General features: G+C 38.6%; 2 protein-coding genes across 2 annotated transcripts; both read right to left on the reverse strand.

Moving 5' to 3' along the window:
• Positions 1 to 1,697: 1,697 nt before the first annotated feature.
• Positions 1,698 to 23,600, reverse strand: BIRC2 (baculoviral IAP repeat containing 2). The gene is given in 9 exon segments (XM_052652407.1): positions 1,698 to 3,588; positions 4,863 to 4,901; positions 5,624 to 5,878; positions 9,872 to 10,126; positions 17,444 to 17,492; positions 18,091 to 18,169; positions 22,395 to 22,494; positions 22,588 to 23,426; positions 23,428 to 23,600. Coding segments are annotated over 9 exon segments (1,866 nt in total). The 5' UTR covers positions 23,484 to 23,600; the 3' UTR covers positions 1,698 to 3,394.
• Positions 23,601 to 55,976: 32,376 nt separating this feature from the next.
• Positions 55,977 to 68,193, reverse strand: BIRC3 (baculoviral IAP repeat containing 3). The gene is made up of 8 exons (XM_052652893.1): positions 67,341 to 68,193; positions 67,133 to 67,232; positions 65,443 to 65,521; positions 63,515 to 63,563; positions 61,726 to 61,968; positions 56,600 to 56,854; positions 56,290 to 56,331; positions 55,977 to 56,176 (listed from the first exon to the last, which is right to left on the reverse strand). Exons 1-8 carry the CDS (start codon positions 68,191 to 68,193, stop codon positions 55,983 to 55,985), a joined length of 1,815 nt encoding a protein of 604 aa, XP_052508853.1. The 3' UTR covers positions 55,977 to 55,982.
• Positions 68,194 to 72,089: the final 3,896 nt, after the last annotated feature.

Raw genomic sequence — 72,089 nt, forward strand, 5'->3', positions numbered from 1 at the left:
AATGTCTCAGCTTTTTAATATGCTGCCTTGGTTGGTCATAGATTTTCTTCCAAGGAGCAAGCGTCTTTTAATTTCATGGCTGCAGTCACTACCTGCAGTGATTTTTGGAGCCCAAGAAAATAAAGTCTGCCACTGTTTCCATTGTTTCCCCATCTATTTGCCATGAAATGATGAGACTGGATGCCATGATCTTATTTTTTTCAATGTTGAGTTTTAAGCCAGCTTTTTCCCTCTCCTCTTTCACCTTCATCAAAAGGCTCGTTAGTTCCTCTTCGTTTTCTACCGTAAGGGTGGTAGTATCTGCATATCTGAGGTTATTGATATTTCTCCAGCAATCTTGATTTCAGCTTGTGCTTCATCCAGCCCAGCATTTCTCATGATGTATTCTGCATATAAATTAAATAAGCAGGGTGACAATATACAGCCTTGACAGATTCCTTTCCCAATGTGGAACCAGTCTGTTGTTCCAGTCTGTTGCTTCTTGACCTGCATACAGATTTCTCAGGAGGCAGATAAGGCGGTCTGCTATTCTCATCTCTTGAAGAATTTTCCACAGTGCCTGGTACACAGTGGATACTGAGTACTATGTTTTACTATAGTACAGTTTCAAAAATGATCTAATTCCCTCTTTAAATTCCTTCTTTAATGGCAGGGAGAATCTCTTACTGACATAGGTCTTGCACCTAGAAGTATGCGTTCAGACTTACACCAATGCACCAGCACATCACGATGAATGAAGGCAACAGCCCGGCTGGTGGACCACACTCTCCTGGCCTTGCCACACACACTGCCACCATTCAGTCCCTCTCCTACCTGATGGAACACTTGCTGCAGCTCCCTGACAGACACAGAGCCTCAGATTCCTCCCAGGGCCAGACCTGGGCCCACAGATGCGTCATGGAGCCTGCAGGGCTGCTCTCTGCCCAGCAGAGGACTCAGGCTTTCTGGAGACCCAGGCCTAGGCCAAGTGATGAGTGTCCCACAACTCACAGGAGAAAGGGGCTGTGCCATGGGCAGACCAGTACAGGGCCTGCCTCCATGGCCCTTAAGAGTGCATGCCAGGGCCCTGCAGATACGTTTCCTACAGAATTCCTGCCTATTTTCACTTAACCATCATTAAACAGCACCTATTAAGTCTGACTTTAAAAAAAAGGATAGAGAAATTTTTTCTTCCTACTATACTCTCTACCTGAAAGAATCTAATGGAGTTTGGGGATAAGAATTTTTTATACTAGACCTCCTTTTCATTTGGCCTCAGAAGTCTGTCAAAGACCCAGATCTGGGAAAGGTCAAATATGACTGGGCCCCAAAGAACATACTTACCATTGGCTGTAATCAACCTACCACGAACACTTCTACAACAAAATGAAGACACTATTTTCTTAAATCCAAATGAAGATTTACATAATTTTGTTAAGAATGTTTGATATGGATTTTTAATTCAAATAGTATCTATAATATACAAACCAACTAGACAGATACTGTCATCTGAAAGAAATTCTCATAAATTTCACTATTATTTTAAAAAACATTTTTTGGTAATTTGTTTTATGAATTCTATTTTTTAATAAAGCATTTGAACTGCTTACAATGTGACAAGTACTATGCTTATGTACATTATCTCATTCTCATATAACTTTATGAAAGTTTATGGAAATTATAAAGCAGAACAACAACAACAAACTGGTGTGAAATGATGTAGTCTTTTTAAAGACCTTTTATTCAGATGTTTCTCACAAACTGGGGAAAAACTTTTATATCACTAAGAGAAAAATCCTTATGTTACAACACAACTGAAAAACAACCAATGAGAATTTGGAAATGTAACTGTGATAAACTCCAGAGTTCCTGGTTTCCAGTTCTTTTCAACAATACTCTAAAGTAGTACTCAAGGCTTTCAGAAAGAATACCAGATACAGTCACTCCTAAAATGATACATAACAGCATTAACACTGCTCCTTTTAACTTCTCCTGTGTACACATATGTACACTAACACAGCTCAAACATAAATCTTACTTTTCATATAAACAGAGATTAAGATTAAATATTATATATGACACCTTTTTTTTTTTTTTTTTTGCTGACAAAGCAAGAGATTTTATCAGGAAGGGGCACCCAGGTGGAAAGCAGTAGGGTGAGGGAACCCAGGAGAACTGCTCTGGCAGTCTTGGGTTTTACAGTGATGGGATTAGTTTCCAGGTTGTCTTTAGACAATCATTCTGACTCAGAGTCCTTCCTGGTGGTGCACGCCTTGTTCAGCCAAGATGGATGCCAGAGGTGAGGATTCTGGGAGGTGGTTGGACATGTGTTGTCTCATTTTGAGCTTTCCTAAGCTCTCCCGGTTGGTGGTGGCTTATTAGTTCCGTGTTCCATACCAGGACCTCCTGTCATAAAACAACTCTTGCAAATGGTTACTGTGGTGCCTGGCCAGGGTGGGCGGTTTCAGTCAGTGTGCTTCCCCTAACAACTCCCTGCTGGGAGACTTCAAACTCAAGATCCTTCTTGGGAACTGGAGTGGAAGTCTCTTTCTTCTATAACTTCTTCCTGCTGTGCATGGGCATAGGCCTGCCTAGCAAAGCAGAAGTCTCTCTCTACCTGATCTAAGTTGAGGTATTCTGTGCTTGAAACCAGCATTCACCTTGTAGTAACAGCAATTTAGCTTGCAACTGTTGGCTCCTCTCAGAGATGAAATAGACAGGGGCCAAACACGAAACTTAACAGGATGGTCATCACTGGTCCCCAGAAACAGGAGGCAACATTTGGGATGAGGGCTTCAGGGTGTGTGACTTTTTCCTGATTGGTTACTGGTGAGGCAACAGAGCGGTGCTCCAGAAATCTTGTGTTCAGCCTCAAGTTACCATCCTCCACCTGGGTGGGGGCCCCAGTTCTGTGGAACTCAAAGACATTGTTATGTATATTTTTTTTGAGTAGGAACCAGGACCCTGTCTCAACGCTGTACCACTATTTGAAAAAGAACACAACTGAAAAAGAACCAGTGAGCATCTGGCAATATAACTGTGATAAACTCCAGAGTTCCTGGTTTCCAGTTCTTTTCAACTGTACTTTAAAGTAGTACTCAATGCTTTCAGAAAGAATACCAGATCCAGTCACTCCTAAAATAATACATAATAGCATTAACACTGCTCTTTTAACTTCTTCTGTGTGTGCATATGTACACTAACACAGCTCAAACATAAACCTTACTTTTCATATAAACAGAGATTAAGATTAAATATTATATGTGACACCATTTTTTTTGAAACATGAGTACTAGTACCAAAGAAAGCAGAGAATACAAATGTTACTAATTAAGGAGTCAGTAATTCCTTTTTTTACTTCAAACAACATTTTAAAGATGTTTATATATAAGCTAACATACAGCTTATTTTTCTTTTATGAGAGAAATGTACGAACAGTACCCTTAATTATACCTCTGCAAATAGGGCATTTTCTTAGAGAAGGGGCACATTCCTGGCATACTACCAGATGACCACAAGGAATGAATACAATAGAAACTTCTTTGTCCATACACACTTTACAAGTTCTTTCTTCTTGCAGCCTTCTCAACTGTTCTTCCAGGGACAGACCTATAACAACAAAAACCTCAGTGAAATTCAGTTTCTACTTTACCTTCCATTAAAAAAATAAAAGGGTAGGGGCTTCCCTGGTGGCTCAGTGAAGAAATCTGCCTGCCAACGCAGGAGACACAAGTTCAATCCCTGATCCAGGAAGATCCCACATGCCGTGGAGCAACTAAGCCTGTGCACCACAACTACTGAGCCCATGCTCTAGAGCCCAGGAGCCACAGCTATTGAGCCCACGCACTGCAACTACTGAAGCCGGTGCTCTGGAGCCCGGGAACCGCAACTACTGAGCCTGTGCTCTAGAACCCGGGAACCACAACTACTGAGCCTGTGCTCTAGAGTCTGGGAACCACAGCTATTGAGCCCACGCACTGCAACTACTGAAGCCGGTGCTCTGGAGCCCGGGAACCCCAACTACTGAGCCTGTGCTCTGGAGCCCAGGAACCCCAACTACTGAGCCTGTGCTCTAGAGTCTGGGAAACACAGCTATTGAGCCCACGCGCTGCGACTACTGAAGCCAGTGCTCTGGAGCCCAGGAACCGCAACTACTGAGCCTGTGCTCTAGAGCCTGGGAACCACAGCTATTGAGCCCACGCACTGCGACTACTGAAGCCGGTGCTCTATAACCCAGGAACCACAACTACTGAGCCTGTGCTCTAGAGTCTGGGAACCACAGCTATTGAGCCCACGCACTGCAACTACTGAAGCCGGTGCTCTGGAGCCCGGGAACCCCAACTACTGAGCCTGTGCTCTGGAGCCCAGGAACCCCAACTACTGAGCCTGTGCTCTAGAGTCTGGGAAACACAGCTATTGAGCCCACGCGCTGCGACTACTGAAGCCAGTGCTCTGGAGCCCAGGAACCGCAACTACTGAGCCTGTGCTCTAGAGCCTGGGAACCACAGCTATTGAGCCCACGCACTGCGACTACTGAAGCCGGTGCTCTATAACCCAGGAACCACAACTACTGAGCCTGTGCTCTGGAGCCCGGGAACCGCAACTACTGAGCCTGTGCTCTAGAGCCTGGGAACCACAGCTATTGAGCCCACACACCATGACTACTGAAGCCTGTGCACCCCAGAACCTGTGCTCTGCAACAGAAGCCACCATAATGAAAAGCCCGTGCACTACAATGAAGAGCAGCCTTCACACACCGCAACTAGAGAAAGCCTGCGCAGGAACAAAGACCCAGCACAGCCAAAAATAATAAATAAATAAATAAATAATTTTTTTTAAAGGGTAATATTTTATGTTGGTCCCAAGTCTTAATTTTGTTTTACCTGAAACATCTGTTGGAATATACTTCATATTCTTTTCCACTGAGGAAAGAAAAACATACAAAAAACATCACTCTAACATTCAGCCACAGAAATAAAATTTTGTCACGTGCAACAACACAGATGGGACCAGGAGTGTATTGTGCTTAGTGAAATAAGTCACTAAGACTTATTTCTATTACACAGAGAAACACTATGTTACCATGTATATGCGGAATCTAAAACATAAAACTAGTGAACATGACATAAAAGACACAGACATAGATATAGAGAACAAACTAGTGGCAGCACTACTTCCAGTGGGGGTGGGCAACACAGGGGTAGGAAGATTAGGAGGTACAGACTACTGCGTATAAAACAGACAAGCCACAAGGTCCATTGTACAGCACAGAGAAAATCGCCAATATTTTACAATAACTATAAATGGAATATAATCTAAAAAATTTTAAATAACTGTTGTATACCTGAAACTAACACAATGCAGTAAACCACCTACACCTCAATTAAAAAAATTTTTTTAAAGCATTACTCTACCAAATACAAGACTGCTTTGCCTACTACGTATTATTTTTCCCGTACTATGTGTTGAATACACAGATTTTAGTTGTATATCATAGGGTATTATTTAGCCAAGCTACTCGGGGAATAAAAGACTTCACTTTTTTAGAACAAGTTAAATGTACACAGTTTGCTAACTGGATTCAATTTATTTATCAAACACAAACATGAACACAATTCTAAAAATAACTGTACAACAAACTCACCAAACAAGTTCTTATACAATGTAGGGTCAATTTCCTTAAGACAGTTTTTGAAGATGTTGGCAGCACTATTTCCTTTAACTAAAACAGTATCAATCAGTTCTCTTGCTTGTAAAGGTATCTGTGTTTTTTGCTTAATAATATCATGCTCCTGTTTATTAATTACATTGGCCTTTAAAAGATTATCCAGGATAGGAAGCACACACGTCAACTGTTGAAAGAGAGCCATTCTATTCCTCCGAAGTAATGACAAATCATCTTCAATGTTAAAAAAGAAAAGAAAAGATGTATTAGATTATAAACTGCTCCAACCACACTCATAGTCACTAACAACCAACCCAATGAACAATTATGACACTAAACAGGAGCTAGAAAAAAAGAACAAAATTACTTGTCTGCATCTTAATGTCTGTCATTTGGAAAACTTTCAGAAGGTTTGGTATGTATGTAGTACACATACTACACTATGGCATAGTATGTAGTATACACATGGCCTCTGTTTTTGTAACCTACTTAAGTCTATATACTGGGTTGGCCAAAAACTTGCTTTGGGTTTTTCTGTAATATTTTATCTTTTAACATATCTTAGAATCCTGCTTTATCCTGCAGAAAGTAGGAAGAGAATTTTAGAGGAGAGTATAAATGTGCCACCTCTATACTTTGCCCCAGTGAAATACTGACTTTTCTTTGCATTATATCGCATTGTTTATAAGCATTTTCATATGAATTGTCTCATTAGATAAAAAGATCCTATCAATTAAACAAGTCAGTTATGAATGTTTCTTATTTTCAGATAGGGTAAGAAAGACTCAGGCGGAATGAGTGAACTGTCTAATGTCACAGGAAGAATCAGTTGTAGAATCAAGTCTCCTACTCTCTTCAACTTCATGTTTAAGAAGCAGTAAACAGGATTTCCCGGGTGGTCCACTGGTTAAGAATCTACCTGCCAATGCAAGGGACATGGGTTTGATCCCTGGTCCAGGAAGGTTCCACATGTTACAACTAAGCCTGTGCTCCCCAACTGCTGAGCCTGCACCCTAGAGCTCTGCACCTATTGAGCTCATGCAGCACAACCTCTGAAGCCCACAGGCCTAGAGCCAGTGTTCTGCGCCAAGAGAAGACAGCGCAGTGAGAAGCCCACACTCCGCAACAGAGAGCAGCTCCTATTCGCTGCAACTAGGGAACAGCCTGCACTCAGCAACAAAGACCCAGAGTCGGGGGGTTGGGGTGGGGAATAAAAGCAGTAAGCAGTGCTGAAGGGTTTGAGCTGCAGAGTTAGGACAGACCTAGCTGCCCACACAGGCACAGCCACTTAGTAGCTATGTGCCGTAACCTTCATACACCTCAGTTTCCTCATCTGTAAAATGTAGATAATAATAGTACCTTTCTCAAAGAGTTGTAAGGATTAAATGAGATATATGTGAAGTATTTATCACAGTATCTGGCACATAGTTGGCTACCAATATTTTATAAATGTCTAGGTTTATAGCAATTTAAAAAGAATGCATATGAATCAAGCCTAGTTTTGTTTTTAAAGTAATGTTTTCTCCTTTAACCTTAAACCACACAAAATCCATAAATTTCTGAAGTATTTTTCAAAAACTTCCTCTTTTGATGCCCCAATCACCAATATTTAATTGCCTTCTTTCAGCTTTAAAAAAAAAAGTTGCTGTTCAGTCCTTCCAATAAATACTCAGGGTTGATTTCTTTTTGGACTAAATGCTCTGATTTCCCTGCTGTCTAAGGGACTCTCAGGAGTCTTCTCCAGCACCACAGTTCAAAGGCATCAATTCTTTGGTGCTCTGCCTTCATTATGGTCCAGCTCTCCCAACCATACATGACCACCATAGCTTTGACTATATGGACCTTTGTCGGCAGAATGCTGTCTCTGTTTTCAACATACTGTCTAGGTTTGTCATAGCTTTCCTGCCAAGAAGCAATCATCTTCTGATTTCATGGCTGCAGTAACCATCTGCAATGATTTTAAAGTCCAAGAAGAGGAAATGTGTTACTATTTTCACCTTTTCCCTTTCTATTTGCCATGAAGTAATGGGGCCAGATGCCATGATCTTAGTTTTTTTAATATTTAATCTTCAGCCACCTTTTTCACTCTTCTCCTTCATCATCATCAAGAGGTTCTTTAGTTCCTCTTTCCTTTCTGCCATTAGAGTGGTTTCATCCACATATCTGAGGTTGTTGATGTTTCTCCCGCCTATCTTGACTCCAGCTTGTAACTCATCGAGCCTGGCATTTCTCACGATGTGCTCAGGGTATAGGTTAAATAAACAGGGTGACAACAGACACCCTTTCTCAATCCTGAACCAATCAGTCATGCTTCTTGACTCGCATACAGGTTTCTCGGGAGACAGGTAAGATGGTCTGGTATTCCCCTCTCTTTAAAAGTTTTCCACAGCTTGCTATGATCCACACAGTCAAAGGCTTTAGCATTTTGTACATCTCTATATTTATAAGTTTAATGAAAAATAAAGAAGTCTATTGTAAAGTTGTTTAAAAAAAAGACCATTTCCTTGGGGTTGCGAAGAGTTGGACATGACTGAGTGACTGAACAACTAAGAAGTGAAACACACTACTCATCTCAAAATTATAAAAGTCCCTTCTCTGCCCACAACTTATATCCTTCTGCCTTAATAATTCACCTTACTACTAACAGATTTGTTCTTCACCTGATGCTGTAGCTCTATGTCATTTCCAAGCCTATTAACAAGAGTTGTCTCCTGGCTTTGCTTATGTCCCATTCTAATCTATGTATCAGTCAGGTGTTTTAATTATCTTCTCTTATTAGCGTCCTAAACTCTTCCTCTCTTTTTTTGATTATTAAGAAACAATTTCAAGCTATAATTCAAGACTTTTCTCTGAACCTTACAAAGTACAAGAAAGTCACAAAACTATGGTGCCCAAGTTTATTAGAGTGATTTCATTTAACGTGTATTTTATTGTTGTTGTCATTCAGCTGGTCAGTCATGTCCGACTCTTTGCGGCCCCATGAACTCCAGCACTCCAGGAGTCCTTCACTATCTCCCAGAATTTGCTCAAACTCAAGTCTCCTAGTCAGCGAGGCCATCCAACCATCTCATCTTCTGTCCTCCCCTTCTCCTCCTGCCCTCTGGTTAATAATCTCACTATCCGTGGGCCCTTTCTTGCACGAAGACCCTCCCACTTCCCAAGACAATCTATTTAAAAAAAATTTTGATGTGCTAGGTAAAGGCGCTAAACTGTTTTACTTGTAACATCTCATTTAATTCCTATAGCTGCCCCATGCAATTTGTACTACTATCATCCCTGTTTTACAGGTGAGAAAACAAGAGTTCTGGTTAAATTAATCGCCAAGCTGGTAACTGACAGAGCCAGGATTTAAACACAAATTTGTCTCAACTAGAAATCAGACCTTAAACATTCTGCTACACAGCCAAATGATACAGTTCTCAAACTATTCCTATCATTACTTACAAGCTTAAAGAGAAAAAGCGTTTTCCAATCCGACAGTCAAATTTACACTATGTATGCAACCTTCACCTCTACTGGCCCAGTAACCCCATCTTTTTGCATACTAGTTTCCACAGCTAGTCTCTAAGCTCCTTGAAAGTAAGCACCATGAGAAGCACAGTACTTGGTACAGGTGATCATTTTCAGTTAGTATTTGTTAAAGGAATGATTACTCAGAAGACTTGTTGTGGAAGTCTGAAGCTTAACACAATATGGATGAATACCAAAATCAATTCCCTACGATCTTTGGGTTGGGGAGGTGCTTCTTATCAAATCCTAGAATTTCATCATGGATTTTATTTTTTCTATAAGGATCACTAAGCTAGGATTAGACAGTAAAATACCATGTTAAAAATATGATTTAAAGGAACTTAAAAAAAATAAGTAGAAATGAGACAGGCCCCCAGCTTTAAAATCTTACTTTTTCTAAACAGTTTAAATCTGTTAATGTAAGAGGGAGAAAGGCAATATAGCTCAAGAAAGAAATTATGACAAAATCCTCTGATTAGCATAAATCAGGGATCTTCTTGGGGAGAAAAAAAATGTTCAGAAAGAAAAAAAACTGTAGTCAGTGATTCTCAACTAAGGTAATACACTGCTCACAGTGAAGGGGATGTGAGGTTTGGAAATGACTGCTGGCTGCCACCAGTTAGTGGAGAGACAGGGATACTCACTGTGCTGCAACACGTGAGACAATCCTATGAGACCTCAATGGGAATAATCCAGGGGACTAACATTCCCAAATACCTGATGCTGTTTCTTCAGTCTGTCTTTCCTTCTCTTCCTCCTCTTCTTCTTCTCTTTTCTCATCTTCAGCATTGAGAAGTGCTGACACAATATCATTAACTGTTTTGTAATTCTCTCCAGTTGTCAGGATTTTACTCTGAACTGTCCGTTTTACCAGGCTTCTACTAAAGCCCATCTCCAAGGCAGCTTTAACCACAGGTGTATTCATCATGACTGCATCGTCTGAAGAACTTTCTCCAGGTCCAAACTGAACAACTATTTTAAAAGATATATATTTGGGTAAATTCCATAAATATAAAAATATGGGGAACAATAATGACTCTGATGCAATCTTTACTCTAGGGGTGATTATATCCTGGTAATGGAGATGAGCTGTATGCACAAGTTACCTATAACTCCAACCGAAGTCTGAACCTGATAAGGATCAAATGAGAGTGCAGTTACAGGCTGCTCTTATTGTTGTTCAGTTGCTAAGTTGTGTCTGACTCTTCTGTGACCCCATGGACAATAGCCCACCAAGCTCCTCTGCCCATAGGAATTCCCAGGCAAAAATACTGGAGAGGGCTGCCATTTCCTTCTCCAGGGGATATTCCCAACCCAGGGATCGAACCCATGACTCCTGCATTGGCAGGCAGGTTCTCTACCACTGAGCCACCAAGAAAGCCCAGTGTACTCTAAAAAAATACCAATTCCCACATCTTAGACCTACTTCGTTAAGAGTCTTTAGGGATGGAACATAAGAATATCCTAAAAATTCCTCAAATGACTCTGTTGTACAGTTATTTTTGGAAACTGAGATGCTACACAAATTTGGAAGTGAGAATAATCTCAATTCAGCTAGGAAAGTGGGAGAAATCAACAAAGACTTAATGAAAAAAATCACACAAGAGTCTGAACCTGAAGGATAGACAGGACCTGAAGAGGTGGATACATGAAGCAGAAAAAACAGAGATGGGAAGAACAGTAAAGTGGAAGACTAATTCACACAGAATACATCTAAAAACGTGATAAATGTGATTAAAGAATTAAAATAATATGACTTCAGATAGCAACACATATTCTGAAGAAAGTAAAGCAGAATAAGGTGTTAAGACAAACTAGGAAGCAGCAAGAGGACATTCAGGGTGACCAGAGAGGCACTTTCTGATAACAGGGTCTATGCCAGCCAATATGGCACTTTTGTGAAAAGTATACAAAGACATCATTCTTCAAGATACTTTACTGCCATCTGCTGGAAAACTGTTGTATAATAAACATAAATATACACTGTGTGTGCTCCCTTGCTCAAATGTATGTGGAACCCTGCATGAATGGGTAACAGCAGAGCAAACAACTCTATGATAAGGAATGAGTGTGAGAATATCTGAAAGAAGTCTTTCAGGCAAAGAGAAGAGCGAATATAAAAGCCTCAAGTCAAGAGGAAAGCTTGATATTATTCAAGAAATAGTAAGGCCGTGCAGAGTCAGAGAGTAGGTCAGAGAGTAGGGTGAGGCCTAGATCATGTAGAGCCTTGTGAGGAGTTTATATCTTAAGTCTGCTAGAATATTCTAGGACTGATAAAACTTGATTTGTTTTTTTCAAAAAATGATTCTGGCAGCTCTGTGATAAACTTGAGTGAGGTAAAATGGAATCAGGGAGACCTGTTAGGATTCTATGACAAAAGGTGATAGAAGCTTGAATCAGGTTAACAGTGGTGACGGTGAAGAGAAGTGGTAAGATTTGGGACATATAAAGATAGAGATGAAAGGACTTTTAATAGCTTAAATATACAAAGTAAAAGGAGGAATCAGGGATGATGTCTAACTTAAGTCAACCTCAGCAAGTGCAGACCATTAACTGAGCAGGGAAGATCAGAGAAGAAGCACATCTGAGGTACGAAGGGCAGGGAGAAAATGTTTGCTCTGGTCCTATTAACTCTGAGAAATCCATTATAAACAAGCAGAGATTTAAACAGGTGGTTGAACATGCTAGTCTGCAGCTCAGGAAATGGAGAACTACCTTTGGGCTGAATGTTGAGGGGCACTCCATCACTTAAGAGGTTTGAAAAAGGAGTACCCACCAAAGGAAATTGTTCATGATCAACCAGGGAAATGGGAAAATCAACAATGTGGTGTCCAGGAAGCCAAGTGAGGACGATACCTTAAGAAGGATACAAGAGAGTAATGATAGCAAGATTGCTAATTAAGATGTCTCCCATGTGGATCCCGACTCAACAACAATTTGGAATCCATCCAAGGACCAAAGTGCCCTTGTGAGAGGCTCTGTGATTGAGATATAAGATTCTGAAAGCCTGTGTATTCCAAAACCAAGGACAGCGATTTTGAGAAGACTGGCTTGTACCCAGGTGCTTGAATTCCTGACCATGGTCCCAGCGACAGACCCCAAAATAGCTCTGTATCCATCAAAATTGACAGAAGAAGGGCCTCACCTGGCAAGACCGATCAGTAAAAACTGGAAATGGTGTTTGCTCCCTCAAATGTACAGATACTATGGCCAGGCTACATATAGCATATAAATATATAAATCAGGCACATACAACACCATCAAAAGAAACTAATAAACATCCAGACTGACCTCAAAGAAATGAAGATTTATGATTCATCTCACAATGAACTCAACAGTCACCTTAAAGAAACTCAATAAAATTCAAGAGAACAACGGTAAACAACTAAATGAAATGAAAATAACAATGCATGAACAAAATCAAAAGTTTAAACAAGAAATAGAAACCAAAATCAGAAGTTTAATCAAAAGAAAGAAAAAAGAATCAAACAGAAAACCTGGAGCTGAAGAATAAAAGCACAGAACTGAAAATCAATAGAGAAATTCAACAGACTTGATCATGCAGAAAAAAAGAATGAGAACCCAAACGGAGATCATTTGAAATTAGCCAGTTATAGGAACAAAAAGAGAATAAAAAAGAGTGACGGAAGACCACATGAATTACAGGGCACCACCAAGCAGATGAACATCACAGGAATCCCAGAAGACAGAAAAAAGGGGTAGAAAGTTTACTTCAAGAAATAATAGCTTAGAACTTCAGTTCCCAAATCTTGGGAGAGATAGGGATATCCAGAAATAGCAAGTACAGAGAACCCCAAGCAAGATCAGGCCAGAGATTATTCCAAGACACATTATAGTCAAAATATTAAAAATAAAAAGACAAAGAAAGCATTTTGAAAGCAGCAAGGAAAAAATGAATTATTACATACAAGGGAACCCCCTAAGGCTATCAGCACATTTCTCTGCAGAAACCTTCCAGGCTAGGAGAGAAAGACTTAATATATCCAAGTGCTAAAAGAAAAACAAATGCCAACCAAGAACACTGGGAAATTAAAAATGAAGGTAGTCTTGTCCAGGCTTCAGAAGTAGGGGAGCATACCTCTAACCGACTTCTGACCTTGCCTGGACTACATGCCTGCCTGCATGCATGAACATCAATCATTACCAGCAAGTCAAGCAGCACTTCAGGTAAGAAAGGGAGTGAGTCTTGGATTTTTTTTTTAACGAGTACTTTATATTTGATTATTTTTTTATTCATGTATTTATTTTTGGTTGCACTGGGTCTATTTGCTGCACAGGCTTTCTCTAGTTGCAACGTGCAGGTTTCGCACGGGCTCAGTAGTTGTAGCATATGGGCTTAACTGCTCTGCAGCATGTGGAATCTTCCCAGACCAGGGATTGAACTGGTGTCCCTGCATTAGCTGGTTGATTCTTAACTACTGGACCACGAGGGAAATCCAGCCTTAGAATTTCTTAAGCCCCGGGAACCTAATCAGGACCCCAGAGTCTAAAGAACTTTATGACTCACAAGATGAAGCAAACAGCATTGTAAAAGTTAAAGAAAAACCTGAACTGCATTCTTGCATGCAAACTGTTATCAGTTTGTGGCCTAGGATCATAAGCAGGACCTCCCAAAGCTGCAATCTGAAGTCTGGCCTGTGTGGTGGATGTACTGACAGGACCCTTTCCCAGTTAGGACTCTAGACTGCTGTTACATGGGACTTCCAGCACTGTTCAATACTAGATTAACGTGGGTATTGGCCCAATGTAGAGATGTATATCGGAGAAGGCAATGGCGTCCCACTCCAGTACTCTTGCCTGGAAACTACCATGGATGGAGGAGCCTGGTAGGCTGCAGTCCATGGGGTCGCTGAGTCAGACAGGACTGAGCGACTTCACTTTCACTTTTCACTTTCATGCATTGGAGAAGGAAATGGCAACCCACTCCAGTGTTCTTGCCTGGAAAATCCCAGGGATGGCGGAGCCCAATGGGCTGCTGTCTGTGGGGTCGCACAGAGTCGGACACGACTGAAGCGACTTAGCAGCAGCAGCAGCAGAGATGTATATGCTATTACTTCTGTTTACTGTTTCTATTTCTTTTCTTTTAATGACTGTACACTGAAATTAAGCCAAATTAATTATTGAATATTAAATATTGAAACTGCTTATTTGTGTGTAACAAGCAGTTTCTTTTGTTAACGAATCCTTTGAAACCAAAATAAAGTACAACTTTCAGCAAAACAAATACTGGCAAAATTGTCCTTCAGAAATGAAGGAAAAATAAAGACATTCCAGTCAAACAGAAGTTGAGAGTTCATGAATATGAAACCTGTTTTATAAGAAATGCTAAAATGATTTCTTCAAGTTAAAATGAAGAGACCTTAAGTAATAACATGAAAACATATAAAGGTATAAAACTTAACTGGTAAAACTAAGTATGCAGGTCAAATTCAAAACACACTATACTGTAATTGTATGTCTAGTGTAAGTTAAAAAAATAGTAATACATTTTGCACAGCAAAGGAAACCATAAACAAAACAAAAAGACAACCTACAGAATGGGAGAAAATATTTGCAAAGTGACTGACAAGGGATTAATCTCCAAAATATACAAAGAGTTCATGCAGCTCTATGTAAAAACAACAAACCCAATCAAAAAGAGACAGAAGATCTTCTATAAGACATACAGATGGCCGAAAGGCACATGAAAGGATGCTGAGCATCACTAGTTATTACAGAAATAGAAATGAAAACTACAATGAGGTATCACCTCACACTGGTCAGAACAGCTAATAACAAAGTCTACAAAAATAAATGCTGGAGGGGGAGTGAAGAAAAAGAGAACCCTCCTTCACTATTGGTGGGAATGTACATTGCTTATAACCACTATGGAGAACACTATGGAGGTTTCTTAAAAAACTAAAACTGTAACTACCGTATGACTCAATAATCCTACTCCTGGGCATATACCTGCAGAAAACCATAATTCAAAAACCTCAACTGTTCACTGCAGCACTATTTACAATAGTCAAGACATTGTTGTTTAGTCACCAAGCTGTGTCCGACTCTTGTGACCCCATAGACTGTGGTCCTCCAGGCTCCTCTGTCCATGAGATTTCCCAGGCAAAAGTTCTGCTGGAGTGGGTTGCCATCTGCTTCTCCAGGGGATCCTCCCAACCCAGGGACTGATCAAATCCGCACCTCCTGCTTTGCAGGTGGATTCTTTACCACTGAGCCACCTGGAAAGCCCAGCCAGACATGGAAGAAACCTAAATGTCCACTGACAGAGGAATGGATAAAGAAGATGTACATACATGTAATGGAATTCACTCAGCCACAAAGAACGAACGAAATAATGCCATTTGAAGCAACATGAATGGACCCAGAGATTAACAAACTAAGTCAGACAGAGAAAGACAAACATCATATGATATTGCTCATATGGGATATCTAAATGTTTTTTAAAAATGATTTAAATTAACTTACAAAACAGAAACAGACTCATAGATTTCAGAAACAAACCTATGACTGCCAAAGAGGAAACTCTGGGGAAAGGGATAAATTAGGAGCACGGGATTATCATACACACACTACTATATATAAAAGAGATAACCAATAAAGACCTATGGTATAGCACAGAAAACTCTACTCAATATTCCACTACAAACTATATGGGAAAGGAATCTGATAAAGAATGAATATATAGTATCACAGAATCACTATGCTGTACACCTAAAACTACATAACACTGTAAATCCTCTATATTTCAATAAAATTTTGTTTAAAAAGGAGTACTATAGAAAAATACAGAAAAATAAAAAACAATACTAACAACTACAACTTCAGTAATTTGTTACTAGATGCAGAATATAAAGAGATATAAAGTAGGACATCAATAGTGTAAAACATGGGGTGAGGATTCGTAAACTGTAGAGTTTCTCTAAACGATTGAAGGTAAGTTGTTATCAGCTTAACACAGGCTATTATATCTGTAAGATATTTTATGTAAGCGTCATGGTAAACACAAAGAAAAAACCTACAGTAGATACAGAAAATACAATAGAGAAATTAAAGTACACTACTATAGAAATTAAGTCAGAGATGAAGACAGCCAAGGGAAGAAATGAACAAAAGAATTAAAAAAAAAAAACACCAGTCAGAAAACAATTAACAAAAACACAGCAAAAAGTCCTTATATATCAGTAACTATTTTAAATGTAAATAGACTAAATTCTCCATCAAAGACACAGAATGGCTGAATGGATTTTAAAACCCCATAAGACCTAACAGTATGCAGCTTACAAAAGAATCACCTTAGCTTTAAGGACACAGAAAGACTTGAAGTGGAAAGATATAAAAGGCTGAAAGTGAAAAGATTAAAATTTCTATGCAAATGATAATCAAAAGTGATGGGGAGTTGCTCTACTTACATAAAGTAAAATAAACTTTCAGTCAAAATTAGTGCTAAGAGACAAAGAAAATCACTGTACACAGTGATGAAGGCGTCACCTCATCAAGAACACATAAAACAATTGCAAACTTATATGCAACAAAACACTGGCACATCTAAATATCCAAAGCAAATATTAGCATAACTAAAGGGAGAAATACAGAGGAATATAATAATAGCAGGGAACTTCAATATCCCACTCCCAACACTGGTTAGATCATCCAGACAGAAAGTTAATAGGGTAACAGCAGACTAAATAACACTTTACACTAAATGCCAGATGTAGCTAAAATTATAAACTATAATCAGAATATGTATTTCCTACCCTGGCACTAAAATACTACATACCAGGCAAATACTTTTCTAGACCCATTCTCAAATCATGTAACCTGGGCCTTTCCAAACATGATAGTTTATACCAAATTTTCCCTCTTTGGAGGGCTTACTATTTGCTCCTCTCATTTGGTATTCCTATTTGTCTCCCCAATTAGAATATGAGCACTTAAAGAACAAAAACTAGAATACTTCCAAGAATCCTCTAAAAATGTCATGAATCTTAGAAGATAGATGTGTGTGTATGTGCTCAGTCGCTCAGTCATGTCCGACTCTCTGCAACCCCATGGACTGCAGCCTGCCAGGCTCCTCTGTCCATGGGATTCTCCAGGCAAGAATACTGGAGTGGGTTGCCATTCCCTTCTCTAGAGAATAGAAAACATACATAATATTTACTGCTAACTTCTTAGCACTTTTTTTCTATAACCCAGCAATCCTTTATATACAAACTTTTATTTTCAATACTCTTAAATCCTATTCTTTATTTGGGATATTTTCATACATACTTGGTGGATCAGCATTTTCATCTCCAGGAGTATTTGCAGTTGACAACAGCTATGAAACAGGAAAAAAAAAAAATAGGTAAAGTCCAGAATCTCAAACAATCTGAACATAGCAACATTAAGGTAAGTTTATCTTAAGTACTATGCACATGCTTTGAAAACTGGGTAGTTTACATACTGCACTTTGCTATGCTTTATCTTAATCACCATAAAATATTTCCTTAAACTTCAGTTAATTCCATATTAGAATTTAAGTATCAGGAAAGCAGGAAAAAGTAGTAATGGTTTCTCATTCCACTTAGAAAGTTGTATTTCAGCTTAACCACTCTCTGAGGTTCCAAATTCCTAAAAAGTTATTTTTTTGTTTATTTTTCTCAAAAAGACGGAGTAGATACTAAAGACTCTTCTCCAACCCTGCCACAAATTTGTAGAGGGGCAGGTTATGTGACTTTTCAAAAAACTAAAAAATAGTTTTTAAAAGCCATGAACAAACAAGGTAGTCTGAAAATAAAACTTAAAAGTGTCATTAAGACGGACATGAAACATATAACTATAATTAACTTTAAAAAGATACAAAGATCACTTTTAATCATATTTTGTAACTGTTATCTAGGAGAATCCAATGTTGCCAATTATAAAAACATATTTACCTGTTCAAGAAGATGAGGATATCTAGCTTGAATCTCACTAACAAACTCCTGCCCTTTCATGCGTATCAAGAACTCACACCTAAAACATAAGAGGAAAATTTTTAAAATTCTTTTATGCCAAAAACATACTCAGATCATTCTAGAAAAGCGGTTTTCAAACTCTTGGACTATATCCCATAGTATAAACATTTTACATCACAACCTAGTACACATATACACCTAACAGAAACAAAATTCTCATAAAACATCACAAATTTTTACTATGTATTGATACATTCTGATATTTTTTTTTTATTACATTAATACAACAATAAAGGAGTCTGGATCTCAAAGGAGAAAAAGCTAAGACTTGGAAAATGCTGTTCTAGACAATTTACTTTGGGAGTTTAACATAAGTTTCAGGAACTGTAATGTGGTATGCCTAAAATATGATCTTTCACAAAATGACTGCTAATCTTTCTCCACTGTCCACTCTTCCATTATACAGGAAGCACAAATCCCCTAAAAAAATAAAGAGTATCAAGTATTTTCATCTATATATACTGTGACAGTGTTTCCCAAATACTTGCTTTCAAATTACTAGAATTTCTCAATGGTTATTCCAGGAAGTTCATATAACATTTGTTTCTATTTCTTCCCTTTTGTTTCTTCAACAAATGGACACAGACAACTCAATATTCATAAATATTAGCCTTTATCTATGTCCATACTGTACACAGAAACAAACTAAAAATGAACCAGATGCTTAAATACAAAACCTAAAACAATATAACTTCTAGAAGAAAACACAGGAGACAATCTTTTTGTCCTTAGGTTAAGTAAAGATTTCTTAGCTAATAAACCAACAGCATAATCCATAAAAGATAAATTGATAAACTGACATCATCAAAATTTAAAACTTCTGCTCATCAAATACACTGTTAAAAAGATAAAAAAGAAAGTTACAGACTGAAATGTTCCAGAACACACCTGATGCAGAACCTGTATCTAGAATACATTAAGAACTCTCAAAACCTAGCAATTAAAAAAAAAAAAAACTTCTTGAAAAGAGACACTTCATCAAAGAAAACACAGTTCCAAGAATGAAGAACCCACAGATACAAAGGGCTGACTCTACTATCTCTTATGAGGAACTTCAGCACCCATGGATTTTGGTTTCTTGAGGGGAAACCCTGGGAGTGTCCTGGAACCAATTCCTTGCTGACACTGAGGGACAACTTATATAGACAGCAAATAAACATCATTAATCACTAAGGAAATGCTAATTAAAATCACAGTGAAATACCACTACACATCTATTAGAATGGCTAAAATAAAAAAGATATTACCACATGTCATTAAGAATCTGGAATACTTGGAGGTCTCATACATTCCTGGTATGAATTTAAAATGATACAGCCACTTCAGAAAACAATCTGGTAGTTTCTTCTAAAGTTACAATGGTAAATAAAACTTGCCATCCAACCCACTAATCCCAATTCTAAGTATTTAAAGTATTTACCTAAACGAAATGAAAACAAGTTCACAAAGGTTTACTAATTTTTAGAGTGGCTTTACTCATTATTGCTCCAAACTGGAAACAACCCAATGTCCTTCAGGTGGTGACTGAGGTAGATTTAGTAGAGATCATGTAAACATGCTCATCACTCAAGTCATCATGCCGAGAACACAGCTTGTCATTGTTCCTGATCTTAATATAGGTCTAAATTATTTTTATTCTGGGATTAACTTATAATGACTAAAGATAGGAAGTATACTGAACATTGGCTGCTCCATATTTCCTCCTTCCAATAAATTCTATGAGGACTAAGACTTCTGTCTTGTCTTATTCATTGTTACTATCTCCAGCATCTAAAGTAGTATTCACAAGCATATAGGGAAATAGGTGAAAGTGATTTAGATATAAAATTCAATGATAAAATAAATAAGCCATGGGGACATAATATACATACAGCAAAAACAATGTGGTTAAAAGCAATTATGACTTTGTTGTTGAAGTGTTAGTCGCTCAGTCGTGGCCGAGTCTTTGTGAACTCCATGGACTGTAGCCCACGAGGCTCCTCTGTCCATACAGTTCTCCAGGCAAGAATCCTGGAGTGGGCAGACATTCCCTTCTCCAGGGGATCTTCCCCACCCAGAGATCAAACCCAGGTCTCTTGCATTACAGGCAGATTCTTTACTGTCTGAGTCACCAGGGAAGCCAAAAGCAATTTTTATACTTCAAAGAAAAAAAAATTTTTAATATGGTCAACAATATTGCAATAACTGTATAGGGGCAGATGGTTACTAGGCTTATCATGGTAACAACATTATATATGCAAACATCAAATCAGGACACAGCACACCTGAAACATATTATGTATGTTAACTGTATTTCAATTTTTAAAAAATGATATTAGAAGGGGGAAAAAAAGATCATTATGATTTTCCACTGTTACTTCTAACTACTTATTCCTAAGACTCTTGCCACCAGATAATGCTGTGACTGTCATGAATTATCATGCTCAATCAACAGGATCCCAGTATTCTTACTGGTCTGCTGCAAAATCAGCCTTTATCTACCAGTTTCAACCTCATATGTAATAATGGTACCACAATTTTTGCCTTTCTCTTTAATTTGGTTCTTCTTCATTTTGCTTTGGATTGACTTTTCATTTGATTCCACACTGTCGTGTAAATATTAGTAATTATGAAAAAGGAAATTCTTTTGAATGATTATGAATAAAAATGTTAAGAGAGAAATAACAGAAGTAAAATAGTAGCTAGTAGGCATACAAATATTTAATAAGTGAATAAATAAACTGTGTTAAAATACAATGATAATGATTATCCACTTTGGATTTTCATTTTCTGAGATGAAAGACTATCCACAATTGAAATTTGTTGTTTTCAGAAGTGTTTACAAAAAGTACTTCTGGCCTTTTCCCTTATGTAACCATTTCAAGCAAAACACTAATTACAGAAGTAAACCAAGATTTTGTTTGGTCTTGTTTTCTAAAGGAAAAATTATAGCAAATGAAACACTGTTAATCAGAAAGCTGTTTTTGTCTTTTTAATATAGTATTAAATTCCAAATTACAGAATAAGCCAATCTTGTAGAGCCAAGGACAATCAAGTCATTTAAAATTCTGACAACTGGGAATTTCCTGGTGGTCCAGTAGTTAGGACTTGGTGTTTTCACTGCTGTTGCCCAGGTTCAATCCCTGAATAAGGACTGAGATCCCAGAAGCCACACAGAGACGCCAAAAATAAATACAATTATGACAATAAAACATGATTTTTCCTACAAAAATAATTTAGAGATTCCTCATTATTAGGAAAGTCACTCACCAGTCAAAACACTATCTATATGATATGATTCCACTCTTATAAAGTACCTAAAATAGTTGAATTCACAGAGACAGAAAGTAGAATGGTGGTTGCCAGGGGCTGGGAATATAAGGAATTAATGAAATGAATACAAGATTCAGTTTGGGAAGATAAAAAAAGTTTGGAAATTGACAGTAGTAATGAATGAGGAATAAGGTGAATGTACTTAATGCCACAAAACTGTATACTTAAAAATGGATAAAATAGCAAATTTTATGTTATGTACATTTTGTAATTTTTTAAAAAGACAGTATTACCTATTCCAAATTCCTCATTTTATAGATGAGGAAAGGCTCAAAGGGGTCACATGACTTGTCCAAGTTCACACAACTACTCAATAACATTCCACCCACAGCACTGCCTCTAAATTCTTTCCAGGCTATAGTAAAAAAAAATAGGACATACTGGTAGAAACAGAGTGACTAAAGAGAGATACATGACATATCACAAAAACATAAAACTGTACAGAAAAAGAATAATTTACAATTATAATCACTTAAAACTGATTATACAATTAGGTTTTTATTATATGCATTTTTATATTTGTCCCATTCCTAGATTCATTTAATGTCCCTTGTTTTTCTTTTTCCTTATCTTTTTCTAACGTATCCCCTTTTTGCTCTACTTTACATATTTTTATAATACTTTAAACAAAATGGAAAATACATAAATGTAATGTATGGCCACAATTGTGAATGAGGCATCAAGAATAAGTTAAATTATATCCTGAACACATGGTTTATAAAAGAAAAAAATCACAGAATATTCTACATTTTTCTATCAAAATAACTGTTACAATTTGGTGTCTTAAAAGGCTAATTCTCTAATGGTATAAAGAAGCTTTCTTATACTGAAATGTAAACTTAAAATACACAAACATGCCTACATCTTTCACGCACAGAGTTGTATATACAAATACCTTTCAAAACAATTACCTTGGAAACCATTTGGCGTGTTCTACCCATGGGTCATCTCCAGATTCCCAACACCTTAAGCCACCATCACAACAAAAGCACTTGACATCATCATTGCGACCTAAAGAAAACACAAGAATAACTGAATACACACGTGTTCTAATATATTAATCAAAATGAACTAGATAAAACATATACCTATACATTCTCTTACCTACATAATAGAAACCAGCACTTGCAAGCTGCTCGGGCTGAACTGGTACAGTAGCTGGCCAGTACATAAATGTTCTCAGGCGAGCTGCATGTGTCTGCATACTCAAATTGGAAATGCTGAACCTCAGCGTCTCCAGAGAATTTTCCAAAAACGGACAGTTGGGAAAATTTCTCTGGTGTTCTAACATAGCATCATCCTTTGGTTCCCAGTTATTTAGCGTCCCACCACAGGCAAAACAGGCTACCCTGTCTCCAGGTCCTATATAATAAAAGCCAGCTCTTGCCAATTCTGACGGTGACAGAAAGGTTAATGGCCACATTTGATAAGTAAGAAATCTCGCTTCTTCAGTACTCATGGCATAACTGTAGGGGTTAGTCCTCAATGGGGAAAAGTCTTCGACTGCTCGAGAATTAATAGGGTTTGGTGAAAGGTTGGAATAAGAACCACTGAATGATCTACCATGTTCCAAAGTGGGTGATAATGAGTGAGTAAAACTGTTTCTCGTTGAAGAAGCATTCTTAGAAGTGGATTCCAGACTAGTAACAGAAACTAGATTCTGAACAAAGCTACAGCTCGGATACAGTTGTTTATGCTTCTCAATAGGATTGTCTCCTTGTTTCCAGTTATCCAGCATCAGGCCACAACAGAAGCATTTGACCTTGTCATTCACACCAGTGTAATAAAAACCAGCACGAGCAAGACTCCTTTCTGAGACAGGAACACCGGTGGGGAAAGTTGAATATGTAGACATTCGGTAGAGTTCACAGGAGAAGTCGTATGTCATCTTTTGTTTGTTGCCAATTGTCCAATTTGACAAGACTGTGCTATCTTCCATCACACTTAATTTTTCGATATGAGGGATCCAGGACAAGTCTTTGGGAGGTAGTTTTGTGCATGAGCGATTTTTACTTTTTGACAGCAAAAATCCTTTACATGAAATTTTTCTTCTCTTCACATTAGATTTTTTTTTTACCATAAAAAAGAATCAAACGATAGGCTCCTACTTATATAAAATTCACTACACCTTCTTTACTGGATTTACATCTGAATTTACACTCAGGTAGGATGACTCTCTCTCCTATATTATCAAAATACTATTTAATACTCTTTAGGACTATATTAACTCAAGTGCTATCTCTGTTCACTATTTGGTATAATACTAAACAGACTGAAAGAAGTTGAGACACTTTTGAAAATATGTTAACACTCCTTGATTTTTCAAGGAAGTTTATATTCCCAAAATTCTAAACAAAGACACAATACTTATGCCTTTTATTTGCTTTTGGTTACAAATTACAAAGCCTGGATATCAAGCCAATTAATGGCCATCCTACAAGAGAAAAAAACTATATGCAGACTTCTTTCCCTCCAAGCACTTTAATATATTTTTTATAAAAAAATCTTCTTTTATTCTAGTAAACAATGTCTTCATATGGTCACATTATCTAAAGGCTAATTTCACATAGCTTATCATCATAGTATTTACTTAAAGTAGCTTCAGTTAACAATTTTGGAGGATGTCAGCACCTACAAGCATTGCTGAACCTAAATCTGTTATACTGTGCACGATGTTAAAACTCACCAGCTGCTAACTCATCTTTGTTAATACTGTCTATATTTGTTTTCATTTTCTGCAGCATTAATATTATGTTGTCTTTCTTCCTAACTTTGCATACCACTTTATTATATTTGGTCAATTGAAGGTATTGTCTCCATAAACTTAACTAGTTAACCATAAAGTTTCTACAGCAAAACCTTTTTACATAATTTGTCTTTCATTTAAGAATCATGCACCTATAATATCACTCATTTTGTATTTAAAGGTAAATCAAGTTTATCAAGATACAGCTTGACTGTTCTAGTATTATCACAAATGCCTAACAAGATACTCTACCACCAACACTGCTCATGCATAATATGCCACTAATTCTACTAGCAGCAGCAGCCTTGTTTCTGAAAACCCTTCATATTTTAAAAGTATAAGTCATACACAAAATTACACTCTGCAGAATTCAAACTATATCCCTTTATAAAGTTTCTGGGTGTCCATAATGGGATTTATTACTGCAGGGGAAAAAATGAGGGGGAAAAATGTAGATCTTCAGGGCTGTAAATCTGAAAAGGAAAAACAAAGGCTATTTTAGAAAACTGCATTTTCACCATGAATACAATTTATATATTCCTTTCAACTTATTCAATAAATTCTAAAAGTGATTTACTTTAGATAATACATCTTAAATTTCAGCAATTTGTCACCAAAACTAATTAGAAAATCTCTTTATCAAAATAAATGCAATATATGGCCCATAGCATTAAATATGCATTTCTTTTAACGTACAACTTTGAAGAAAGATGGACACAGAAACCTATTTTGTTCTTGGTCTCCTCTCTTCCTCTGGTGACAACTTTAACACATACTTTAAGGGTAATATCTCTGGCAGTTTGCTAGAGGCAAAGGGGCACTAGTGCTGAAAGAGAGGGCACCCATCAGCAACAATGCAGCAGTTACTTAGACGATTTAATACACACAACCCATTCCAGTATTGCCTGGAAAATTCCATGGACAGAGCAGCTTAGCGGGCTACAGCCTCTGGGGTCGCAAAGAATCGGACACGAGTGCGCGCTCACAATGTTCTTTATTCTTTAATATCAAGTTTCTCCCGAACTCGGAAAACTCACCAGTGAGAGTAAAATGTGTCAGGAACTCATTAATACATGATGACCCTTTAACTCTACAACGCCCTTACAATCCAAAGGAGCAGCCACAGAAAGTAGCTCAAAAACAACACACCCCACAACGGCTCTGTGAAACACTGGCCTTGGGAATGCGACCCCTTGCAAGAAAGCTTCTGTTACACCAGAACTTGGCGTTCTGTCTTAAAAGACTTTTGTCCACAGCCACCCTACACTGGTTTGCCCTCTTAAAGCAAATTTGTGGCTTCGGGGGTTGAGGCCGAGAGACAGACTGCAAGGGAAAAGAAGGGAAACCGAAATTTTAATTTCCCAGCGCTATTTCTCACAACACAGTGGACCACGAAAGTGGCAGAGCGCGGCTGGAGCGATCTGAAACAGGAGACCCCGCTCCCACAGACTGTTCTCCTTCGAACACACTAAACAAAACACCACCGAGGGCTAAGTTTAAAACCCTGCAGAAGCTTGACCAACATCTTGGGCTGAGTCCAATGGCCACCAAAGTGGGCGGCGGCCAGCGGAGGCTTGCCAACAGGTCAATTTAAAAAATTTACTTTCGACTGCAACTTTTGGAGTTGGGGCTTCCGAATGAAACAGAATCTGCGAGAGGAGACCGGAGAGCTCGCCGCGATCCCCCAGCTCCCGGCCGATGGGCCCCGGCCCTGTCATCCCAATCCTCCCAACCGCAGCTGCAGGGAAGCGAGCCCCACAGGCCCGCGCGCCCCAAGCCGCCTCGCACCGCGCGGCCCGGAAGGAGCTGCACTCACCGCGAGGCCGACGCAGCAAACGTGGAAACGGCTTAGCCTCCCGGAGCCTCCTCAGCCCCTTGAACAACGGCGCCGGCAGAAGGGGGCGGCCGGGTGGCTGGGCTCCAGCGCGCCACAGGCTCCCCGCCCGCGCGAGGCCCACGCCGACGCCCGCTGACGTCAGCGCGCCGGCCGGGATCACGTCACGCAGCCCGAGGGCGCCGGGGTGGCTGAGGGCGGAAGTGCGGGTCTGGCGCGGCTCGGGGAGTGCGCGCGGGCGGGAGGGCCCGGCCTTGGGTCAGCTGGGCGGGGCTACGGAGCCGGGCCTCAGCTTGGTAATCGGACCTTTCATCTCGCGGCGTGGGCACTTTTGATGTTTCGTTCCCTCGCCGTTCCTGACCTTCTCCTGATGGGCACGTGACGAAGCGCGAGCCGCGGGAAGCCCTGCAGAAACGCCCCCGTTCGGGCGAAGCGCCTCTCCCCGGCGTCGCGCGTTCGGGGTCCCGTCAGCGCGGGTGACCACGTCCCGGGGTGGAGGCAACCTGCCGGCGTTTGGGCTTCCATTAAATGAATAGTTGTAACGGTCTCAGCGGCTGCGTAACGTCAACCTTCGACAGCTGGCCGTGGAAATGGAAAAAAAGTGTTGGACGGCAGAACAGCATCAGAGAATAAATTTTATAATCAGACACTGTATCTTTTATTTTTAAACATTTGTTTTTCTGTCCTGGAGGCGGAATAACTGACGAAAGTGTTCTAATTTCAGTAAGTCATCACGAGCAACCGGAACCACGTTTCAGACTAGGCCTCACTCCTTTTTTTAATCTGAATGTGGCTAGAATGGAATGTATACATTCATACATTGTTGTTCGGTCGCCAAGTCGTGTCTGATTCTTCGCAACCCCATGGACTGTAACACAGCAGGCCTGCCTGTCCCTCACCATCTCCGCAGAGTTTGCCCAAGTTCATGTCCATTGAGTTGGTGATGCTAGCCAACCGTCTCATCCTCTGTGGCGCTTTTCTTCTGCCCTCAATCCCAAAATCAGTCAGGGTCTTTTCCAATGAATGGGTACATTCATACGCATGTATATGTTAGTCGTGAAGGAACCACAGAGGAGCCTTTATCAATGACGTTTATATAGTTAAGTGACATGTTCGTATAGTTAAATGATAAACAAAAATCGTAAATACAAAATCTTGGTTTGCTCCCCTCTCTAGCAGTGTGTGAACACAGTGGCATACAGTAAATATTTGCTATATTGCAGCAAGGGAATTTTTTAGTTTATGTTTTGTGAAGACTCTCTTTGCGAATGATATCAGATGATTTCTTCTCTCAGGGGAACCCCAGGGGGGCAAATATTTCAAAAACTTCCAAATAAGCTACTTAATTAGGCAGCCGGGGGAATTCCAAAACCCTGAACCATTTCCCATTTCCTGTCCCTGTCATTTCTGCCTGCCAGTCAATCACAGAACAGCAGGGCTTCTGTTCAAGTGTTAGTAGTAAAAAGAAAGTATTCATAACAGATTGTGATACAGAGAAAAGAAATGCCGTGACTCCCAATGACTAAAAACTTCCAAATATGCACATGAGTTCAGTATTTAGTTCAAGTTACAATTTCTCTGAAAGTTACCCAACTTTCTTTTTATGTGTGGGAAATAAATATAGCAAGAACTGTTCATTCTGGATTCAAGACTATTTCTCATTTTCAATTCTTGTCCTAACCAAAACAGTATAAGGGAAAATTCGTATTTCAAAAACTGAAAGTCCATAGATATTTCCAAAAGAAAACCTGTGTAATAACATTCAGGTATAATAACTATAACTTTAACCATGTATAACCTTGTGCTGCTGCTGCTAAGTCACCAGTCATGTCCAGCTCTGTGCGACCCCATAGACAGCCGCCCATCAGGCTCCCCTGTTCCTCAGATTCTCTAGGAAAGAATACTGGAGTGAGTTGCCATTGCCTTCTCCAGCATAACCTTGTAGTTGAATGTTAAATTTATTGTTGCCCACTTACTCAGTTAATCTTTTTAATATTTACAGTGTAGAATAGCTGGTGATTTTTTAAAATAAGGTGTGCATTTCTACTGAGGTTGCTATCCTAATATTTTTCACATCTATGTCAACAAAATATTTACAGGATCCAAGACAATTTTGAAGAATATAAGATTGAAGGGACTTATCCATGAGATAATGAGTTATATAGTAAAGTCATAGTAATTAAGATAGTACTGAGTTAGCACAAGGATGGACAAATAAAGGAACAAGATACAGTGCCTAGAAATATATATATGAACCTGACGTTGGTATTATATTACATATCATTGAGAAAAGGACTTAACTGGTCAATAAGTAATAATGAGTGGTTATGCTAATAAAAAATAAAATTAAATGGTGACCTAAACTGTTTAAAAAAAAAAGTTCTAATGGGTAAAAACCCTAAAGGGAACAGCTATCTGTATGAATCTAGGGATTTTAACACTTTGTGAGTTATAATCCTTTGCACTTATTCTCAATAGTCCAATGGGAGCTTATTTATGTTGGCTTTTGAGTCCTTTTTAAAAAATTTATGTGTATATTTTAATTATTTATTTGACTGTGCTGAGTCTTACTTTTGGCTCACAGAATCTTCGATATTTGTTGCAGCATGCAGGACCTTTAGTTGTAGCGAACCCAGGCCCCTGCCTTGAGAGCATAGAGCCTCCTTAGCCACTAGACCACCAGGGAAGTCATTCCTGAGTCCTTTCGAAATGGCCCTGGTAGTCTTTGATTGCTTTCAATACTGGCTTTGTACATCTCTTACCCAGTAATTATAACGAGCCATTTATTCAAAGTGCTTTGTTTCCTTCAGTGGGAAATGATATTTAAGACCATAATCTAACTGTATGTGGTACTGTTATTCAGTTGTGAAACCATTTGATGTCATATCAGGGGCTCTGTGTCTCAGTGCAGAATTCAGTGAGAGGCAAAGTGATAGCTAAAAAGTGATTTATTAGAATAACATGCTTGTGAGGCTTACAAGCAGGCAGGCAAGGGGGTGCCATGCCCCAGGATCTTACTGGGCTAGAGTTTTATAATCAAAGGGAAAATGAAAGAGGGAGAAGAACTTCTTTGTCTTTCTTGAGTAGACCTCAGAGTACTTTCCATTGAATAGACTTTATTTTGGGGGGGCTCCAAAATCACTGCAGCCATGAAATTAAAAGACGCTTGCTCCTTGGAAGAAAAGTTATGACCACATAGCATACTAAAAAGCAGAGATGTTACTTTGCCAACAAAGGTCCATCTAGTCAAAGCTATGGTTTCTCCAGTAGTCATGTATGGATGTGAGAGTTGGACTATAAAGAAACTTGAGTGCCGAAGAACTGATGCTTTTGAACTGTGGTATTGGAGAAGACTCTTGAGAGTCCCTTGGACAGCAAGGAGATCCAGCCAGTCTATCCTAAAAGAAATCAGTCCTGAATATTCATTGGAAGGACTGATGCTGAAGCTGAAACTCCAATACTTTGGCCACCTAATGTGAAGAACTGACTCATTGGAAAAGACCCTGATGCTGGGAAAGATTGAAGGTGGGAGGAGAAGGGGACGACAGAGGGTGAGATGGTTGGATGGCATCACCAACTCAATGCACATGAGTTTGAGTAAACTCTGGGAGTTGGTGATATACAGGGAGGCCTGGCATGCTGCAGCCCGTGGGGTCACAAAGAGTCGGACACGACTGAGCAACTGAACTGAACTGAACTGAGTAGACATCATGCTTCCATCATTAGTTCCTCCTCCAGGCTGAGCAGGAAAGTTATCTTGTTCCCTACATGGTCAATTTAAGTCCACAAGTTATTGTTTTTTATGTGTGCAGAGAGCATGTCCTAACAATCATTACTGAGCTCACTGAGATATGGGGGTTTTATGACACCACTGTTTTATTGTTTGGGGGCGTGTCTCATGCTCCTGCTGCATGGTCTTGTTGCTAAGCAACCCTACCTGGTTTTGTGGTTAAGCAAACCTGCTTTCTTGAGTAATCATTAACTTACAAGGGTGGCCCATGTTTTTTCTACTTATAAGGTCCTAGTGAGATTAATTATTTAATCACCTACTTTGTCCCTTTACTCTGTTCCCATCAACTGTATTTTCCTTATAACCTGTTCTGTGGACAAAGCTAGATAACCCTTGACTGTACATCTGTAACTCCCTTCCTTCACACTGAAAAATCCTTATTCTCACCTCCATTTTCTTCCTGCCCTGTAGGCAATGATTTAAACATTTTTATGGTTCTTTTTTTAATTCTAAAAATATAATTATGTATATCCATTTTTTTTATTAGATAAATGGTAGCACACTTTTTCCCACCTTTTCCACTTACTAATTCTGGACATCACTCAATACTAGTATAGATAGATTTCTCATTTCTGCACAGTACTCCATAGTGTAGCACTATATAGACAACTAGTCCCTGTTGGGGAAAAAATTAATCAGTTGATCTAAGAAAGAAATGGAAAATTTATTTGAGCCAAATTGAGTGTTATAACCCAGGAACAGATTCTCAGAAAGCTCTAAGAACTGTTCTGCCTCTTAAAGGTCAAAGCACAGTTATATCAATATAAGTTTTTGAGACAGAGGGCTGTATATTAAATGATGTCTTATTGACAGTTTATAGTAATTAAGCAAGTAATGGGCCCCTTCCTAGATTAAGAAGGACTGTTATCTTTTAAGGAACTGTCTTGTTGGTACTAGGAGAATGTTGCTCTGTATAGTTGAGCAGGTATTTCTGCAAATGGAGAGGTCTGGTCGATGTCTAATGCAGATACATAATGCACAGTGGCAGGAAAGAGGAGGCCAAAGGGCTGAGAAAATTTTTTGTGTTTGATTTTTTTTCTTGGCTTGCTATAAAATGTAATTTTATTTCATATACCATAATGTATTCAACTACTTCCCTATTGGTGGACATCTGGGTGGTTTCCAATCTTTTGCTGTTACAAATAATACTATAATGAATAGTCATGGACATTTTGTTCTAGGATATATTCCCAGAAGTTGGATCTTAGGTCAAATGGCAAATTTGTATGTAATTTTGCTAGACGTGATCAAATACCCCTTCCCTTTCATGGAGGTATTAGCATTTTTCAATCCAGTCAGCAATGTATGTAATTTCCTTTTTTTCTACACCGCTTCATCCAGGAGATGGGCTTCCTTGGTGGCTCAGCTGGTAAAGAATCCGCCTGCAATGTGGGAGACCTGGGTTCGAGCCCTGGTTTGGGAAGATCCCCTGGAGAAGGGAATGCTACCCACTCCAGTATTCTGACCTAGAGAATTCTATGGACTGTAAAGAGTTGGACACAGCTAAACAACTTTCACTTCACTTTCATCAAGGAGATATGTTGTCAAACTTTTGAATTTTTGCCAGTCTGTTAAATAGTATTTCAGTGTAGTTTTAATTTCATTGCTTTATGATGAATGAGATTGATAATCTTTTCAGTGCATCAATTGCATATGTAATGGTTGTTTAATTTTTTAGGAAGTATAAAAGAATGTTCAGTTCAGTTCAGTCGCTCAGTCGTGTCCGACTCTTTGCGACCCCATGAATCGCAGCACGCCAGGCCTCCCTGTCCATCACCAACTCCCGGAGTTCACTCAGACTCATGTCCATCGAGTCCGTGATGCCATCCAGCCATCTCATCCTCTGTCGTCCCCATCTCCTTCTGCCCCCAACCCCTCCCAGCATCAGAGTCTTTTCCAATGAGTCAGCTCTTCGCATGAGATGGCCAAAGTACTGGAGTTTCAGCTTTAGCATCATTCCTTCCAAAGAAATCCCAGGGCTGATCTCCTTCAGAATGGACTGGTTGGATCTCCTTGCAGTCCAGGGGACTCTCAACAGTCTTCTCCAACACCACAGTTCAAAAGCATCAATTCTTCGGCACTCAGCTTTCTTCACAGTCCAACTCTCACATCCATACATGACCACAGGAAAAACCATAGCCTTGACTAGATGGACCTTTGTTGGCAAAGTCATGTCTCTGCTTTTCAATATGCTATCTAGGTTGGTCATAACTTTTCTTCCAAGGAGTAAGCGTCTTTTAAAAGAATGTTAGGATTTATTATGATATTATTAAAGAAAAAAATTGTTCTGACACTTGTCAAAACATTAACAAGTAATGAACAACAGAAAGGAAGACTTAAGACTGTTGCAATAAAGCACTGCCATGAGGAGAGAGATCAGGCTCAACTCTGAATACCGCAAAGGGAGCTGAGAATTTGTAGCCAGCCAGTGGAATGAAGGGTCAGGGGATGTAAAATTACTTAGTGGAGACATCAAGGGCAGGTGGACCCTTGCTGAAGATTGGCTGAGAGCTTATATATATCAAAGGTGGAGGATAAGGAATTTAATCAGATATTAAGGTTGGGCACATTCTCATTAACATGATTTAGCAAGATTCTTGCTAAGACTGTGCTAGACAGGCCAAAGATGCACTGGGGAGTGACAAATGGAGAAGGCACTAATTTAAATCTATGTAGGAGTGGCACCCCACTCCACTGCTCTTGCCTGGAAAATCCCACGGACGGAGGAACCTAGTAGGCGGCAGTCCATGGGGTGGCTAAGAGTCGGACACGACTGAACGTCTCCACTTTCACTTCTCACTTTCATGCATTGGAGAAGGAAATGGCAACCCACTCCAGCGTTCTTGCCTGGAGAATCCCAGGGACGGGGGAGCCTTGTGGGCTGTTGTCTATGGGGTCGCACAGAGTCGGACACGACTGAAGCGACTTAGCAGCAGCAGCAAACTTTACCCTGGTTTACTGTGCTTTTCCTGGAAACTTCCCCATAACTGGCCTCCTCACACCCTTCTTTCTTTTTGTTTTGAGGTGAAAGTGGTATTTAAGCCTGTGGCTTAGTCCATCTCAGGGAGTTACTCAGTTTCCCCAGGGTATCTCCCATGTATACATGAGGTAGATATGTGAAATTTTTTTCTGATGTTTTTCTTGTTAATAGTCTTTTATTACAGGGGTCTCAGCCAAGAACTCAGAAGGGCAGAGGGGAATTTTTTTTTTTCTCCCTAACATCAGTGTATACCATAAGGAAGGAAAAATTCTTCCTTTGCCCATCTTAGGTTCCCCAGCTGGGATGCTGGAAACTAGACTGGCCAAAGATAGATTGGCAAGAGAAAAACAAGTTTATTAACATGTGGATTACACATGTATGAATAAGAATCCTCAGTGATGAATAACATTAAAGATGGGATTAGAACTTGGGTTTTAATACCAGCAAAGGAAAAGAGGCTTAGGGTTTCTGGGTGAGAATCAGGATATAGGAAGGTAATCAGGAAAAGAATGGTAAATAAGAATTGTTTAGTAAGATTTGTTTTGCAGTTTTGAGTCCTTGTCTTCTCCTTTGATAAGAATTTTAAGAGTCATCTTTAAGATACTAAAGAGCAAGACAAAATAATCCATTTTCCAAAAGTACACTTTGGGGTGGCATATTCTGGTACTCCTCAATACAAGAATGAAATGTATCCTTTCCTGAATTTTTGAAGTATTTTATTTAAAATTTTAAATAAAACCGAACACATTAAAAATTTGGAAATTTTGGCCATGTCATAATTTTCTTCCCCAACTTCTAGTTACTTACAACATCCCAAGTATTACCTTTCCCTCTGTTGGGGAAAAAAAAATCACTATATGTATTAAGTTCATGACAGCTTTAAAATGTTGTTGTCTGTAGCAAAAGTCAAAATTTTAATATCAGAAATATTATTTAAAAGCTTAATTAGTGAACTTTAATTGATATAAGTTCAAATATCAGCAGCTCTAATTTAAAAAAATCAGTGAGTTAACAGCCATTAAAAACAATGAAATAATTCTATTTGCAGCAACATGGATGGACCTAGAGAGTGTCAAACTGAGTGAAGTAAGTCAGACAGAGAAGGAAGAGTATCATACGACATCCGTTATATGTGGAATCTAAAAGGAAATGATACAAATGAACTTACAAAACAGAAAGAGACTCACTGACTTAGAAAGTAAACCTATGGTTGCCCGAGGGAGGGGATAATTAGGGAGTTTGGGAAGATCATGTACATGCTGCCATATTCAGAATGGATAACCAACAAGGAGCTATTATATAGCACATTAAACTCTACTTGGTGTTATGTGCCAGCCTGGATGGGAGGGGGACTTTGGGGAGAATGGACAGGACACATGTATATATATGGCTGAGTCCCTTCACTGTTCACCTGAAACTATCACAACATTGTTAATTGGCTATACCCCAATACAAAATAAAAAGTTTAAAGTCTGAAAAGAAATCAATGAGTTAAAAGTTAGTATGGGACTTCCCTGGTGATGCAGCAGATAAGAACTCACCTGCCAATGCAGGGACATATGTTCGATCCTTGGTCTGGGAAGATTCCACGTGCCACGGAGCAGCTAAGCCTGTGAGCCACAACTTTTGAGTCTGAAGTCTGGAGCCTGTGAGCCACAACTACCGAAGCCTGTGTGCCCTAAAGTCGCACACTGCAACTATTGAGCCTGCTTGTTGCAACTACTGAAGCCTGCAAGCCTAGATCCTGTGCCCCACAGCAAGAGAAGCCACTGCAGGGAAGCCCTCACACCGCAATGAAAAGCCCATGTGCAGCAGCAAAGACCCAGTGAAACCAAAAATAAACAAGAAAATAAAAGGATGATGAAGATTTATATAAATGGACTAAAGATGTACCCTGTGAACTCCGCTGGGGCTCTGTTATGACCCAGAGGGTGGGATGGGTGGGCAGAGGGAGGGAGGCTCACTAGGGAGGGGATATATGTATACTTCCAGCTGATCCACATTGTTGTACAGCAATTATCCTTCAATGAAAAAAAAAGATGCCCCCTGCTTATTAGCTTCATATTACTTTTTCACAGCAGACTCGGACTACTAGCTCAAAATCTTGCCTATGACAAACTCAAATTTTTACACATCTAATTACTTTAACTGTATCCTAAATACCCATATTTTAAGCCATTTAGATCCTGCCTGTTTTGCATACCCAGAATCCACAAGACAAATCCTCAGTCTAAGAAACCAAGTCCCTGCTGGCCTTCTGAGATCCATGACTAAGCTGTCTGCAACAGCACTTAGACGAAACCTCCTGCCTCGTTCCCCTCCTGCCTGGGAGTTCCCTTGCCTTCTTCCCCTCCTGGTGGTGGCCCCACACCTCTGACTGGAAGGTCACCCACCCTCTATGGGAACTTCCCTTGCCTGAAACCTGCCAAGCACACCAGAGTAAAGCTCCTTGTGCCCTACTGCCACCTGCTGGTCTTTTCTTTAATAAGCCCCCAAATCCTCAAACAGTAACAAAAAGAAAAGACCTGCCACTGGAGAAAAAACGGTCATAAGGAGTCATGCTCGTATACGCAAGGCATAGAGAACCTTGTTCTTTCTATACATATTTCCTTTCGAGCAAGGAGAAGATTAAAGATTTCTAGGATCCAAAAAGCTGATGAAGGTCTAGGGGAAGTTTTTCCTGTGGTTTTTCAGAAAGCAATCATGAGAGAGAAATTGAACAGTTCAATCTAGTAGAATTATTTGAAAGCCTTAGAAAAGTGCAATAAATAAAACTTTAGATGACTTAGAAAGTTGAGTTCTCTTCACAACATAGGTACACTATATTAAATAGTGAAAACATACCATTTTAGAAATGACAGTGCAAAATTATTCCAATCTTTGAAGTATATGCAATATGTCACAATGTATAACACGTGGGCATTACAGTGAAAGAGATTTTGCTTTAATCTCTGCTGTTTCTCCTTGAGTTACATGCCTGTGAACAAATTATTTAACTCTTTGATTCATTTAAGAATCACGGAGGTGAGTGGCCAAGACAGCAGAGTAGGAACATCCTGAGCTCATCTCCTCCCACAGGCAAACCAAAACTACAACTACTTACAGAGCAACTATCGATAAGAAAGACTGATATCTAGAAGAAAAGATGGTCTACAACTAAAGATATAAAGACAATGAGATGTGCAGGAGGGGAGAAGACACAGCATAGTCAAGACCCATACCTCCAAGCGGGTGACCCACAAACGAGAGGATAATTACAATTAACAGAGGTTCTCCCAAAGGAACAAGGGGTCTGAACTCCACATTGGGCTTCCCATCCCAGGGAAGATGAACCCCAAAATATTTGGCTTTGAAGGCTAGTAGGGCTTACACTGGGGAGAGCCAGAGGGCTGTGGAAAACAGAGACTTCTCACTAAAAGGGTACATACAAACTTTCACATGTTCCAGGACCCAGGGAAGAAGCAGTCATTCGAAAGGAGCCTCGGTGAGACCCACCTGTTGGTCTTGGAGAGCCTCCTGGAGAGGCAGGAAGCAAATGGAGTTCACCCTTGTAACATACACAGTGATGACTTTTGGCAGCTCATTCTACCACTAGGACACTGGTGCTGGGAACTGCCATTTTGGAATCCTCCCTCTAGCTTATTAATATTAGGACCAAGCCCTGCCCAGCAGGCAGGCTGCCTTAAGACCTGCTGAGGCCATAGCCATCCTAGAACACAGCCTTGTCCAACAGAGGGCCCCGAACCTGGCTCCATACACCAGTGAGCCAGCACTAGTCCCAGGAACCCCAGGACACTGCAACTAGAGACCTGGGGACACAGCTCCACGCACCACTTCACTAGCATTGGGACCAGCCATCCACCAGTGAGCAGACATTGGCCCCAAGATTCCATGGGCCCAAGCCCCACCTATCAGTGGGCTAACACACCAAGTCCAGAACCCCAGGGCCCTGCAGTCAGAGACCCCAGGACTTACCTCCATCTACCATGCCAGAACCAGCCCCAAGAAGCCAAGGCCCTACCCACTAGTCAATACGTGGGCACAAGTCCCAGGACCATTGCAGCCTCACAGACCGCCATGGCAGGACCCAGCCCATCCGTCAATAAGCCAATAACAGCTCTGAGACACAGTGGACTCTCAGCCAGCTGTCCCAGGGTCTGGCCCCACCTACCAAGGTGCTGACACTAGTTTCAGGACCCTCAAGGCTTTGCACCCAGAGAACCTGGGACATTGCTGTGACCACCAGTGACCAGCATGAGTTCCAGAACAGCCCATGTCCAGGCCCTGCCCACCAGCTCTAAGAAACCCTTCAGCCAGCCACCCTGGGATCAAGCCCCACTCACAGAAGGGCCAGCACGAGCTCTGGGATACCTCAGAACTTATGGTGAGCCATATCAGAGATTGGCCTTACCTACCAGCAGGCTGCTACTATGTCTAGGAATCCCAGCCCTGTATCCAGGTTTTACTGAGCAGTGGGCTAGGAGCCCTGGGAACCCGGTGGGGCTCTGCAGCCAGATGTCCAGTGACCCAGCCCCACTAACTAGTGGCTTCATGGGCCAGCCACACCCATCAGACCACTCAGTGTAGTTAGCCCACCACAACAGAGCACCAATGCACCCCACTCTGGGAGTACCACTAGAGCATATTGCTCTGGTGACCAGACAAGAGTGTGCTGCTTAGATGCATAAGACCTCTCTACAAATGGCACTTCTCCAAGGTTGGGATATTTAACCAGCCTACCAAATACATAACAATAAAAAGAACAAATTAGGCAAAATGAGGTGACAGAGGAACATAAGATGATCAAAGGACTCAGGAGAAGATAGAATGGACAGAGTGAGATGTTAGATGTTTTTAACAGAGAGTTAAAAATATAAAGAAGAACCAAACAGAGATGAATACAAAAATTGAAATGCAAAATATAATAAAAGAAATCAAGAGTAGATTAGATGTAATAGAGGAAAAAATCAGTGAGCTGGAAGACAGAATAATGGAAATCACTGATGTTAAACAGGAAAAAAGACAAAATAATAGAAGAAATGAGGACAGTTTAAGAGATCTCTGAGACAATACCAAGTACACTTATATTCACATTACAGGGGTCCCAGAAGGAACATATTTGAAGACATATTAGCTGAAAACTTCCCCAGCCTAGTGACAGAGTCAATTCCTAGGCAGGTTGATAAAAAGTCCAGAGTCCCCAAGGAGGAGAAAGGGGTCTGGAATTCTCGAGGAGGAGGAAAGGACAAATATTTCTTTTTTTCTACATTCCTTAGTAAGGATTATATAACAAAATGTATCCTGCTTTTTTGTTGCTATCACAACAAGCTGTGGAAAATTCTTCAAGAGATGGGAATATCAGACCACCTGACCTGCCTCCTGAGAAATCTGTATGCAGATCAAGAAGCAACAGTTAGAACTGGACATGGAACAACAGACTGGTTCCAACTCAGGAAAGGAGTACGTCAAGGCTATATATTGTCACCCCGCTTATTTAACTTATATGCAGAGTACATCATGTGAAATGCTGGACTGGATGAAGCACAAGCTGGAATCAAGATTGCCAGGAGAAATATCAATAACTTCAGATGACACCAACCTTATGGCAGAAAGCAAAGAAGAATTAAACAGCCTCTTGATGAAAGTGAAAGAGGAGAGTGAAAAAGTTGGCTTAAAACTCAACCAAGTTCAGAAAACTAAGATCATGGCATCTAGTCCCATCATTGCATGGCAAACAGATGAGGAAACAGTGGAAACAGTGGCAGACTTGATTTTGGGGGCCTCCAAAATCACTGCAGATGGTGACTGCAGCAAATTAAAAGATATTTGCTCCTTGGAAGAAAAGTTATGACCAACCTAGACAGCATATTAAAAAGCAGAGACATTACTTTGCTGAAAAAGTCAAAGCTATGGTTTTTCCAGTATGGTTTTTCACATGTATGGATGTGAGAGTTGGACTATAAAGAAAGTTGAGCGCTGAAGAATCGATGCTTCTGAACTGTGGTGTTGGAGAAGACTCTTGAGAATCCCCTGGACTGCAAGGAGATCCAACCAATCCATCCTAAAGGAAATCAGTCCTGAATATTCATTGGAAGGACTGATGCTGAAGCTGAAACTCCAGTCCTTTGGCCACCTGATGTGAAGAACTGACTCATCTGGGACCCTGATGCTGGGAAAGATTGAAGGCAGGAGGAGAAGGGGACAACAGAGGATGAGATGGTTGGATGGCATCACCAACTCAATGGATATGGGTTTGGGTAAACTCCGGAAGTTGATGATGGACAGGGAGGCCTGGCATGCTGCGGTCCATGGGGTCACAAAGAGTGGGACATGACTGAGCAACTGAACTGAACTAAACTGAATATATCCTGCTTGAGGACATGTTTCTCCTTCCTGAAAACCTTCTGACTAATCCTGTTACCTTAAAATGTATATTATGGGAAGGGGTCTAGTAAGATCTTTACAATCTTGAGACATTCTTTTGATTTATTGTAATAACCAATTAGAAAGTATATAACTCCCTTGCTAAGACTAGGGGTGGAGGCACTCTCTGTCCCCCTTCTGATGTCTGTGTCAGAAGCATTCTTTGTCCCTTTTCTTACTTTAATAAAACTTTTTATTACACAAAAGCTCTGAGCGATCAAGCCTCATCACTGGCCCCAGATTGGATTCCTCTTCTCCAGAGGCCAAGAATCCCAATGTCTTTTCATGTGCTGGCTCAACCTTTCACTAGGAAACAGGCACACAGGTCCAAGAAGCACAGGCAGCCATGAGTGGGATTAATGCAAAGAAGACTAAGACCAAAACAATAAGAACAAGCAAAACATTATAATTAAAATGTCAAAAATGAAAGATAAAGAAAGAATACTAAAAGCAGCAAGGGAAAAGCAACAAACACAAGGGAACTCCCATAAGGCTATCTGTTGACTTTTCAGCAGAAACCCTGCAGGCAAGAATGGAGTGGCATGATGTACTTAAAGCAATGAAAGAGGAAACCTACAACCAAGAATAGTCTACCCAGCAAGGTAGACCAGACTATCTGATTTCCTTCCATCATTCAGGTTTGATGGTGAGATCAAAATCTTTACAGACAAGCAAAAGCTCAGAGTTAAGCACCACCAAACAAGCTTTACAAGAAATGTTAATAAGGCTTCTCTAAGTGAAAAAGAAAAGATCATAACTAGAAACAATGAAAATTATGAAAGGAAAAATTTGATTGGTAAAGGCTAGCCTACAGAAAAGGTAGGAAATAAAGCATGCATGAAGCTAGTAGGAAGGTTAAAAGAAAAAAAACTAGTAAAGTCATCTATATCTGCAATAAGTAGTTAAAGGATACCTAAAAAAAAAATATGTAATATATGATGTCAAACAAGAGTAAATGAGGGGAAAGATGAGTAAAACTGTAGGGTTGTTAAAATGCATTTGAAATCAATAGACCACAACATAATATTATATTGTATTATATATTATATTGTATTACATTATATATGTATACATATATAAACGTTATGGTAACTGCAAACCAAACAGCTGTAATAGATATACACACACACAAAAGAAAGGAATCCAAACATAACACTGATGACGGTAATCAAATCACAAATAAAGAGAAGAAGAGAAAAAGTCAACAATCAAAAAAGAAAAAAAAAAACTACAAAAAAAGTCAAAATTAACAAAATGGCAAGAAGTATATACCTATCAATAACTACTTCAAATATAAATGTACTAAATCCTTCAATCAAGACATAGAGTGGTTAAATGGGCACAAAATCAGAACCTATATTTTTATGTGGCCTACAAGAGACACATTCAGATCTAAACACTGACATGGACTGAAATGAGAGAATGGAAAAAGTTATTCCATGAAAACGGAAATAAAAGCTGGGGTAGCAATATTAGTGTCAGACAAAATATATGTTAAAGAGTGTAACAAGAGACAAAGGAAAGCAACATAATGTTTAAAGGGTCAATCCAAAAAGAAGATATATGTACCCAACATAGAAGCATGTAAATACAGGAAGAAAATATTAACAGACATAAAGGGAGAAATTGATAGGAACATAATAATAGTTGGAAAATTAACACCCTATTTATATCAATCCACAGGTCATCCAAGCACAAAATCAATGGGGAAATGCATGTCTTAAAATGCCACATTAGACCAAACTGACTTTATATATATATCTGTATATCTATATATCTATATATATATAGATATATATATATATATATAGAGAGAGAGAGAATCTCAGCCAACAATGGCAGAATACACATTCTTTTCAGATGCACACGGGACATTCTCCAGGATAAGTCACATGCCAAGCCACAAAACAAGTCTCAATAAATTTAAGAAAACTGAAATTATATCAAGCATCTTTTCTAAGCACAGTGCTAAGAGAAAAATAAATTACAAAGAAAAAAACCTGCAAGAACCCCACAAACATATGAAGATTAAACAACAAGCTACTAAACAACCAAAGGATAAGAGAAAAAACTAAAAAATATCTGGAGACAAATGAAATGAAAACATGATAATCCAAAATATATGGGATACAGGAAAAACATTTCTAAGATGAAGGTTTACAGCAGTAAAGCCTACCTCAGGAAGCAAGAAAAATCTCAAACTACCTAAACTTACACCCAACGGAACTAGAATAAGAAGAACAAACAAAATCCAAAGTTAATAAAAGGAAGCAAACCATAAAAGTCAGAGCATAAATAAAAGAAATATAAAAGGAAAAGCCAATAGGAAAGATCAGCAGCACTAGGAAGCTGGTTCTTTGAAAAAAATAAACAAAATTGCTCATCAAAAAACAGAGAGGGCCCAAATCAATAATAGAAACAAAAGGAAAGTTACAAACGATACCACAGAAATTCAAAGGATCATAAAAGATTACTATGAACAATAAAATGGACAATCTAGAAGAAATGGACAAATTCCTAGAAATGCATAATCTCCTAAGACTGATTGAATCAGGCAGAAATAGAAAATAAGAACAGACCAGTTACTAGCAATGATATTGAATCAGTAATTAAAAACAAGCAAAGAAAAAACTTCCAACAAACAAAAGGTCCTGGTCCCTCCAGGACCAGATGACTTCATACATGAATTCTATCAAACACTTTAAGAAGAGGTAACATCTATCCTTCTCAAACTATTCCAAAAATTTGCAAAGGAAGGGACACATCCCAGCTCATTTATGAGGCCAGCATCACCATGATACCAAATCAGACATTACCAAAAAAAGAAAATAGCAGGCCAGTATCAGTGATGAACATAGAGGCAAAAATCCTCAACAAAATAATAACAAACCAAATCCAAAATTTAAAAGATCATTATCAAGTGGGATTTATACCATGGATACAACGATGATTCAGTCTCCACAGATCATCAATGTGACATATCACATTAACAAACTGAAGAATAAAAAATCAAATGATCATTTCCACAGAGGCAGAAAAAGTTTTTGACAAAGTTCAAATCTACAAAGTTCAAATATGATTTTTAAAAAAAATGCTCCAGAAAGTAGGCATAGAGAGAACATACCTCAACATAATACAGGCCATATATTATGACAAGCTGACAGCTAATATTATACTCAATGGTGAAAAGCCAAAAGCATTTCCTCTAAGATCAGGACCAGGACAAGGATGCCCACTCTCACCACTTTTACTCAACATAGTATTAGAAGTCCTAGCCACAGTAATCAGACAAGAAAAATAACTATAAAAAGTCCAATTCAAAAGGAAGAAATAAAAGTCTCTGTTTGCAGATTACATGATATGACACATAGAAAATCCTAAAGATGTTCCCAATAAACTACTTGAGCTTATCAATGAATTTGGTAAAACTGCAGGATACAAAATTAACATATAGAAATCTATTGCATTTCTTTATACTAACAATCAACTATTGATAAAAGAAATTAAGAAAAGAAATCCTATTTACCTCACATTAAAAGGAATAAAATACCTAACTAAGGAAATAAAAGACCTGTGCTTGGGAAACTGTAAGATAATAATGAAAAAAATTAAAATGACACAAAATGGAAAGATATGTGCATGGATTGAAATAGTTAATATTATTAAAATCCCCATACTATCCAAGGCAATCTACAGATTTAATGCAATCATTATCAAAATACTAATGGCATTTTCATAGAACTAAAACAAATATATCTAAAATCTGTATGAAAACACAAATGACCTTGAATAGCTAAAACAACTTTAAGAAGAACAAAGCTACAAGTATAGGCATCCTGATTTCAAACTATCCTACAAAACTTCAGCAAACAAAACAATATGGCACTAGCACAAAAACAGACACTCAGATCAATGGAAGAAAATAGAGAGCCCAGAAATGAACCCACACTTATATGGGCAATTAATCTATGACAAAGGAGGCAAGATTATACAACGGGGAAAAGACAGTCTCTTCAATTATATTTTGTGAAAACTGGATTGCCACATGCAAAAGAATCAGAATGGACTACTCTCCCACTCTATGCACAAAAATAAATTCAAAATGGACTAAACCGGTAAAGAATCCGCCTGCAATGCAGGAGACCCTGGTTCAATTTCTGGATCAGGAAGATCCCCTGGAGAAGGGAACGGCTACCCACTCCAGTATTCTGGTCTGGAGAAGTCCATGGACTGTATAGTCCATAGGTTGCAAAGAGTCAGACACGACTAAGCAACTTTCACTTAACTTTCAAAGACTTAAATATAAGGTATGAAACCATAAACTTCTAAAAGAAAACATAGGAAGTATACTCCTTGACAACAGTCTTTATAATATTTCTTGGATCTCTCTCCTTGGGCAAGGGAAACAAAAGCAAAAATAAATGGTACTACATTAAAAAAAAAAAAAAGCCTTTGCACAGCAAAGGAATAACCAAGAAAATAAGAAGGCCACCTATTGAATAGATAAAACATTTGCAAATGATATACTGATAAGGGGTCACTATCTAAAATATGCGAAGAACTCATACATAAAAACATCACAAAGACAAACAATCCATTTAAAATTGGGCAGAACACCTGAATAAACATTTTTCTAAGGAAGACAGACAAGTGGCCAACAGGCACATGAAAAAATGTTCAACATTGCTAATTAGTGAAATGCAAATCAAAACAAAAATTAAATTATAACCTCACACCTATCAGAATGGCTATCACCAAAATAGACACAAGTGTTGATAAGAATTTGGAGAAAAGGGAATCCTGTACACTGTTGGTGGGAATTTAAGTTGGTACAACTACTATAGAAAACAGTACAGTAACTTCATAATTGTTTCATCAAGAAAATCACAAAATTTTACATCTCCCCTTTATTTATTTACCAAAGATATTTCAAAAGCTACCACAACCATCACATAAATTTACGTAGATTGGCCCTATTTATATATAGGGATTACTCTTTGGAAAAAGTTGATTTGAGAGAGGATCAATTACATGCCCTTTGAAGTAAAAATATGTATGTCTACAAAAAAGAAAAAAGAAACAGTATAGGAAGCCCTCAAAAAATTATGACTAGAATTATTATATGATCCAGCAACAGCACTCCTAGATATTTATCCCAAGAAAACAAAAACATTAGAATATATATGCACCCCTATGTTCATTGCAGCATTGCTTATAATAGTCAAGGTACGAAACAACCTAAGTGTCCAGCAAGAGATAAATGGATAAAGATGATGTGGTATATATACATATAGTGGAATATTACTAAACCATAAAAAGGAAATATCTGTTATCTGTGATAACACAGAGGGTATTATGCTAAGGGAAATAACTTAGACAAAGACAAACATCATATGATTTCACTTACATGTTTAATTTAAAAACACAAAACAAATGAAAAAGCATAAAACATAAACAGTTATAGTACAGAGAACAGTAGGTGTATGCCAGAGGGGAGGTAGGTAGGAGGAGGAAAGAACTAGGTGAGGGAGGTTAAGAAATGCAAATTTAAAAAAAAAAACAGAAATGCAAATTTCTAGTTGCAAAAAAACGAGTCATGGGTATGAGAGAGCTTATTCTTAGTTAGGTTGATAAGACCAGGACCCTTAAGGAGGAGAAAGTGACAAACATTTCTTTCTAAAATGCTTTGTCTTAGTCACATAAATCACATAGTTCAGTTCAGTCCAGTCGCTTAGTCGTGTCCGATTTTTTGCAACCCCATGGACTGCAGCACACCAGGCTTCCTTGTCCATCACCAATTCCTGGAGCTTGCTCAAATTCATGTCCTTTGAGTCGGTGATGCCATCCAACCATCTCATCCTCTACTGTCCCCTTCTCCTCCTGCCTTCAGTCTTTCCCAGCATCAGGGTCTTTTCAAATGAGTCAGTTCTTCACATCAGGTGGCCAAAGGACTGGAGTTTCAGCTTCAGCATCAGTCTTTCCAATAAATAATATTCAGGACTGATCCCCTTTAGAGTGGAGTGGTTGGATCTCCTTGCTGTCCAAGGGACTCTCAGGCGTCTTCTCCAACACCACAGTTCAAAAGCATCAATTCTTCTATCTATTTTACATATGGTAATGTATATGTTTCAATGCTACTCTCTCAATTCATCCCACACTACCTTGGAGACTTCTTGGAGAAGACTCTAGAGAGTCCCTTGGACTGCAAGGAGATTCAACTAGTCCATCCTAAAGGAAATCAGTCCTGAATATTCATTGGAAGGACTGATGCTGAAGCTGAAACTCCAATACTTTGGCCACCTGATGCAAAGAACTGACTCATTGGAAAAGACCCTGATGCTGGGAAAGACTGAAGGTGGGAGGAGAAGGGTACGACAGAGGATGAGATGGTTGGATGGCATCACTGACTTGATGGACATGAGTCTGAGTAAACTCCGGGAGTTGGTGATGGACAGGGAGGCCTGGAATGCTGCATTCCATGGGGTTGCAAAGAGTCAGACACAACTGAGTGACTAGGGATGTAACATGCAACATGATAAATATAATTAACACTATTGTATGTTATATATGAAAGTTAGATTTAGTCCCTAGAGTTCTCATCATGAGAACATTTTTTTTTCTGATTCTTTAATTGTGTATCTATATGAGGCAATGGGCTTCCTAGCTGGTAAAGAACCTGACATAAGAGACGTGGGTTCATTCCCTGGGTGGGGAAGATTCCCTGGAGGAGGGCATGGCAACCCAGTCCAGTATTCTTGCCTGGAGAATCCAACAGACAGAGTCTAGCAGGCCAGAGTCCATAGGATCACAACTATCAGACATGACTGAAGCAACTTACCATGCATGCATGCATGAGATGATGGATATTTATTAAACCTGCAATAGTCACTTCACGGACTATGTAAGTCACATCATGGAGTATGTAAATCAAGTCATTATATTTATCTTAAACTTATATAGTACTGTGGACTTCCCTTGTGGCTCAGATGGTAAAGCGTCTGCATACAAGGCAGAAGACCCAGGTTTGATCCCTGGGTCGGGAAGGTCCTCTGGAGAAGGAAATGTCAATCCACTCCAGTACTCTTGCCTGGAAAATCCCATGGATAGAGGAGCGTGGTAGGCTACAGTCCATGGGGTCGCAAAGAGTCGGACATGACTGAGTGACTTCACTCACTTATATAGTACTGTATGTCAAATATATTTCAGTAAAATTGGGGGGAAAAGAATCACAGGACGTATGATTTGTGCACAAATTCTAAGGGCAGTGAGAATAAAAAACAGTCCCTTCTCACGAGCTCACAAACTAGCAAAAGAAACCAATAAACAAACCCCACAGTGAAAGTGGCTTGGTCGTGTCCAACTCTTTGTGACTCCATGGACTATAGAGAATACTGGAGATCAGAATACTGGAGTGGGTAGCCTTTCCTTTCTCTGGGGGATCTTCCCAACCCAGGGATCAAACCCAGGTCTCCCGCATTGCAGGAGGATTCTTTACCAACTAAGCCATCAGGGAAGCCTGTCAAAACAAATCCCATACAATGTGATAAACACTAGCATAAAGTCAATCATAGGGACAATAAAGGATCATCAAGGAAAATCAACTATACTTTAATACAATTTTTTTAAAAGTAGAGCATTAAGGGAACTTTCAATCCAGACCAGAGGAAAAGGAGGTGATGGTGCATGGACAGAGTAGTTTTCTAGAGAAGACCATATTTTGTAGTACAAACTACCTTTTAATAAACTTTGCTGAGTCCCTAATATCTTGAAATGATAAAATTAAGAGCAATTATATTATCTAGATCAGTACTATACAATGAAATGTAATATGATCTATATGAGTAATTTAAAATCGTCTCATAACCATATTAAGAAAAAAACAAGTGAAATTAATTTTAACAATATATGTAACACAATATACCTAAAATATTATTTCAACATGTAATCAATATAAATTACTGAGTATTTTATAGCTTTCTGTACTAGGACTTCAAAATTTACTGTGTCTTAGTACTTACCACTTATCTCAATTCAAACTAAGCTACATTTTAAGGGCTTAATGGCCTGACTAGCCAACACAGAACTAATTTGAACTACTAGTTCCAAATATTTTCAAGTATGAAGACCTCTCAAAATATTTTGAGGATATCCACTTTATAGCTTGACACTTTTATTATCCCTTCCCTTGTGGCTCAGTTGGTAAAGAATCATCCTGCAATGCAGGAGACCCCGGTTTGATTCCTGGGTCAGGAAGATCCACTGGAGAAGGGATAGGCTACCCACTCCAGTGTTCTTGGGCTTCCTTTGTGGCTCAGCTGGTGAAGAATCCGCCTGCAACATGGGAGACTTGGATTTGATCCCTGGGTTGGGAAGACCCCCTGAAGAAGGGAAAGGCTGCCAACTCCAGTATTCTGGCCTGGAGAACTCCATGGACTGCATGGGGTCGCACAGAGTCAGACACGACTGAGTGACTTTCACTTTTTTTTCTTTCTTTGGCCTGACAAAACATATAGATCACTATTTTTAAGCATCACCTAAGTTCTATCATATCCACCTCTATTACCATAAGGTCAATAAAGCTGACACATGAGCATTTTTTGAGAGGTTCCTTATAGAGATGATTCAAATATTCTGGTGCCACGATGAACTCCTAGAGAGAACAAGATGGTGGAGGAGTAGGTGGACGTGGAGTACCTCTCTCTCCACAGATACATCAGGAACACACCTTCAGACACAGAAGTGCATGCAGAACACCAGCTGAGAGTGGACAGGAGTACCTGACCAGCAGAAAAGAATACATAGAACCATGCAAAACCCAGTAGGATGAAGGAACTAGGGGGAAAAACAGGACTGGACCTACCCTCCACAGTGAGAGAATTGAAGCAGGGGTCTGATCCTCACATTGGGGTAACTGTCTGGGTTAGAGGAGAAACATTTAAGGCTGAGAGTGAAGCAGCTGATCTGTGGCAGCCTAAATGGAATGAGAACAGACAGTCCTTGCCACAGCCATACATCCCTGGACAGGGACACAGGTCCCCTAGAAGGTGCAGCAGCTGGGAGCTGGAGCTTAGGGATTGTGGAGCAATCCCAGGGGGAGGGCTGCTGTTGACTGCAGAGATGGATCAAGGAGATGTGAGGGAGGAGACTGTGGTGGGAAATGCCTGTGGAGGAAAGGCAGGCAGTTATGGAAGCAAGGAGATATGCTGAGTCACACATATGAGGTGGAGCCATCACCATAGCCTCTCTCCCCTCACATGCCAGCATCACCAGCTGAACAGTAGAGAGGCTGGCCCATCAAACACCTGATGCCCTAAACTACAGAGTAGGACCCCAGCCAGGATGCCCTTTTAAGTGTCTGACATGCCAATCTATAGCAGAGGACCCCAGCCAGGGGGGGGTCCCTCTATGTTCCTGATGCGCTGAACAACAGAGAAAGACCCCAGGCAAGGGAGCCCTCTAAGTGCATGAACAGGCAGAGCTACAGAGAAAGACTGGCCAAAGAGGCCTTCTGATCGCCAGCTACAAGAGGCTCGAACAAAGACTCTGAGAGGGCCATAACTCCTGCAGCAGAGATAGGCCATTTCCCTGCACACTTGGTGCTGCCAGGATCCCCGCAACCCAGGCAGCCACCTTCAATGCTCAGCCCTCACTGGGGCAGAGCTGCCACAGACAAAAAAAGAGTCTTGTGTCTAAGCACAGAAGGTCGCTTTAGTTGTGTCCAACTCTTTGCAACCCTGTGGACTGTGGCCTGCCAGGCTTTTCTGTCAGGGGGTCCTTCGGACAAGAATACTGAAGCATACTGGCCAACACTGGTTGTCATACCCTTCTAAAGCACTATATTTCCTGCTGCCCTAGCTGCCAATTCCCGAGTACCTGGTGCTGCCAGAATCCTTGTGACCCAAGCAGCTGTTCCACCTCTTATGAACAACTATATGGCAATAAAATGGATAACCTAGAAGAAATGGCCAGATTCTTAGCACTGAAATTGAGGCTGTGATCAAAGATCTCCCAAAAAACAAAAGCCCAGGACCAGATAGCTTTACAGGAGAATTCTATGAAACATTTGGAGAAGAGCTAATGCCTATCCTTCCAAAACTCTTTCAAAAAATTGCAGAGGAAGGAACACTTCCAAACTCATTCTATGAGACCACCATCACCCTGACGCCAAAGCCAGACAAAGACAACACAAAAAAAGAAAACTACAGACCAGTATCACTGATGAACATAGGCGCAAAAATCCTCAACAAAATTTTACCAAACAGAATTCAACAACACATTAAAAAGCTCATACACCATGATCAAGTTGAGATGCATTCCAGGGATGCAAGGATTCTTCAATATACACAAATCAATCAATGTGATACACCATATTAACAAATTGAAAGATAGAAACCATATAATCTCAATAGATGCAGAAAAAGCCTTTGACAAAATTCAGCACCCATTTATGACTGAAACTCTTCAAAAAATGGGCAGAGAAGGAACCTACCTCAACATAGTAAAGGCCATATATGATAAGCCTACAGCAAACATTATTCTAAATGGTGAAAAACTGAAAGCATTCCCCTTAAGATCAGGAACAAGACAAGGGTGTTCACTTTTACCACTATTATTCAACATAGTTCTGGAAGTCCTAGATACAGCAATAAGAGAAGAAAAAGAAATAAGAGGAATCCCGATCAGAAAAGAAGTAAAGCTCTCACTGTTTGCAGTTGACATGATACTGTACATAGAAAACCCTAAAGATACTACCAGAAAATTACTAGAGCTAGTCAGTGAATTTAGCAAAGTCACAGGATACAAAATCAACAAATAGAAATCACTTGCATTTCTATATACTAACAGTGAAAAATCAGAAAGAGAAATTAAGGAATCAATCCCATTCACCATTGCAACAAAAACAATTAAATATCTAGGATTAAACTTACCTAAGGAGACAGAAGAACTATACAAAGAAAATGATAAGACACTGATGAAAGAAATCAGAGATGACATGAACAGATAAAGAGATAGTCCACGTTCCTGGGTAGGAAGAATCAATATTGCGAAAATAACTATACTACCAAACACAATCTACAGATTCAATGCAATCCCTATCAAATTAACAATGGCATTTTTCACAGAACCTGAACAAAAAAATTCACATTTCATATGGAAACACAAAAGACCCCCAAATAGCCAAAGCAGTCTTGAGAAAGAAGAATGGAGCTGGAGGAATCAAACTTCCTGACTTCAGATTATACTACGAAACTACAGTCATCAAGACAGTATAGTACTGGCACAAAAACAGAAATATAGACCAATGAAACAAGATAGAAAGCCCAGAAATAAACCCATTCACCTATGGGTACCTTATTTTTGACAAAGGAGGCAAGAATATACAATGGGGAAAAGACAGCCTCTTCAATAAATGGTGCTGGGAAAACTGGACAGGAACATGTGAAAGAATGAAATTAGAGCACTTCCTAACACCATACACAAAGATAAACTCAAAATGGATTAAAGACCTAAATATAAGAGAAACTATAAAACTCTTAGAGGAAAACATAGGCAGAACACTTGATGACATAAATCAAAGCAAGATCCTCTATGACCCACCTCCTAGAGTAATGGAAATAAAAACAAAAGTAAACAAGTGGGACCTCATTAAAATTAAACTTTTGCACAGCAAAGGAAACTATAAACTATAAGGTGAAAAGACAACCCTCAGAATGGAAGAAAATAAAAGCAAAGGAAACAACTGACAAAGGATTAATTTCCAAAGTATATAAGCAGCTCATACAACTCAATACCAGAAAACAAACAACCCAATCAAAAAGTGGGGAAAAGACCTAAACAGACATTTCTCCAAAGAAGACATACAGATGGCTAACAAACACATGAAAAGATGCTCAACATCATGTATTATTAGAGAAATGTAAATCAAAACTTCAATGAGATATCCCTCATATCAGTCAGAATGGCCATCATCAAAAAGTCTACAAACAATAAATGCTGGAGAGGGTGTGGAAAAAAGGGAACCCTCTTGCATTGCTGGTGGGAATGTAAATTGATACAGCCACTATGGAAGACGGTATGGAGATTTCTTAAAAAACTAGGAATAAAGCCACCATAAGACCCAGCAATCCCACTCCTAGGCATATACCCTGAGGAAACCCAAATTGGAAAAGACACATGTATGCCATTTTTCCTTGCAGTGCTATTTACAATAGCTAGAACATGGAAGCAATCTAGATGTCCATCAACAGATGAATGGATAAAGAAGCTGTGGTACATGTACATAATGGACTATTACTGAGTGATAAAAAGAAACATTTGAGTCAGTTCTAATGAGGTGGATGAACCTACAGCCTATTATACAGAGTGAAGTAAGTCAGAAAAAGAAAGATATTGTATACTAATGCACATATATGGAATCTAGAAAAATGGTACTGAAGAATTTATTTACAGGGCAGCAATGGACTTCCCTGGTGGCTCAGATGGTAAAGCGTCTGTCCACAATGTGGGACACTTGGGTTCGATCCTTGGGTCGGGAAGATCCCCTGGAGAAGGAAATGGCAACCCACTCCAGTACTCTTGCCTGGAAAATTCCATGGACAGAGGAGCCTTGTAGGCTACAGTCCATGTGGTCGCAAAGAGTCGGACACGACTGAGCAACTTCACTCACTCACAATGGAGAAGCATACATAGAGAATAGACTTATGGACATAGGGAGAGGTGAGGAGAGGGTGAGATGTATGGAAAGAGTAACGTGGAAACTTACATTCATATGTAAGATAGATAGCCAATGGGAATTTGCTCAGGAAACTCAAACAGGGGCTCTATATTAACCTAGAGGGGTGGATGGGGAGGGAGATGGAGGGAAGGCTCATAAGGGAGGGGATATATGTATAACTATGGCTGATTCATGTTGAGGTTTGAGAAAACAACAAAATTCTGTAAAGCAATGATCCTTCAATTAAAAAATAAGTTTTAAAAAAAAGAAAAAAGAACTCCTAAGGTCTCTTCCAATTGATGGTAGTATGAGTTCTCCTTCCAACTCTTTCACTTACCAGCTATGAGACCTTGGGCAATATACTAAACCTCTCTAAATCACTGTTCTTTCATCTTTAAAAAACAAGAACAATATCTACTTAATATTTGTTGAGCACTCCAGGCATCTTACAGCATCAGCTCTTTAAATCCTCACTGCAATCCCATGAGAAACATCTCATGGGAGATGAGATGTTAATCTCATCACAGGACATGAGATAATATAGCAACAGGTATATTATCCCCATTCCACACAGATGCACTCAGAGGCACAGAGGTGTTAACTAATTTGTCCAAGATTATTCAGCTATAATTTGAACCCCAAACTTGCACTGTAAGTCCCTGTGTTATATACTGTTTTTAAGTTACAGTGATTCTCTAATGAGATAATGTCCACAGACACTTAGTACATGCAAGTTCAATACATGTCAATTATTAAGATTCTAATGTCCATATTTGTACCTTTTTAAAATGCTCTTTCCAAACTTGAAATCTAGAAAATAATTGCCTTGCTTCATCACTCAGAAAATAATTGCAAGTCCCATCTCCTACATAAGTCTTTTTTTTAACTGAGTTGATCGCTCTCTAAAACTTCCCTTTGATATCTAAAGGAGTGCAGAATTTGGTCCATGATTCTACACCAATGATTATGCCTTAGTACTTTATCAACAGTGGTAATTATGGAGGAAGAAATTCCCTCATATCCCAACCCTGCTCATAGAAAGTTATTCATTCAGTCATTCAGTAAGGGCCTATTCTATGTCAGGCTCTGAGTTAGGTGCTAGACATGTATGGCAAACAAAACACATGGTTCCTTTTCTCATGGAAATTTTTACAATAAACATGACATTACACAAATAAATGTATAAATACAAATTGTGATTTCATTAAAAAAAAAAAGAGGACTTTGGAAAGACAGTTTCAGTTCAGTTCAGTTCCTCAGTCGTGAGACAGTTTAAGGGATATAATTTAGCTCTAAGAAGTAAGAGAAGGCCTCTCTGAAGAAGTAACATCTAAGCTAAAGACTTGAAGAATGAGTAGAAATTTTTCAGGGAAAGAGTGAATGAAAGAAAGAACAGTCCAGTCAAAGGCCCTGAAGCAAAAGCACCTGCCATGTTTAGAAACTGAAGAAAACCAAAGTAGCTGAGCTACAGTGAGCAAGAAGAAAGTGGCAGAAAACTGTACAGGGCCAGATGAGAATCTGATGAAGAGCAGGTATATTGTGCAACTTGGAAAAAAAAAATACCTATTACTGTATTTGCACAGTACATACTCAGGAAATTGGACCTTGCCCATCTCCTCCTGACTAGAAGGGTGGGGATTGGCATATTTTTAAAAAGAATGAGCAATCCTGACCTACTAATACTATTTCAAGGGTACTAGTGTTGCTTCTAAAACAGTGACTCCCTTAAACAACCCATAGTTTTGCCTAGAACTTACACAGCAAACATCCACACTGTCTACTATCACATGCAAGCCATCAAAACAAGGTAAAGATGGTTGAATAACATTGCCTATGATCACAAGGGCATTTTACAGGCTAATAGTATCAAGTAATACAAGGAAATGAATAAAAAGAATGGATGGAAGTTTAATGAGCATAATCTAAATAAGAAATTAAGCCCACTGCAAATTCTGAATTATAACACTTAGTATATATTGTATATTGAGGTTTAAATTATCTACTCAGTTATGGGAATTGTAAGGCCAGGTTGGGTGAGGGGTGAAGATGGAAGGAATCAAGTGAATGAATGAATGTCAAGCACCTAAAAACATGCTTGATGCCTGACATGGCATCTGCAAGTGAAACTACCATTATTATTATTACCTACAGTGACTAACAGGGTAATAACAAAATAATTTGGGTATGTTAGTTATGCATATACTACCAAAATGAGAAATGAACAAGACTTTCACAGTGGATATGGGAAAGTTCAAATACTAAGTGTAGCATGCAATAAGAACTAGATATAAACATAGCTGCTGTCAGAAAGGGTATATACTACCTAAATGTTTATAAGGCTGAGTTGGACCATAAAGAAGGCTGAGGGCTGAAGACTTTACGCTTTCAAACTGTAGTGCTGGAGAAGACTCTTGAGAGTCCCTTGGACTGCAAGATCAAACCAGTCCATCCTAAAGGAAATCAACTCTGAATGTTCACTGGAAGGACTGATGCTGAAGCTGAAGCTCCAATACTTTGGCGACCTGATGCAAAGACCCGATTCTTTGGAAAAGACCCTGATGCTGGGAAAGAGTGAGGGCAAGAGGAGAAGGGGGCAATGGAGCATGAGATGGTTGGATGGCATCACCAACTCAGTGGACATGAGTCTGAACAAGCTGCAGGAGACAGTGAAGAACAGGTCAGCCTGCGGTGCTGCAGTCCACAGGATCGCAAAGAGCTGCACATGACTGAGCAACTGAACACAAATCATCTAAGCAGTAATCCAACTGAATCAGCCTCGCACCCCTGCAGGACACTGTGGTTACCATGTGGCTAGCCAACTAAGTATTTGAACAAAGAGGCAAAATCAGTGGCATCACATGCAGCCGCCCAGCAACAGCCTGAAGAGATGGAATCTCCCCTCTTACTTGGTTCCTAAGCTTTCTCTCTATGGAACTCTAGCAGCCATTTAGAACTAGTTTAGATGACTGGCTTTTTTTGTTTGTCTCTCCAGACTATTCCCAATTACAGCTTCACTTCTGGTTTTAAAGCCCTAAAAACTCTACAGGAAACAAAGGCTAGAGAATTATGAATTGGACATGCTGAGTACCAAAAAGTAATGCAAAGGAGGAAATCTTTCTGCACTGGCAGAGCAGAACAAATTGACTTACAAGCTGTTCATTCCAAACACTGCTAACCAGGGTACTTTTCAAATCCCAGAATTAATACCAAAGTGGTGAGAATAAAACTAGGGGCCTTTCCCGATAGCAGGACAGGCATGAGACTTCCTGAATGAATCAACAGACAAATGAATAAACAAATTTAATGGGAGGATATTTGATTTTAACTCAGACATCCTATAAAATCCTATAGATTAAAGCCAGCTGTGGTTGACTGTTGTGCTCTACAAGTATAAATGAAGAAGCATCTTACAGAAAGGGATCTAAAGCAGAGTTCAACATTCAAAAGGTCTTAGAGAGGTACGGAAGGAGCATGGGAGTCAGTACACTATCTGATATCATAGAAATGAAGGTATCAAGAACAACAGTAATTTTGATTGCTTTATTAAAATGTTCCTCATAGAATTCTTTACAAAAACATTCCTAAAAAAGTCATTCAACAAATATCAAGACCTTCTATGTATAGGACATTGATGGAAAAAGCAAAGGAATCTGTGTTCCTGATCCTTAATACAACTCAAAAATATGTAAAATTCAGAAAGGTCAGTTCAAAAGCTTAAATTTTACATCACTTACAACTTCAATAATGCTGAAATTTTAATTTAGTATTGTGCTTATAGTGCTATCCTTATATTTTGTTCATAAGAACAAAAGTCCATCATTCCCTGCTATATAAAATATTCATGTTCATATTTTAGAGATATATTTATATAAATATATTTATATAAAACAAAATCTTCTGAGTTGCAGATAAATAAAAATATCTTTAAGAAACCAAAACACTATCAAAGTTAAAATTATAATACATTTCATCCATTAATTCTAGTCTAAGTTTAGACAGAGTTTTAGATCTTCATGAAAGAAATGTACGAACTGTACCCTTGATTGTACCTCTACAAATAGGGCATTTTCTTAGAGAAGGGGCACAGTCTTTGCAAACTACGAGATGACCACAAGGAATAAACACTATGGACACTTCTTTGTCCATACACACTTTACATGTTCTTTCTTCTTGTAGTCTCCTCAATTGTTCTTCTATTGGTAAATCTAAGAAGAGAGAAAAAGTATTAATAAAAGGCAATTTGCTGCTTCTCCTCCAATGAAAAGCCAAGAAAATAAAAAACAATGTTTTCTTCTGGTTTAAATTATTAATATTTTACCTGAAACATTTTCTGTAGGAATGTATTTTATGTCTTGTTGCACTAAGGGAGCAAAAGCAAAAGCATTACTATTACAAATAAGGTTAACAATATTTAGTCACAGAATATGTATTTTTAAACTAACAGTTTGGACTCTGCCCAAACACTATAAATAATTTTCAAAATGTCAAGGCAATGAAAGCCTTCTATCTTTTTGTACAATTACTAGCTTACAAATTAGGTTAAATTATTTTCAGTAATCACAAATTATTAATACGAGCATATTTTCAATTGACCTAGAAAGTTTCAAAAGTAATTTTTCAGCACTCACCAAATAAACGCTTGTATAACATGGGATCAGTTTCTTGTAGAGAGTTTTTGAATACGGTGGCTGCAAAATTTCCTTTCACTAAAATAGCATCAATCAGTTCTCTTGCTTGTAAAGATGTTTGTGTTTTCTGTTTAATAACATCATGTTCTTGTTCACTAATCACCCTGGCAGTTAGGAGACTATCCAGAATTGGAAGCACAGAAGTCAAATGTTGAAAAAGTGCCATTCTATTCTTCCGGATTAATGACAGGTCATCTTTATAGAAAAGAACACAAACATAATCACATGCAAACTCTGCCCGCAAACTTCCTTCCACATATACACATATAATTGAATGAAAACAACCATAATTCAGTATCAGTTAGCACAGAAGTTGATGGCTAGCTTGGCAGTACCAAAGTAGAAAATAACTCTATTGATAATAAGAACTAATGCTGAGCACTGTGGTAGGCACTTCATATGTATTAACTCATTTCATCTTTACAACAGCCCAGCTCAGTCAGTAAAGAATCTGCCTGCAATGCATGAGACCCTGGTTTGATTCCTGGGTCGGGAAGATCTGCTGGAGAAGGGATAAGCTACCCACTCCAGTATTCTTGGGCTTCTCTTGTGGCTCAGCCAGTAAAGAATCCGCTTGCAATGCAGGAGACCTGTAATCGATCCCTGGCTTGGGAAGATCCCCTGGAGAAGGGAATGGACACCCACTCCAGTATTCTGGCCTGAAGAATTCCATGGACTATATGGAATTTCCATGGAGCTGCAAAGAGTCGGGCATGACTGAGCGACTTTCACTTTGACTAGTGTCCTTATTGGAGAAGGCAGTGGCACACCACTCTAGTACTCTTGCCTGGAAAATCCCATGGACAGAGGAGCCTGGTAGGCTGCAGTCCATGGGGTCACTAAGAGTCGGACACGATTGAGCGACTTCACTTTCACTTTTCACTTTCATGCATTGGAGAAGAAAATGGCAACCCGCTCCAGTGTTCTCGCCTGGAGAATCCCAGGGACGGGGGAGCCTGGTGGGCTGCCGTCTATGGGGTCGCACCGAGTCGGACACGACTGAAGCGACTTAGCAGCAACAGCACCAATGTCCTTATTTAGTGGATAAGAAAACAGAGGCACAATGAGGTAAATAAATTGCTAGAGTATATAAAACTAGGCAATTTGGTGTCATAATCTCTGCTTTCAACAATTCTGCAATACTGCTAATCTTTAACCTAAATAAACCTTAGAGCCTAATGAAATTGAAATTTCAATCCAATCTAGTCCAAGTGGTAAAGGCAAAATCAAGAGAATTAAAATGACAGATTTTTTTCTTAAATTATCAGTAACCCATAAAACTTAAAATTCCATTTAATTATTATTTCCCCAAATTATACATGGTATCATCATTAGCTCAATATTTTATAACAATGGGGAAAAGGCACTAACAACATTTTGAAAAAGAAATCCTACTTGTCAAACCTTCCTGTGCTATAGGATCACTATATTCTCCTTAAAAATCTAGATTTTGTATCTACTAGTAAAATATTTTATACTTGAAACTCTGCAATTGCATTATCTTTATGGAATATGACTTATGAATCTAGGTTTGTTAATTATCATATAGTTTTACCATGATCCATTAAGCTTTACTATAAAATAAAAAGAGAAATTGAGTTGTCTAAAGAAGGATTATTTGAGTGGAGATGATTGATAGATTTTAGAAACTCTGACTCTATCAAATAGGACACGTAAATAAAACCATTTAACAAGGAACATCATTTAACTAGTGCCTAGTCAGATGGTCCAGGCTCAAGATACACATTTTGAAGAGGATTGAAGCTCTGAAAATAAATGAGAAAACGAACAGAAGCGTGTTTGGGTAAAAAGTCAATGTTCCACACATACCTGCTGAACAAATGAACAATCAAGGCTCAGTAATTTAAAGAGCAGTTGGAACAAAGAAATTTGAAGTAGATTACAGCAGAGGGATGGAAGAATCAGAATTTACTATATTGTTAAGTAATTTATTATTAAGAAGTAGTGATATATTAGAAAATTAAAATATAATTTTATATTGAATTATATTCATTTTAAAGTTTATTTTTCTAATTACATTTTACTTAAACTAATAAGTTCTCTGAAATTCTTAAGATTTCCAGAATTAGACTGCTACTGACTGAGGAAAATAGTCTCACTTCAAAGTCATAGGCTATATTATAGCTTATAAGAAAGTAAAGACTTGAATATACCTTTTATTCTTTTATTCTGGAAAAAAATATCCTAAGTTGCCTCTTTAAGTGCACATTTGTAAAGAAATCACCCACCTACCATTCTCGGAAACTAGAAATTAATTAGTAACACAAATGTAAGAATTTTCACTGTCATTTAAAAAATATTTCTTGGGCACAGACTGTGCAGACACATGAAAGTTATACCGTTCGTTGACTTGGAGTTATCTCTGGAAATTGTTGATTTTGTTTTTTAAGAAAAATAAGCATTTTATAGCTGGATGGCTTTAGTCTTCATAGAGTTTTTAAACAGTTGTGGAGATGAGTGTTCTCTTCTTTGAGCAGTTGTCCACTGACAACCAGTGGCAAGAATGTGACAACTACAGGAAGGACATGCGGTCTTATCTTCCCTTTAAAATGAAAAAGAACTTGGCAAAGCTGGGCAAACTTGGACTATACTACTGCTGTACTGCTGACATGTACAACTGAATAAGTAAGTCACACTTTGGTAAACAGAGGATGCTGTATCACCATGATACAGCATGGTATGTCTGTCTGGGTTGGCCAGGGGTAGATTTACCCAGGAATGGAGTGGACAATCTCACAGTCAACTATCCTGGGAGGAAAGAGGTCTCAGATGGCCATGAACCAGGGCAGGGGTGCAAACCTTTCTCATTCTGGGCTTTGTGGGTATTTGTGGGACTCCTGACAAATCTGTACACAGGTCAAGAAGCAACAGTTAGAACTGGACATGGAACAACAGATTGGATCCAAACTGGGAAAGGAGTACATCAAGGCTGTAAATTGTCACCCTGCTTATTTAACTTATATGCAGAGTAAATCATGAGAAATGCTGGGCTGGAGGAAGCATAAGCTGGAATCAAGACTGCCAGGAGAAATATCAATAACCTCAGATATGCAGATGACACCACCCTTATGGCAGAAAGTGAAGAGGAACTCAAAAGCCTCTTGATGAAACTGAAAGAGGAGAGTGGAAAAGTTAGCTTAAAGCTCAACATTCAGAAAACTAAGATCATGACATCTGGTCCCATCACTTCATGGCAAATAGATGAGGAAACAATAGAAACAGTGACAGACTTGATTTTGGGGATCTCTAAAATCACTGCAGATGGTGATTGCAGTCATGAAATTAAAAGACACTTGCTCCTTATAAGAAAAGCTATGACCAACCTAGCCAGCATATTAAAAAGCTGACATTACTTTGCCAACAAAGGTCCGTCTAGTCAAACCTAGGGTTTTTCCAGTCGTCATGTATGGATGTGAGAGTTGGATTATAAAGAAAGCTGAGCACCGAAGAATTGATGCTTTTGAACTGTGGTGTTGGAGAAGACTCTTGAGAGTCCCTTGGACAGCAGGGAGATCCAACGAGTCCATCCTAAAGGAAATCAGTCCTGAATATTCACTGGAAGGACTGATGCTGAAGCTGAAACTCCAATCCTTTGGCCACCTGATGCGAAGGACTCATTTGAAAGGACCCTGATGCTGGGAAAGATTGAAGGTGGGAGAAGGGGACGACAGAGGAAGAGATGGGTGGATGGCATCACTGACTCAATGGAATTGAGTTTGAGTAAGCTCTGGAAGTTGGTGATGAACAGGGAAGCCTGGCATGCTGCAGTCCATGGGGTCGCAAAGAATCAGACATGACTGAGTGACTGAATGAACTGAACTGAGCCTTGCTTGGGACTTTCCTAGTCATTTGTGTAAACTGGTCAGAGCTACACAGAGATCAATCAGGAGCTAGGCAGAGAGATTCATGAGGATGGGTTTAGGGGCACCAAAAGAGCATACATACAGTTATAGCTATAAACTGCCATGTGTGATATAATGTCCTTCCATGATCCCTAAATCTTCGGTAAGAGCTTAAGAGTTGTATTCTGTTTTCAGCTGTGTTGAAAGGACTCTTGGATCTGGTCCATGCTTGAGAAAGAGTGGCCAAGGAGGGATCAACATTTCTCTTTGTCCAGGCCAAAGTGATGATGGAAGCAGAGCAACCAGATGAGAATGAACATGCTGAGAGGAGAGTTTTTTGAAGAGCAACAGAGCAGAGCTAACAAGAAGACATGGCTAGCATGGAAGGTCACAGGCTACTTGTCTTGAGAGAATGTTTAACAGTATTCCAGCACTCTTTTAAATAACAGAAAGACACTTCAAAGGGGAACTCAGATCTTGTGTGGGCAAATAGGAAACTTAATGATAACTTGCATATTACTTTACAGTCACAGGTTGAGAAACACTGTTATGCTACTATTAATAGTTGTCCCTGATCCCACCCCAATTTACAGTGAAGAGGACAGAGTAACTAGTCTGGGATAAAAAATGTGCCATGGGCTTCCCTGGTGGTCCAGTGGTTAAGAATCCATCTTGCAATGCAGAGGACACTGGTTCAATCCCTGGTCTGGGAAGACTGAACGTGCCAAGAAGCAATTAAGCCTGTACACCACAACAACTAAGCATGCGCTCTAAAGCTTGAGAGCTGCAACTGCTGAAGCTCGAGTGCCAGAGTCCGTGCTCCACAACTGGAGAAGGCATTGCAATGAGAAGCCGGGCACCACAACTAGAGAAAGCCCACGTGCAGCAAGGAAGACCCAGTGCAGCCAAAAATTTTTAAAAAAACAAAACATTCTTTTTAATGTGCCATGAATAATTATATACACAATCAATTATTCAGAGTAAAAACAGAAATTAAGCAAAGGCAGGAAAATTTGCTTTCACTCAATATATACAATTTCAATTTACTAATAAGCAATCAAATATAGTTTACTGTGAAGAAAGTTTTCAGAATTCAAACGTAGAAGACTGAACATAAAATCCAATTGGATTAATGAGTATATTTTCAATAAGATATACAGTGGCATCCTTATGGAAATAGAGACTGTAAATAAATATGTGTACCTGATTCTTTTTCCTCAGTTGCTCTTTCTTTCTCCTCTTCCCTTATTTCATCTTCTGCATTAAGTAAATCTAATACAAGATCACTGATGGTTTTATAATTCTCTCCAGTCATTAGGATTTTACTCTGAACTGTCTGCTTTACCAGCCTTCTACTAAAGCCCATTTCCAAAGCAGCTTTAACCACAGGTGTATTCATCATGACTGAATCTTCTGAATGGTTTTCTCCAGGTCCAAAATGAATAACTATATGAAATAAGGAATTTAACACATTATGAGAGAGTCTGTATATTTTCTAAATTGTGATTTATTACAATATCAAAAATATAAGGCCCAGAAAATATGCAGGTACTATTTTTGTACTACCTTTCGTAAATTTAAAATAATGATATACATGTTCAGTCACTAAAATAGGAACACAGAACGTTGTATTCAGATACAAAATATGCATTATCTAGCACAACTATAAGTGGGAGAAAGAAATAGAATGTTGGTGCTGGTGGATCATCCCAACCAGCATTGAGATTCCTTTTTCCCCAAGTTGAATGAACACATGAGCTTTCTAAATTAAATATGTTTTATATAATTTTGAAATAGGCCAACTGTCATCACTCATCTCTATTACTGCAGTGGCCTTCTACAACACTGTTCTTGTCTATTTTATTCTCAATATTGTAATCAGAATGACTTTTTAAAAACACAAATCTGAATTTCCATAAATTCCATCAATTCCTTTGCCTTTAAGGTAACATTCAATTGTGCCTTATAAGATCTTACGCAATCTGGACCCTAACCCCTTCAGCCTCACTACTTGCCACTTACTCAATTGTCTTCTACCCCAGAAGTCACAAACTGACAGCTGCTGGTTCAAATTCTGCCTATTGTGCTGACTACTGTTAAGCCAGCCTGCTTCATTGATTCACCTGTTCACAAATCCTACTTCTATCCATACAGAAGTTTGTTCAGTTCTTCTAATATGCCTGTTCTCCTCTGTCACTTATGTCTTTCACGTGCTGTTCTCTCTGCCGAGAATATTCTTTTCTTCCATTTGTTATTTGGTTAACTTTTACTCTTCTGTTTGCTTCTGTGCTAAGACAATACTTCTTCTGGAAAGGCTTTTCTGATTCTCCAAGTCTGGGCTAATGTCCCATATGTGCTCTCCGAGCCCACTTTATTTTCTGCACCATTATCCTATCTGTGCATTTTCCTGTATCTTTTAGACTAGCAGCTCATGAGAATAGGTGTTACATTTATTCTGTTCTTTGTTTCTCAGAATAGCAGAAGCGCAACAAATACTTATTGAATTTAACACTAGATAATGGAGAAGGGCTTATTCAAATATTGGCTCTATCACCTTTTAAGTTAAGGTGATAGGTTACTTAACCTCTCTGAGCCTCCAAGTCCTTACTGAAAAAAATGGGAATATTATTTTCTACTTTCTCCATTTCATAGAAATAATATGTATGCAATCTAATGTCATAGCGCATCTGTTCCCACACTGGTCTGAAAACTGGATGTATGCAGTTTGTTAAAACTAGAGACAGTCAAGCCCCACTTTTAGATACTATGATTCAGTTCAACAGGGTTAAAGTGAGACTAGAAATCTATATTTTTTGGAGTTCCTCAGGCAATTATGATATGCACTAAGGTTTGAAAAATATCAAGTGTATCTAAAAATTCATTGTAAATTATAAATAATAACATAAATGTATATTATGTAATTATCAGCTTTCAATCGTAACAGTAGCAAATGATTCTAATATATAAATGTAGCAATTATTAGTATACATACTTGGTGACTCTGCATTTTCATCTTCTGGATTGTTTGAAGTAGATAACAGCTACAAAAAAATGTACATAAATTAAAATGTAAATTTTATCTTATTCATTGCAATAAAAATTAATCAAGAGACCTGTTCAATTTATTGCAAACTGACTTGTTTATTGGCAACATGTTTTTTTATGTCAAAAGTAGAATTTTATTTACATTCAACAGCAATTCTGTAGGCCATAAACTAGTAAGACTTTCTTCACATGTGTGTATGTATTAACAAATAAAACTCATTTTCATTAAGGCACAAAAAGGGTTATACCTTTTCAGTGATCTATAAGACAATCATTGTTTGCCTATTATCCCAAGGATCTTCCATTTTCTGGGTGTTTCTTTGGGATAAGCTGGATCTAACATTAATTCCATTGACCATGGCTAGGAAGTGTTTGACCCTCAAGCTGTTCTATAAGTTCTTATTTGCTTTTCTGGGAAGATTGGAAAGAGCAATACAATTATCTTCCTCAAATCCTTTTAAGAAAAATTTATACAGTATAGCTCATCATCATGGTGACATAGAGTATAACTTAACTGCTACTACCTAGTCAATTGTTTTCCTCAAGTAGTTCAATTTATCACAACTTTATTATAGAGTAATATTCAGAAACATAAATATTATTTTTCAGAAGGCTTCTAATTTTGCATCTGCTATCATCCAAAGAATAGCACTCTCTACTATTTATTGACTATGCCAAAGCCTTTGACTGTGTGGATCACAATAAACTGTAGAAAATTCTGAAGGAGATGGGAATATCAGACCACCTGGCCTGCCTCTTGAGAAATGTGTATGCAGGTCAGGAAGCAACAGTTAGAACTGGACACAGAACAACAGACTGGCTCCAAATTGGGAAAGGAGTACGTCAAGGCTGCATATTGTCACCCTGCTTATTTAACTTATATGCAGAGTACATCATGAGAAGCGCTGAGCTGGAGGAAGCACAAGCTGGAATCAAGATTGCCAGGAGAAATATCAATAACCTCAGATATGCAGATAACACCACCCTTATGGCAGAAAGTGAATAAGAACTGAAGATGAAAGTGAAAGAGGAGAGTGAAAAAGTTGAGTTAAAGCTCAACATTCAGAAAACTAAGATTATGGCATCCGGTCCCATCACTTCATGGCAAATAGATGGTGAAACAGTGGAAATAGTGACAGACTTTATTTTTCTGGGCTCCAAAATCACTGCAGATGGTGACTGCAGTCATGAAATTAAAAGACGCTTACTCCTTGGAAGGAAAGTTATGACCAACCTAGACAGCATATTAAAAAGCAAAGACATCACTTTGTCAACAAAGGTCAGTCTAGTCAAGGCTATGGTTTTTCCAGTAGTCATGTATGGATGTGAGAGTTGGACTATAAAGAAAGCTGAGCATCGCAGAATTGATGCTTTCGAACTGTGGTGCTGGAGAAGACTCTTGAGAGTTCCCTGGACTGCAAGGATATCCAACCAGTCCATCCTAAAGGAGATCAGTCCTGGGTGTTCATTGGAAGGACTGATGTTGAGGCTGAAACTCCAATGCTTTGGCCACCTGATGCGAAGAGCTGACTCATTTGAAAAGACCCTGATCTGGGAAAGATTGAGGGCAGGAGGAGAAGGGAACAACAGAGGATGAGATGGTTGGATGGCATCACCGACTCAGTGGACATGGGTTTGGGTAAACTCCGGGAGTTGGTGATGGACTGGGAGGCCTGGTATGCTGTGGTTCATGGGGTCGCAAAGAGTTGGACACGACTGAGCAACTGAACTGAACTGAGCACTCTCTAAGATCATGCTGGGTGTTGAAAAAAGAAAGTATATTTTTAAAGTGATTCTTGTCTTTTCACTAAAATTTACTCTCTGTAATTATCAGAAAGTCAATTGAACAAATGATTTTAAAAAACTGTCCCTTACCTGTTCAAGTAGATGAGGGTAACTGGCTTGAACTCGACTAATGAACTCTTGTCCTTTAATTTGTATTAAGTATTCACATCTAAAATGTAAACAAAATTAAATCTGGTTATTTATATTTAAACAAATTTAAATCTGGTTATTTTAATCTGGCCATTTGTAGCCTGGTAAATATTTCAAATGAACATAAGCATAATTATAACTACTTGACTATTCATTTAGCATATAGGAAGTTGTAAGAGATGCTGCAGTCAAAAGCAAGATATCATCAAGAGGAAGGCTGTAATTGGTAATCAGCCAAGGCTGAGGCAGGCAGAGGTCATGAGGCTCTCAAGTCTACTGAGAAAAGCAAGGGGTCTCCACTCCAAGTTCCCAGCTGCTCTCTTTAACTGTTCTAAGATTCCTAAAAACACTCTGAACACTAATAACAAGGAGACAAGGTAGAAAGTTCCCTAATAAATGATACTGTTCATACATAAGGTATGTATGTATGTATGTTTAAAAGCTGAAAATACACAAAGAGAAAGAATTAGGAAGATGAGCACATTTTCTAGTACGTCAGACATTTACAAGTTTGGCAGTTCCTAGATAATATATATCCACTGTCAAATTTAAGAACAAAATTCAAAGCAAAATTATCAGTTCTTTATATACTCACAAAATTACCACAATAGAAAGCTAGCACCATTTTTAAAAAATGTCTATGTTTTTTAAAGGTATTCTTTTTAATCTTCATAATTTTTGAAATCTGAAATATTTGGGGAGTGCAAAGATGTTATAAGGGAAGACCAGTATTAAAACATATAATGTAAACATTTAGTAATCAACATTAACAGATATTAGGAGTGTTGACCATGAAAAATATAATTAAAGGCTATCTGATTTTAATTTAAAAAGGAATGAAAAGAAGCATGGAATAATCGAAAGACATGACAGCAAAATGCTATGCAGTGACCAAAACAGATGAAATGGATCTATAATTACCCTGATGACTCTGTTTCATATTGCAATCAGCCTGGTACTTCTGATCTCCTTCATCCATCTCTTTTTTTCTTTTTATCCAAAGCACTTATTATATTCCAACATGCTATATAACTTATTTATTAAGCTTGTATTAATTGTGTGATCGGTCCTGCTATAAGTTTAGCATATGAGACCAGGAGTTTTGATTTTGTTCAACCAACTATATTAAACATCTACAACAATGCCTGGTAATAGGTAATTAATATTATTGAGTGTTGAATAAATGGAAATATGTTCAAGACATAATGTTGACTGAAAAGTTTCAAAATAGTACATATTTCTAATTTATATAAAATTTTATACATTTGAGATGTCTCTGGAGGGATGTTCATGAAAATGGTTAACTGTGGTCATCTTTAGGTAGTGAGATTTCTTGACATTTAAATTTTTTCTCTCTGTACTTTCCTATAATGTGTGACTTGGGTTCATAATGAGCATGTTATTTTAATATATACATATTTATATTAATTACACACACAAAGAAATCCTGAACTATTTATCTTAAGTTTCCACCAAAACTTTTTAAGCAGTTATTTTTCTAAGTAAGCCTCCCTAAATTTATTCACAAATGTATTTTTGAAACAAAGGCAGACTAAAGTAACAGTTGATTAAGTTACACACATAAAACTCATCTTACACACATGTGCATAGAAAATCTCAAAACAATTACCGTGGAAACCACTTGGCATGTTCCATCCATGGATCATCTCCAGATTCCCAACACCTCAGTCCACCATCACAGCAAAAGCATTTCACATCATCACTGTGACCTAAAATTAATTTTGGACCAAAACTTATGAATCCATATAATTTTACCACTAAAATGTATAAGATAAACATGTTGAATATTTTTTTAATTAACAGATTAAGCTTCTTACCCACATAATAAAAACCTGCACTTGCAAGCTGCTCAGGATGAACTGGAACACTAGAGGGCCAGCTGCAGAACGTTTTAATGCGGGCTGCATATGTCTGCATGCTCAGATTAGAAGCAGTGTACCTTGAAGTGCCTTGGAGCTGATTTCCTAAAAACGGACAGCTGGGGAAATGTCTCAGGTGTTCTGACATAGCATCATCCTTCGGTTCCCAATTGCTCAATGTTCCACCACAGGCAAAGCAAGCCACTCTGTCTCCAGGTCCTATGTAGTAAAAGCCTGCTTTTGCCAGGTCTGTTGGTGACAGAAAAGTCAACGGCCACATCTGGAAGGTAAGTAATCTGGCTTTTTCAGTATTCATTGCACAAGGGTAGGAACTTATCCTCAAGGCAGAAAAATCTTGATTTGGTCCAGAGTTTAAAAGATTTGATGGAAAGCTTGAATAAGAGCCACTGAAGTAGCCACTGTTTTCCAAACTGGGAAGTAGTGAATGCGTGGAATTTGTTAATGAAGAAGGAAAAGTAGGCTGAGAAGAGGCTCCTGAAACGTTAATTGAATTTAGATTTTGAACAAAGCTACAGCTAGGATACAACTTTTTATGCTTCTCAATAGGACTGTCTCCTTGTTTCCAGTTATCCAGCATCAGTCCACAACAGAAGCATTTGACCTTGTCATTCACACCAGTGTAATAAAAACCAGCACGAGCAAGACTCCTTTCTGAGACAGGAACACCGGCAGGGAAAGCTGAATATGTTGACATTCGGTAGAGCTCACATGAAAAGTCATACTTCAGTTCAAACATGTTGGCACTCTTCATCAAATTTGATAAGAATACACTATTTTCTACTATGTTCATAATGAAATGGATGGGGAGGAAAAGGGACTAGTCTTTCTCTGGGGAGGTAGTTTTGTGCATGACTTTTGATTTTTAGTCACTTTAGTACCAGGCTGAACACTTAGAACAGGAAATCTTTCTTTTTTTTTCTTCTATGAATTTAGGATTACAGCATGGCAAGATTCTAAATCCTATACTGATACATTTTAAGGGACAATTATGTACAACTTGCACCTCTGCATACTCTTGATATATACAATGTAAACATGATGCTACACAGTACCTTGTGATGAAAATTAAAACCTTCATAAAAATGTACAATGCATTAGGTCATCAAGATGCCATTTTGTGTCAGGTGTCTCCACAAGAAGGTCACCCTCTCCACTAGTATGCTTCAGTGACATTAAAGTCAGCCTGAAGATAAAATGTCTCACATAGTTTGTTCTGGAAGAAAGCTATGCTGCATAAGTGTCCCATATACACAAAAATATTCAAACTATACTTATTCTGCTTTTTTTAAATTGTGAAATTTTGGAGCCAAGGGAAAGAAAGTGTAAAACCTACCTAAGAATGGATTATTATATTTCACTGATTCTAAGGTGCATGTTTCAATATCTCTATTATGGAGAGGTATCTTACAATCAATGGCATATCACATTTTAATTAACAGGATTTTTATTTCTAGGAGGTACATAAAATAATGGCATGCTTTACAAATGATGACATCTTATATTCAATGAAATATAGTATATCCTAAATCTTGCTCAAATTAATTAATTTTTCTTCCTACAACCATTTTAATAGGGAGAAGAAAACAATCCAAAATTTTCTTCCAGATGAAGAACTTCAGTAGTAACAGAATTGGCTCACAGATCTTAAGACCTGGTTTCAAGATTTAATTACTTCCATAGATAGGTACCTGACTGCTAAGTCATAGTGATGCCTCTAGATCTTAGCAAATTAAACATTCCATTTCAAATAAACTATCAGAGATGAGTATATTTGCTCATTTGATCTCTTAGGCTCAGCTGCATGCTGTTGAAAGCCAACATCAAATCTCCTGATAATGAATTTATTTTTAAAAACAGTCAAAAATCAGAGTGCTGAGTCTCCAAGCTAAGATGGATAATAAATTTTAAACAAACAAACAAAAAATAGACGGATTAAAAAAATTTGGTTTTGGTCAGAAACTATTTCACAGATAGCATACCTTGAACCAGAATTTATCTTGACAAAACATAATAAATTTACTTTGTCACAATCCACTTCTTTTGAACAATAGAGACCTCAAAATTCAGAATTTCTCAATTAAAACTAGCTACCAGTAGGCAGGACTACATCAATAGTATCAGTAATAACCAATAAACAAGTCATCATGGTTCTTCTAGAAGTGATTTGCAAGCATGTTTCCTGGGTCTCATATATATTGAGGCTTTTTACGGCAGACTTCAATGCTTTCTTTCCAGGTGGCATCAGAAATAGCAGTGATTATTTCCCTCAAAGGTGAATTATTCTGTTTAACTTCAGTATTCCTTTCATTAGTCAATAATTTTACACATTGTTATAAAATGTGAAATATTGTGTTATTTTAAAATATAAAACTCTTGGTGTTATTACTGTCTCTGTGTGGTGTTACCACTATCTCTGTGTTTCTTTCTGAAGTTTGTTCATTTACCAAAAAGTAACCATCCACCCATCACTCTCATTCTAATTATTCTCAGAGATAACAACCCATTTGAACAAACTAAATTTTTGACTTTCAAAATATCAATAGGCTTAGAAATGGTTAATTTATTTACCAATCATCACGTTTATCTTTCATACTTACTCTTATTTTGTTGTACCTATCAAAAAGTTTTGGTTTTAACATTTCTTTGTCACTGAAGAAATCTTTTAACATGCCAAAGGTTTTATATGCATTTTTCTCTAACTTAGCAGAAGGCTGAATATTAATTCTTTGTTCTAGATAACTGTCATTCATTTTTAAATCTTTACCAAACACAGGTACAAGTTTTTCTATTCTACACAGCAGCCAGTACGAAACTGCCTGGCCAACTCCGAAAAAAAGTACTTCAACAATTTGTCTCGACTACAATCATTTCTTTATATCCACAAGTCAAATTCAGAATCAAACCTATTATTACTGTGTAATTATACCTCTTATAACTAGATTATATTTTTTAAATTAACATTCTTTGTATATAAAAACTCCAGTTATCTACTTTGTTTATTCATGCACAAAACTACCTCCCTCAGATCAGACTAAGTCCCTTTTAAGAGTTTTAGGCCTCCATTTTCAGATGTTTTGATTTATAGAAAAAACTGAAAAAAAAATCTAGAAGTAGAACAGTTCCTCTCTTTTGTAAAACCTGTTTAAAAAAAAAAAAAGACAGTTTTAAAAGTCAAATAATTCATAGATGTTACACCATGATCACTTTGTAAACATTTTTTCCAAAGCAGAGCAATAGTATTTACTGAACGTCTACCATATACAAGTTGGTGTGCTAGCCACTGTAGAGGCCAAAAAATCCCAGACGAAAACCAGAGGCCTCAGATTGGTGGCCAGCAGAGGTATTATGGCTGGCTTGCACAGAATTAGACTCCAGCATTTCATTAACTTTTTAAACTTTTTACTTTGAAATTAACTTATAAAGAGAGAAAATTCGTAAACATAAAGAGTTTTCACATATCCTGCACTCAGCTTCCTCCAAATTAGCATCTTATAAAACCATAGCACAACTACAGAAACCAGGAAATTAACACTGAAACAGTGCTATTAATTAATCTGTATGCCTCATTTGAATTCCACCAGCCTTCCAAGTAAGATTTTTCCTGGAAAAATATCACTGTATTTTTTCAATGTTTTAGTTAATTACCAACACTTTTTGTAAGTAAGAGATTTCCAGACTTCCCCAGTGGTCAAGACTCCACACTTCCACTAAATGGGGCAAGGGTTCAGTCCCTGGACAGGGAATTAAGATCCTCCATGTTACGTGGAGGGGCCAAAAAAAAAAGTAAAAGATTTCCCATGACATTCTAGATCCCAATGCTCTCATAAAAATAGCAAAAGATCTCACTATGCCAGGCATATATTTCTGGATGGCAACAATAAGCTAGTGCCAAGCCATGGCTGCACCCTTTTGGGAGGGTTCATGCTCTCCCATTTGGCACTCTGATACAGAGATTCTCTTCCTTTATAGTTTATTACAAATGAGTATAGTTTCCTGTGCTATACAGGAGGCCCGTGTTGATTTTATATATAGAGAGAGAGTAGTGTGTATATGTCAATCCTATCTTCCTAATTTATCCCTCCCCCTTCTTCCTTTTTGGTAGTGGTAAGTTTGTTTTCTATGCCTGGGGAAAACCACTCTCAATATGAGTAACACCAATGGCTTCTTTCCCAAAACCAGTGGAATTTTTCACACCTGCCACTGGGGCCCACTTCCTCTAACAAATGTTCTAGTTCCTTGGCTTCTCTCTCGGAATTCCTCTTTCCTTTCTAGTGGTTACTTCTCAGATTGGCTCATCCCCAATCATGCCTCTTCTCACTCTTCACTTCTAGTGGGCAACCTCCCTGATGCCAGGGATACTGGATATGTCTTCCTCTTGGACACTTGGCACATCCAAGTCTCTGATACTGGACGTTAAGTGTGCCTTTTGTCTCTAGCTCAGTCTGTAAAGAATCAGCTTGCAATGCAGGAGACCCGGGTTCCATTCCTGGGTCAGGAAGATCCCCTGGAGAAAGAAATGGCAACCCATTCCAGTATTCTTGCCTGGAGAATCCCATGGAGAGAAGACCCTGCCAGGTTACAGTCCACGGGGTCGCAAGAGTCGGAAACGACTTAGCAACTAAATCATCACCCTCTAGTCTGCAGTCTCCTTCACAGAACTGTGCAGCAGCTCTGTATCAATCCTCC

The sequence above is a fragment of the Budorcas taxicolor genome, chromosome 15 (assembly GCF_023091745.1).
Source record: "Budorcas taxicolor isolate Tak-1 chromosome 15, Takin1.1, whole genome shotgun sequence".
NCBI lineage: Eukaryota > Metazoa > Chordata > Mammalia > Artiodactyla > Bovidae > Budorcas > Budorcas taxicolor.

Excerpts from the sequence above, each read along its gene's own strand:
- BIRC3 (XM_052652893.1), bottom strand. The coding sequence starts at position 68,193 with ATGAACATAGTAGAAAATAGTGTATTCTTATCAAATTTGATGAAGAGT. Across the intron at positions 67,233-67,340 it reads TGCAGGTTTTTATTATGTGG|GTCACAGTGATGATGTGAAA; the intron begins GTAAGAAGCTTA and ends AATTAATTTTAG. Across the intron at positions 61,969-63,514 it reads TGAAAATGCAGAGTCACCAA|TTATTCATTTTGGACCTGGA; the intron begins GTATGTATACTA and ends TATTTCATATAG.